The sequence below is a fragment of the Argiope bruennichi genome, chromosome 11 (assembly GCF_947563725.1).
Source record: "Argiope bruennichi chromosome 11, qqArgBrue1.1, whole genome shotgun sequence".
In the NCBI taxonomy this organism is placed as follows: domain Eukaryota; kingdom Metazoa; phylum Arthropoda; class Arachnida; order Araneae; family Araneidae; genus Argiope; species Argiope bruennichi.
Window position 1 is genome coordinate 78,411,987 of NC_079161.1, and position 51,929 is coordinate 78,463,915.

Genomic DNA, 51,929 nt, shown 5'->3' on the forward strand with positions numbered 1-51,929 from the left:
TCCACCGAAGAACCGTCGTGTAAGGGTGTCTGTTGCACATTAAAACCGTCATGCCAAACGTCCTCCGTCCAAACGTGTAGTGTGGAGAGAGGAGTGCTAGCTCAGGTGTCGTCCTCGTCATCTGACCGCGGTTCAAAATGACGAGGTCCGTCCCAAAATAGCCCTAGTATTGCTTTACAACTGGACGTTAATATAACTAAACTAAACCTGTGATAGATTTTATTTAAACTTTAATAGAAACCTATAAAGTTGGTGTAAAAACCATATATCAAATTTCATCCACCCATCTCAAAGCATTTTTGAGTATCTTTGTTACAGACAGACAAACAGCGGACATTTTCCAAAAATGTGTTTTTCTAACTTAGGGAGGTGTTAAACGTAAATTCGTGAAAATATCAAGTTCGAATTTTTTGACCATTATTATATTATCTTTATGCTACGTTTCAATGTAAGTAATAATAGATACTGAAACAAAATGGCACTTACTGTTGCATCGTCTATGTCTTTTTGATCGAAGATATCGATACCAACGGAATCTGTTTTCATATCGTATGTCCTACCGAGCATCATTGGCAGGACATATAACATGGCCCCAACACCACAAGTAGCTGTTAAAAGAGTAAAACAAGATTTAAAACAAGCATTAAATGTTCAGCTATTTTTATGTCATAAGATTTGTAACATTGGAATATTACCATTATCCAGAATTTTCTAGACTATCAGTAGCATTTTTATAAATTGTTACAGCTTTAATTACGTAGATTAAATTTACATTCGGGTTGAATTTTTTAAAAAATGCTTTTAAAACTTGTATTCTTGAATTCCTACATAAAAAAAAGATTGAATAAATATCCAAGAAACCAAAATATAACAGTTAAATGACAAATTTTTTTTAAAAAAAATTAAAAAAGGGTTATGTTTTGTTTTGTTTATTTTGTCTAAGCAAAAAGTATAAAGCAAAAATATTTTGATTTAAAGATTTATAAAAACAACTAAGAAATATATGGCCTAGTTCTTGTACTAAAATATACACTATTCTATCTGTTCATAAACTATTAAAAATGTCTATCCACTCTTAAAATATTGGAGTTCAACTTAAAAATAGCATGATTTTTTTTTTACTCGTATTGTGATGTATCTAAACAACTATAGTATATTTATAAGTGAATAAATTATTCATTTTCTTGTTCAAGAATTGCTGAGCATATTAAAAAATTATAATATCAAATTTGAACAAAAAATATGCAGTAGATTTTAATTTCTGAGGTTTTTTTAATAAGAAAATTCAGCCAAAGATTAGAATTTGAGAAAATAGAATTTAAAGAATTGAAATAGCATTAAAATGTACATAGAAATACAAATATAAAAATCAGCACAATTATTGAATATTGCATTTGGAAATATATTTCCAAATGCAATATTTAAGGAACTGAATGCCTGTTCCATTGGTTTCGGACACTTTATTTACGAATTTCATCGATGAAAAGTATTGTAATCATAAAAAAAGAAAGAAATTAAAACGATTTATTGCGAGTAAAATTAAAGGAGATTCGACCAAAGAAATGATGCAGAATTATAAAATTTTAGTCTTGATTAGAATTTTTTTAATATTATTTTTAAAAGTTTAATCCTAATTATAGCAACAATAACAAAAAAATGCGTTTAATGTCACCTGCAACGTATGTTTGTATAAATACAACTACTAAAAGGATTAAAAATATTAAAATACACCTGTCATATTTTTAAAATTTTGTTAAAATAAAATAAAATAGTGTGTGGAAATGAAGTTGCCATCACTGATAAGCTTAAGTTCGAAATTTCAAAGCGGCTCAAAAAAAAAAAGATTTTAATACATTAATATGCTCTAAACTTATTGAAGAGAAACCTTGACATGTAGATTGATTTTAATTAAAAATCTAAATTTTAGATTGATTTTAATTAAAAATCTAAATTTTAGATTGATTTTAATCAAAAATCTAAATTTTAGATTGATTTTAATCAAAAATCTAAATTTAGGTTTGAAGAGATCTGGTTTGACTGAGTATCTACCCCTCCCTCCTCCCACCCAAAAAAAAAGTAATTACATGACAAATGTGGTACTTCTTGGTCTAGTCGTATAATTAGAAATTATCAGTAAATTGTGCAATGCAATTTGCCGATACTTTTCAAGGACAAATGAATTAAACTTTCTATGGACACTAATGCAATACAAATCTGGAGGCTCTCTTTTTCCCATCGAATTTTCAAATCGAATTATTTTTTTATTCATTTAAATTTAATCTTTATATAATTAGTTACAAGTAGCAAATTTTGAGAAATTGAAGTTAAGATAAGCTGATGCAGATTACTTTCTAAAAAAATTGATTTCAGCATATCGCATACAAAAAAATAAAAAGATAAAATTTAACAGCTATTTTAAACGAAATCATAAAAAAATTTAACTTTTTAGAAGAATTGATATATATTTTATAATAGACCGAACATTTTATTAAATTATAAAACAACATTATAAAATTATAAAATAACATTATATTAAACTTACAACTGATAATTAGGAATATTTCTAGAATAATTTTAAATTATTCAATTCAAAAATAACAGATTTTAATTTGAATAAATTCTATTTCATAATCTTTATAATAAAATGATAGCACAAAATGAAACACCTTCCATATTGCCTCAAAAAAAAACTTTGAGGTTTCGGAGCCTATTAAAGTTGCAAGGCCCCTGCTGTTGTATAATTCGCCTGTTTAATAATCCGACAAAATAAATACTCCCCAACCAATAAACATCACAATATTTAACATTTTGACTCCTAATCTCATTGTATGACATTCACGTGCCAATAAAATTCATTTTTAATGAATAATAAGGATTTTTTTTTCTTATAATATTCTTTGGGACTTATTTGCTTGAAGTATTGTTAATTATGATTTTGAAGGTTTTGATGATTTTTGAAATATTGTTTTTTGAAGAAACATGAAAAGCCATTTTAAATTTTTTATTCTTTTTTTTATTTCTTAATTCTTAATATATTTCATAATCCATCACTAATTATCATGGAAATAAGAAATTTATTGTTTCATAAAATTTAATATCAGAAGGTATTCCTTGAATGGAAAAAAAAATTATCTAAAATTTATATGTCAATTGAAAACTAAATTCCTAAAATATTAAAATATTGTAATTTTATCGAGAGCACACAACTGCTCAAAATTTCAGAACTCTGCTACATTAGGTAATAATAGAAAATTCTATTACAAAATTTCATCTTTAGAAATGTGAAAGATATTAAATTAAATTAAAATGTGTAAAGGCAATCATAATAAAAACAAATAATAAATGACAAAATTCTTATATAGGAGACTCTTCCCATTAATTAATTAAAATTAAAATTAAATTAAGTAAATTTCTAAATAAACGCGGCGTACTCACCAACCATATTAATATTGAATAATTATTCCTCCCTAACTAATAGTTGATAAATACTATTCTGTACGCTGATACACCAGCTTCCTACCTTCAAAATTCTATTATTTTTCTTAAGTTTCCTTTTATATGGAAGTATTAAAAGAAATTACAATGTAAGCGAAGGTGTTATCAACATATTATTTTCGCTGTTCTTGCTTTCAGTCGATTCGCTTTCTTTTTTGAACAGCCTGATGAGAAAACGCACCTGATACTTTCTGCGATCTCTATTTGGAATATCTCTGCTGACTGATCGTCTGCTTCTAGCTCAGTACTAAGTGAAAAGTGTTATTGGGAAATTATATGTCTGTTTTAAAGTAATTTTGTGTATGAAACTTGCAGTATGATTTTGCTTATTAAGAGGATAATTATTTATTATACAATAAATATCGCATTTTCAGGCTGTAAAATGTGAAATACTTTAAGAAAATGTCTATACTTTCTCATATATGATGCATTAGAAAGAAAATGCATAATTATAATCAAAACATTTCGACCACGATAACATCTTCGCATTGTGAAATGCCCTCACGTTACAGAAGCACCATCTTAATATAATTAAAAGTTATAGCGTCTATGTATATATGTATGTTTCACATTTCTGAATTTAACCAATTTTTTACACACTCTGGGAATTTCAGAGTGTTATTATATAAGTGTGTTATTATAATAAAATAACTTAATAATGTTACTTATTATATAAATGTGCTTACACTCTTATATAATGTGTATGTATGAGAAAGAATACTATCAGAGTTTAAAAGATCAAAAATTAATTAAATTTTCAATTCATTGGAAATTAACTAATATTTTGTCTTGCTTTTTAAGTTTCGAAATTTTCTACCAATTTAAAATTATTTTCTTAATTTTAATACGTATTGTTTTATGTAAATGCTTTATTGATTGAGGAATATTTCATTATATGTAGACAAATATATAGGATATATTGGTGTTACAATGTGGAAAGTAAATTTTCAATGTTTAATCAAATCTTTAATTTCCATTATTGTAGCACTTTTTTTAAGTTTTTATACATCAGATATTTTGCTGTTTCTTGTACAAATAGAAATTGGAAAGGAATTATAATTGTAAGAAGTGTGTGTGTGTGCGTGAGTACGTGTGTGTGTGTGTGTGTGCGTGCGTGCGCGTGTGTGTGTGCGTGTGTGTGTGTGTGTTAATAATCGGAAACTTATATTATAACCTATTTGTTTAAACAAAACAAAGTTAATTTAATTAAACTATTACAGAAAAAAACCTCGACATTTAACAACAAACTATATTAAATGGAAAAATAAATTTAATACAAATAAATTACAAATCACAATATACATCTAAATATAATTTACTAAAAACCACAAAATTATTCTTAAAAGTTTGAGAAGAGATATAGGCTTAATTTTTGCATCCGTTCTTAAAAGTTTGTAAATTGTTTCAAAATGATGTAAGAACACCCCCTTAATTAGTAAAAAATTGAAAATTATTGATTTTCAACTTTATTTCATCCGCTTCTTTACTTCACTTAAATATCAAGAAAAAATGAGTAATTTCGTACTGGCAAAAATGGTAGTAAAATAAAATATTAATAAATTGGGAATGATTAAAATTATTTAAAATTCTTTATTTTTAAGTACAGGTAATAAATTTACACATCTTGCATCTAAAATATTAATACTAAATCCGTTTTATGAAAATGTTTTGATGCCTGATTTTTTTTTATTCTATTTGTTATTAAATAAATATTATAATATTTATAATTATGGTAGATAAATCATATGAAATATTTGTGTAGCACTTAAACAAAGATCAATAAATGTAACCGAACACAAATGGCCCTCCTCTTGTTACAAAATATGAAATTTATTGTTCGCATCAATAAATAAGAGAAATAATTCTTCAGAGAATTTGCAAAATTAAATACTTAAATCCTATCAATTATTTATTAGGAATACAATTCCTGTTTTGCTGTAATTTCTAATATTCTGTAATCGACCTTCTATGAACTCACAAATAAAAATTCTAGCTTTGCCATAAATTATATTATCCTCCAAATTTAAAAATAGTGATTGTTAATAGAATATTATAACAGTGGAAATGGGATTCATGATCAGTAGCTTTTAAATGCTAAATAAAAAGCAGTCGATATTTTGAAATTTGTGAATGCGCCCCTAAATGCATTTTTTAAGGGAAATACAGAAAACTCATAATGTAATACAAATGAGCTCATATCCTTCGATTTATGACCAAATTTAAATAGATTGCCATTAAATTTAAGCCCTAATTTTGAGAAGGTTTTTTTTTTTCTTGCCCTGAAAACGACACTCTCAAAATATTCGCTTTTAAAAATCCTATGGGATCCTATGGGATTCAAGGAAGACCTCCAAATAGGTGGCTGGATGATGTGGAAACAGACTTGAATGTTCTGAGGATAAAGAACAGGAAGTGAGTTGGGGTGGGATAGAAAGCGCTGGAAAGTGCGCATGATTGAGGTAGCCAAGGTCTGCAAAGAGCTGCTATGCTCATGAAGATGAAAAAGTATCAGTAACTTGCAGAGAAATAAATCTCATTTTGGTGGTGTTAATGATCACCTGTTTGAGGGCAATTCAAATACAGTTTTATGCAATTTCTTTTTCTCTATGAATATTAGCATTTTTATAATTATTAAATCCATATAAACATTGAGTTTTTAAAAAATATTTCTAAATTATGTATTTATTAAGTCAACTTAATTCCTTGAATGTACATGAAACTATAATTCAAAAATCAGATTCAAGGTACATATGAAGAGTAAATCAGTGTGAAAAATTCTTCACCATAGATCAGCTTAGATATAAAGAGAAAAACTATTCAAAAAATAAATCAAGCACTGATTCAGTATTTGCTTTATTTCATCTTCCTAATAAGTACAGACGACGCAGGGTATCAAAGAATCCTTCTGGAACTTATTACAAGGAAGAGTTCCGCAGCCAAGTTTAACATCGCTGACATGATCGTGTTTTTCCATCTTGCCCATCAACAAGACCTGATTCTCGCTGGACTCAGAGTGCGAGTCCAGACAGATGTAGTCACCCTTCCTGCTTCGTATGTCCTTGGTGGTGAGGAATCCGTTGTATTCCAAGGTCCACTCTGGTGGGCAGGTGGTTCTTCCAGGGAAAACTGTTGCTGAGGTTCGCTCTTCTATGAAGCACACGCTGCAGGAGATGGACTGGTCAGAAGACACATTTCGTCCCTGGACACGGATGGGAGCCAGTTTAGAATAGAATCTGGAAATGAAAAAGTAATATGACAATTATTTTTAATAACTTATTAAAAGTAATATGACTTATAATAAAGGTAAATTTATAATGTAATATATCAATGAAAGTACATTTAATCAAATGATATATGGAAACACACTAAATCGAGTATGGACACATTTAATAATCACATATGAGTAAAATCACATTTAAATAGGTAAAATATGAGTAAAAATAAATTTACTCAAACAATATATGAATAGAAACACGATTAATTAAGTAATGTTTGAGTCAAAGCGCATTTAATCAAGTAACATTTCAATAAAAGCACATTTAAATTAATTAGGATATGATTGAAAGCACATTTAATCGAGTATCATATAAGCAAAAGCGTGTAAGATATGAACGAGGGCACATTTAATCAGCTAACATTCAGTAAAAACATAATTAAATAATAAAATAAAAAGAGTACATTTAATCAAGTAAAATATAAATGAAAGCACTTTTAATAATGAGCACGACTAGAAAATATTTGTCTTTTGATTCTAAAGAAACGTCAGCAACACTTTATATTATTTTCTTTGGTATTGTGTTTGAGGATTCAAAGACCTGTTAAACCATACTGACCACACGAATAGTTTCATTTTATTAGGGAGAATAAGAAAGATATATTTATTCTAAAGGTATTATAGGATGTCGGTGAAGTTTATTTTGGAAATTAGAGACCACAACATTATGTAGATATATTTTAAGAGATGACTGATGAGAAATGGGAAATTTCTCAATCTATAATAATGAAATATTTTGTCAAAATGAAATAGATAATTTGTAGTATCTATTATTAATTAATAGATAATTTGTTCTTTATCTTAATTTAATAGATATTTTAAGTTTTTTGCTGTTTATGGTGTTAGAGCAAATTCATTTTTGATGACTCATTCATAGATTTATATTTAAAATGGCTCTTTGTGCCGTCACAGTACTCTGCTCCTAAAGTCTATTCAAATATTTCATGTATATCAATATTTATATTAATTTTACTTTTCATTTCCTCCAATTTCAATTTTATTTTATTGGTTTCAATTTTACAAAGAAACTTTTAAAAAAGAATGCAATCGGCGAATATAAAGTATCAAAAAATGTGTGAATGGATATACAGTGAGATAGTTATGTCTAAATAGATATCGAAAGGTATATAGAGAGATATGTAAATAAATATGTAAATATAAAAAGAAGGATAAAATTGAGAAAAAGAAAAAAAAATCAGTTCTAATTGGTTAAAATTGTAGGTAGGAAAACTATAATCTCAAATTCAATAATTATTTTTTAACGACATAATAAATCATATTGCTGTAATCTATATTGGAATGAAAACTTACTTATAATCACTTGTTTTTAAGCTTAGAATGTTCTTGGAATCTCCAATCAGAAATTCCAAGTAGGTTCTTCCTTCACAAAGTAGATTAAGTAGATTTTTCTTCTTGGAATCTCCAATCAGAAATTCCAAGAAGAAAAGTCTACTTAATCTACTTTGTGAAGGAAGAATAGCTTATACATTACTCCACGCAGAAAGATGAATGCTTCCAGGATTGATAATTGTAATTCACTGTTTGTCAACGCAGTACCAGAACACTATAATAAATAGTCCTAAGACTTTGAAGCTTAGAATATTTTTATATTAGAAAAAAGTTATAACAAGTCTACTTAATGTACTAAAAGATGAAAAAATAGTTTATTCCATAATATACCTCGAATAATATTGTATGTTATGACTGGCAGTTTTTGAAGTTGTCTATTCGCAGAACGACATTATGAATATAAAAAGACACAGGCATTTTAGAATGCTTTTCAGCATTATGAAGATTTTACTCAATCTAGTGAAAAATGGCTTACTCCTTAATCTACTCAGAAAGATACCAGATTCCGTCAATAAAGTTTGTTCTTCGCCACTAAATACAGAAATACATGACAAACATAAATAACTTTAAAAAATTAAGATAGGCGACTCATACGAGGAATAAAAATTTTATTTAATATTCCTAATAACTACAAACAACGCAGGGAATCAGGGAATCAATCTGAAACTTTTCACAAGGTCCAACTCCACAACCCATCCTAACATCGGTGACATGTTCTGACTCCCAGGGTGCTCCTGTCTTGTCTGCCACTAAAATTTGGCTATCTGAGGCTTTGGCATTTGAATCTATACATATAATATCCCCTTTTAAGCTAATAATTGCATCCTTTGTTGCAAGGTATCCTTTATACTCCAAGGTCCACTCATCAGGACACTGGTTTCTGCCAGAGAAAACGGTTGGCGAGGTTCTCTCCTCTGTGAAGCAGATTCCACAGGATATTGGCTTTGCCGAAGAAACGTTTCGTCCCTGTAGTCGAATGGGAGCCAGTTTGGAGTAGTATCTGAAATCGGATAATGTTAAAACAAACCATGATGAAATGGATGAGGAAAGGTTTTTTTAGGTATTCTGTGATTAGTTTTAAAATAAACCATAGTGATCCAGATGTTAGGGTGTGACGTGGATGAAAAACATGAATTGGTGGAATAAGTTTATGAATTTCAATCTCTAGTTGTGACTTTAATTCGCATTTTCTTTTTCAAAAAAAATCTAGTAAATTCCTGCTCATTTAGTAAATTAAACTGGTTATAATCGAACATGAGATTCACTGACTGTCTCCCAAACAAAGCATGAAAGTTTACTTTTTCCCAGAAAAAGTTCTGCAAGTCAACTTATGCCCATATATTTGAATTTAAAGTGCTTTCAATCAATAAAAGATACTATATTTCAGATCTATAAGGATTCCTTGATTCATGTATTTAACTAGGTATTCTAGGCCTAATGGAATTTTTCTCCTAAGGCATTACGGGAAATAATTAAAAGATATTCTAGATAGAATTCTTCCTTATTTTCTTTGTGCAAATTCCAGAAACAGTCTGTTGCCTTTTCAGAAATTGATTAAACATATGGCAATTAATGATCTATTCATAAGGGAAAGGAAAACTCTAAATTCAGGATAAAACGTTCAGGGAAAGTTAGAAAATAAATGAATCAATTGAGAATACCGTTTGATAGTATAATTTATCTTTTAAAATGAACTAAACAGACCATCGATTACAATACTGTTTCTTCGCTTAAGTAATCATCGATTTGGAGGTATAATTAGCACCTCAATTTTAAGACAAACGTAATTGGCAACAACTTTCCCTGAACTTCACATAAGATACTTCAGATCGAATTTCTTATTACTCAAATTTCCAGTGATTCTCACGGATTTTATAATAACAGAACAACTTTTTTTGCAGAATTATCATTCTATAACTTGCTACATGAACTTCACGAAGTCCTGTCAATGGCCAACAATTGTTATGAAAACGAGTGATAAAATTACAGATAATCGTTTTCCATTCTGAAATATCAAATAAGAAAACAGCAAAATATCCCAAATCTAAACGTAAATTAAATGGTCAAGGTTATAAAAATATCGAAGATATTTTAAATTCTTCAAGGTTAAAATATCAAAGATCATAACGAATGTATTTATATAAAAGGTTTTGGCAACATATATAGCATTTAAAACAAATAAAAGCATTTGAAAAAATTTAAAATGGATTATTCATGACAATTTTACTCACTTAGAAGGTAAGCATAGAAGAAGACAAAAATGACAAGAAATGGCAACCTCCAAAAAAAAAAATGGGTAAAAGTGAATTTTAGTGTGCACCCAGCTGCGCCAACAATGCCAAGTCGCCAATAAAGATGGCGGACAAAACAAATACCTCCGCAGAACAGTTACGGTTACCATTTCCCGCCATATAATTAGGACTTTTTACTGATAAGTAGTTTTTTTTTTTTTTTTCTTTTTTTCCATACTGCCCGGTGCCTTCTACAGATGCCTTCAGCATCTGTAGAAGGCACCGGGGAGAATTTTTTAACTTAAAAAAACATCCTACGGCTTCGCTAGCAGCGGGAGCGGGAATCTAGTAGCTTCGCTAGTACATTGAACATAAAAACTGTGGGGATAACAGAAACAGTACATAATCAAAAGAAAAGAAAGAATGGAGAAAGAAGCAATCGGAACATTCTCCATATAAAATTTAAAACGAACATCCTTTTCCCAACTTCATCAGCTCGTAAATATATATATATATATATATATATATATTTAACTCACCCTTCATCCATTCTACAGGTTCGAAATTCTCTCGACATAACAAATTATGAAGGGAACCAACCGTTAGAACATCAAAAGAATTACGAGAACTGCGAAGAATTCCATTGCAGCTGTCTTTTAAAGTGAGAATGCAGACGATTTTTTAAAGCTCATACTAACAGTTAAAAATTGCAAAAGAATCTATTTTTCTGTTCGTATTCACATTTAAAAAAAAGAAAGAAGAAAATAACTTTTAATTATAAGCTTAACAAGTTTAACTTTCTTTATTTAATAAATTTTAATTATAATAAAGAACAAAATTAAAATCTTTAATCGATATTTTTTCATTTTTAATTTAGCATTTTTCATAATATAGTTGTAGTTTATGTGCAACTCAAACATTTCAAAAAGTAGTAAACAAAACAGCATTATGATTGCTAGAAAAGCATTCCGATGGGTTGCAATATTGGCGACAAACTCGGGTGCACACTAATCTTCACTTAATCCAAAAAATGTCTTCTCAACAAAAGCACAAAATATGATTAGCCAAATTAGAGAATTTATGAAAGATGGGTATCGATCATATTTCTCCGAATAAAAACAAATGAATTGATTAAATTATACGACATCATTGCCAAACTTGAGTTTTTATTCGGATGTAATTCGTCATATATGGTAGCTCTGTGGGGTAAAATCTTAGTTTTGTGTGCCCCAAGCATGTCAGCAGTGCCAAGTCGCCAATCAAGATTACGGACTAAATAAACAATCCTCTGAAACAATTACAGTTAGCTATTGTTTTTGTTAAAATTATAAACTGTATTGATCACTATTGTTTTATACAAGAAGACTTCTTTTCAACTTTTATGGGACAATAATGCTGAATATCTTTTCAAATCTGAAATAAAGAAATTTTCCAAATTGACTGCGGTGGTCTGGGATTTAGACAATAAAATTAGAATACGATGCCTTCGGCAAATAAGATGGCGCCTGTAGAATTTTTAACTTAAAAAAACATCCTCCGGCTTCGTTAGCAGCGGGAGTTGGAACCTAGTAGCTTCGTTATCGCATTGAACATAGAGATTCTGAAAATAACAAAAACAATACAGAATAATGATAATAAAATAAAGATCAACCTTTCCTAGTAGCGAAGCTATTTGAAACTTGTGTTTTTCAGAAGAAATTCACTTACTTCATTCAATAAATCGATCCCCTCTAGAGGAAACACATTAATTATTTTCTTAAAGAATGAGCGAATTATCAAGGGATCCATTAATTCAAGAAAAGAATTTCAAAAAGTACAAGGAATTCCGTTCCAGAGTACAAAATAATTTCTTTATAGAAATACTAGATTACAAAGAAGTCTTTATGTAAATTATGCAAACGATTTCAAAAAGCTAGTGCAGAAGATTTTAATTAAAATAATAAATTCATTTATTAAAAATTGTCAAAGAAAACAAATTATGTTTATCACTTAAAGAATATCATTAAAATGCTTTTCTATTTTTTTCTTAAAATAATTTTAATTACGTGAAATTAGATACTGATTTTAATTAAATTATTTATATCAGCAATTAAGTAATTATTTTTTCTTTTCAGCTCTGATATAATTTCTAAAAAGATGTTTTTAATTACCATAAATTAATTCAGTAAGAACTACAAAATAATAAATATTATATGTTCGTAATTCATATTAAAAATACACTAGAATGTCTTATTAATAATAAAAAAAACTTTTAATTATAATACACAACTAAATTAAATTCTTTAATTGATTTTTATTGATCGATTATTTTCATTTTAACATTTCTTATAAAGTAGTTATAGTTCATAAGCAATTCAACAGGCATAAAAAATTGTAAATAAAATTAGCAATAGGTTTTCTAGAAGATTGAGTGTCTGGTTTATTATATTGATGACAAACTTGGGGGGCACATTAAACTAGGATTCAACCACTCTATGGCTCTAGGAAGATATCTTGCTATTTTTTAATTTTTGTCGCCATTTTAATGAGATTGAAATCTTGTACCATACACTTAAGTCTCATCGAATATACTAAAATGGATGTCGAGTTAGGTGAGATAATTAATAAGCTTGCTTAAACCAAAAATGAATGTTTTCAAATAGAGCTTCAGCTGTAATATCCAGATGAAAGATTGGGTGAACCGGAGTTTAATCCCCTCCTTCGCCAAGTTGCGATAACGCGTCAAAACTGGCAACCACCAGACTTGCAGACCTATTATCTTTCGCCTTTATTATGCGCTATGATTGGACATCTACTCCCTCGCATTTGAACATTTCGCAAAACACGGCGCAAGACCGTTGTTGGCGAGTTGGCGACTTTTGAAAATTGCGTCAAGCAGGGGGTTAAACTCCGGTCGTACCGAAAGATTTTTGAAATAAAGAACCCTAAAATTGAATTTAATAAAAATTTTAGGTATTTCAAATCGCTTAGATATGCTGTTACCTATGGAATTTTAAAAGTTTTTATTCCAAAAATTGTTGATGTATTAAAAATAAAAAATAAAAGTCCAAAAAGAAAGGATACGACTTAATTATACGGCAGGACCCCCAAACTTAAATCATTTTTTAGAGATAACTCGCTTTAAGTGGTAAATTAATTAAAGCTATCAGATGGGTGTTTGGTACGAATTTGTATAGTTCGGAGAAAACTTGTACAGTACACATAAGTTTTACAAAAGAAAGAAAACAAAACATACATACAAAAGAAGCAGAAAATTAGAAGAGGAAGAGAATTGCAATTATGTTTGTCACCTGATTGTCACATCACATATTTTAAATCAACATTCAAGAACTTTCGAATCAATTGTAACCCACCTATGATGTCTCTTATAAGGTGCAGTGTCATCATCCCATTCAGGCTCTTCCGCAAGACAGATGATGCTTGAAGAACCACCCTTGATCTGATCTGTGGAAGCGATTATGCCCTTCTGAATCGTCTGCGCCCGTTGACTACCGCAACTATCTTGACCCCAGTGAGTATACGTCGCTCCACCCACATCCAAACTCAAGGCTGAAGGAGGAAAAAAAATCATGTTGATTTTTTTTAATCAAAAGAAATTCGAATCTAGTCCAAAACATCGTTGCATAATAATATTTTAAGCATGATTCGTATTTTTTTAATTTTTTTTTTTTTTTTTTTTTTTTTTGAAGATTTACTTTTACAACGATGGTTAGATTTAAGATTAATGCCTGGTTGCCTAAGTTAAATTATTTTGGGGCGATTTCTCGCCAAATAATTTAATTCCAATACTATCAATTTATTATTACAACCCTCTTACCATTTCTTGCAGCCATCCAAAATGGCGGACTTTGGCGTGCTTATGGATGGTTTATTTTTATCGTGTTAGAAGAGAAACTGCGGTAAATAATCTTTCGTGCTTACAAAAATTGTTAAAAAAAACTAGCTTATATACCTATACTTATCGATATATACTTATACTTATTGATATATACTTATAAAAAATATACTTATAGATATTTTTAATTGTATTAACATCAGGAAAAAAACTGTAAAAAACTAACCTTATTAAAAAAGTATCATGGGTTATTTTCTAATAACCAGCGCCAAGTTAATAAGGAAAAGCATCCTTTTACTATCCCTTTAGTTTAACATATTTTGCACTTTGGCGACCAAACATTTATTTTAAATGTAGTCCCCAAAACCAATTATATTTTTATGAACAGTTATTGTGCTTAGGTACATTGGGATTATCCTGTCGACCTTTTTCGCTAAAAGGTAGCTTTGTGCCAATAACTGCAAATTACTTTTCTTTATGATGGCGCCAAAGGATTGACGCATTTTAGCCAATCCTCGCGAAATGTGCCGACCAATCAACTCTCGCGAAAATGAGCCAATTTATGCGCCAAATTGATGCGAAATGCGCCAAAGGATTGACGCATTTTCGCCAATCCTTTGGCACATTTCGCGAGAATTAACTCGTTGGCGGGATAATCTCAAAGTACCTGTGCTTATAGTATTGACTAATTCAAATATAGTAACTCATGTTTAATTATGCAAACTTCTTATTGTCAACTTATGTTTATTATTGAATTTATTGATCACAACTTGGCGAAATCTTGTGCTATTAAAACCGATATAAAACGCCCCTTGAACGCTTTATTGTATTTATAATACGATTGAATCAAATAATATAACTCATTTCTTAAGAGTCATATGCAGTTTATAAAGGCAATTAAATCAAATAAAAGAACTCACGATAAATTCAGTAGAAATGCCTAAAAATAGCATTTCGTGACTATTGTATGCAAATGCCATGAAAGGCATTCTCTGGAATAACGCCTTTATTAAAGAGCATGCAAGAAAGTTTTTAAGAGACCATTCCCATTGGTTAATAATAAAAACGGTTAATATTAAGAGCAACCTTGTAACAAACAGAATGAAAGCTCTCTGGAGGCAACAGAGAGAAATAAGTATTCAAGCTTTAGCCTTCGAAAATGTGGCTAAATTAGAGCTGTCTAAATTGTTTTATGTGTTAATTGTGTTATATCTAATTGTTAGTGGCTGTAGCTCATTAGATCTTAAATATAATTTTATTTGAGCTGGTCGATACCTGTAATTCTTAAATCAATCATTCATAACCTATAATTTTTAAAAGCAACCAATCGATTACATTGACTGTAGCATATCCATACAAAAAGACCGAAGGAAGATTTGCAAATGTATCATCTATCTTCCAAACTAAACAAATGTGTAACTAAGAAAAAATAAAAATACAATCTATGTCTTCCATGTCAAGAATAGTAATATACAAAGTTAGCATAAGCGTTTACTGTTCAACAGAAAACCATCTCCATTCAAAACAAATTTGCATCAACAAATTATAGTAAAAACAAATAGATATCAGATTGAATCATTCAACTAAAATTAGTAAAAGAAATCAAAATATTAGTTAGAACCTTTAATCTGTTTATAAGAAACTACTATTATTATCTATTATTTCAAAATGTAATAAAATTTTAAAACTTTAGCTTTAGTACATTAAATTTGGGTAAATTCTGAAAAGAATGATACTATAAATATTTTGGAATGATAACAATCCAGGATATTAAATCATAAATCTGACCTTTAGCTGATTGGATCGATTATATCCAATTTGACCTGCTCCTAATTGGCCATACATGAGAATGCGGTTTAGTATCAATTCTGTGATTGAGTCGGGCCTGACAATTGGCCAGGGGACCATTACAAGAGGCTCAAAACTGTTAAAAATTTAAGAAAGCTATGTTTGCTAGTTTTTGTCTTTTCTTATCTCTAAGTTCTTAAAATCCTATATAATGGTTCAATGGGGAATATCGTATATACTTTTTTACAGCTTAATATTGGTTCCTGGTTACATTAAGCTATGTTTTTTATTAAAATTTATTTTCGTACCATTGGTAGAAAAAGTCAAATATTCTGTAAAGACAGACTGCATTTAAAATAAAATAACAAAAAAACTTGGCTTCATTTTTTTAAATTTATAAAGATACATAAATATGTCAAAAAGTTTTTAGTCTGCAATATTTTCCTTTTTCAAAACACTGATTCCTACTCCTCTCTATATCATTCCAAAATTGAAAGTAAGTAAAATATAGGGATAATATAAAACCCACAGCACAAGTTTATTCTAAACCAGAGCAGATACATATTATTATTTTCAAATAGGCCCCACATCTCCTAATACTGGCTCTGTTTAGCCAATTGTGAAAAAATGATGCCAATATTTCATCTTGGATTTTATAATTTGCTACATTTATTCTGGCTTGGCTGACTGACTTTAAAATGATTAAAGTCTTTTTCAATGATATGAAATATATAATGATTTATTTTTCCAAAAAAAAATATATATGTATAACTTACCCTGCGAACTTTGAACCTGGAATTAAGAAAATACAAAAGATAAAGATTAGGCTTCTTGCTTAATATTAATAAAAAATATTGAAAAATATTGAAAAATACATATAATGCATATGCAGGATAATATGATTCGAATTATGAAACTGGATCATTAGAGATTTAAAATTAGAATCTAACCGGAATTAAATTTTTATTTGAATACAAGGAGATTGTTCGTTATATTATGAAAAAAATTAAATACTGCATATTTATTGGATAGAACAACGATGCTATAATTTCTAGATAATGATGAGGATAAAAAATAAATTTATTTCAATAAATTTTTCAAAATCGTTTTCAGCATACAATTAAGTGTTAATAGCATCAATGGGATTTTTTTTTCCCTCTTCATGAACAATATAATAAAGATTCTATTCAACGAATTTTCATTTTTTTAATGAAGTTTTCTAGTCAACTAAATTTTTTTACAGAATATTGATTTTGAGCTAGCCATATATTAAGAAAAATATTGCCAATATAAAGATTTTTTCCAAATAACATTTTTGCTTCGTTTTCCCTGAAAATTTTAGCTTTCTTTATAATGTAGTAATGTTCATAAGTCAAAGTTCTAGGTTAATCATCAAAATCGTCTGCAGTGAAAAATGGCAGCATTTGAAAAACAAGAGAATGGTTGAAGGAGGATAAGAGTTGTCTAATTTTCTTTACGCTGTTAAAAATATTATAATAAATTAATAATAGTATGATTTATTGAAAAAATTTACAAAATTAATGAAGATATTACAGTATTGATGAAGGTGACGATAAAGAGTTTATTATGAATCTCAACAAGAAAAATTTTACATTTTTTTTTAATACAAAGCAGAATATAAATTCAAAAAAATGTTTTAAATAATGTGTTTTACTTAAAAGTGGGAAAACTTTTATAAAGATTGTGTTCTTTACTATAAACTTTTATAAAGCAGACGTTACACACTATTTTACAGTTCTGGATATGTATTAAAGACAATATAATATTTTCTAAGTTTGTTGTTTTTCCTCTTGTTTTAACATTTCAATTTACAAGTTTCTGTTAATGAATTTTCTTTATAACTAAGATTTTAAAAGCAACGATAAAACTTTCGTAAATGGGCATTTGATTGCATTATCAGATCAAATACTTTAAAAAAATGTAAAAAATTATTAAAATGAAAAAAATATGTTAATGATCTATGGGAAATAGAATATATGCAACATTTTCTTATAAAGAGCCATAAGTCAATAAATAAAATACTCACAATCTTGTGTATGAGCACTTGAAGCTTACGGTAATACTTGTCTGGCAAACTAGTGCCACCAGCAGCATAAGCTTCAAAAGCCTCTTTGAACTGTTCAACGTCAGCATTTTCTGCCAAATTCATGTTTCCCAAAACTTTGTAGAATTTTAAGGAGACCCTTTCCAGCTCATCGTTGAATAAACCGATCTAGGAGCGGGGGAGAAAAAACTGGCATTAGTACTAGGGTTTGACGGTTTTCAAATCCAGTTTTAAAAAACCGGTTTTTTAAAGTAAATTTGTCACATTCAAAAACCGGTTTTTAAATTAAGAAAACCGGTTTTAAGAATTCATATTATTACGTAAAAATTAATTTTGAACTTAATTGATTTGCTATTTATTCTATGCAACGGACAGCAAACATATTTTTTCGAACGTTGCAAGTAGCGTTGGCCAGTGCTTGTGCACTGCACAGTTGCGCCTCAAATTCGTCAATTTATGGTTTTCATGAACATCCCTTTTCACTTTTTTTCTAGGTGAAACAAAAGTTCGATAAAGTTCATCTCTTGCTTCTCGTCGGATGTTTTGTCTATCGGTATGAAGTCGGTGCTAATAGAAACGTCAGCAATTTGACTGGCTCGTTTCGAAGAACGTGTGAAAGGAATAAATAATTCCCCGTTTTCAGCTTCTTAATCACAGTATTTAATGAGATCATATAAAATTTTCTTCGTACCACTCCTGAAAGCTTTTTAACACCACTTGAAATACTAACCATATCAATACGAAGTATTCAGTTAAAATAAAATGCTGTCAGAAATGACATCACACTCACATACACGTGAAAAAAAATAGAACTAAAAAAGTATCTAATGCGAGAAATCCAAGGTCAAATGTGCTCATCGTTCCGCGTCTCACCCCTTAATGAAATGGAATTGTCGGAATGTGGTCTCAGAATCCGATGCCTCTCGAGTCACGGCAGGTTTGCTTAATATTGTAAAGGTGAAAACTGGAAACAAAAATATAAAGTTGTTATATTTGGTAAAGATAACGCAAGTATTAAGTATGTTTAATTTTTATGTTTATATTTTCTATTTTAAAATTTAAATTTTATTATATAAATTTCTTCTATCAAAAATTAGTGTAAAATAAGAAGTTCTGGCTTCTGTTTAATGGAATTTTAAATAAAACACAGGGTGTTAAATTATTCCATATTTACTTTCGCAATTTAACATAAATTATGTCTTTAGCAATCATCGGAATTAGATTAAGAAGCGTTTTTTTTTTCAAAATTCCTAGAAAATGTGTAGATTAGAATATTTTAAATTGCATTAATATTAAAAGTTAAAATAATAAAATTGTAAAATAAACGTCAAAAATATTTATTCAATAACTTTAATTTCATTTTTAAATAAAAATGAGTAAGTCGGAAGTTTGGGATAGTTTCAAAAAGTTTGGGATAGACAAGGCAATCTGAAATCATTTTAATAAAATGTTGAGCTGCAAAGGATCATTTACGAGCAATCTACATAATCATTTGAAAGCAGTTCATAAAATAATTGTCGGAAATAATATAAATGTTTAGTTTCTTGAAGACCCTGAAGAATAACTTACAAATTCAAAGACACTGAAAGCTGAATTTTCATTATTTGAACAAACGAATAAAAGAACAAGAAAAACTTAGATTTGTAATTTGATGCCAAACTCAGTAACTAGTGAACGAGTATTTTCAATTTCCGGCAATATTGTGTCCAAAATAAGAACGAGACTTAGCCACCGTACAGTTGATATTTTATGTTTTTAAAAATCCTATTTTCTTAAGAGAAATTAAAATTAGTGAAAATAATATAAATAGTATTGGAAATTTTCGTTATTTTGTGTAAGTAATATGTATATGTAATCTTTAATTTTGTTTTTTATATTTTGACTTTGTATTGATTTCGTTTTTTGTCATTTTATATAAATTTTAAAAAAAAATTTAAATAGAATAGGGAAAAATATTTTATTTTTCCGTATTCAATTTTTTTTTTGACAAAAATTCGAAAACCGGCTAAAACCGGGTTTTTTGGAAATATCGAATTTAAAAACCAGTTTTTTAAAAAGTCAGTTTTTATATAAACCCTAATTAGTACTGGTCACAAAAAAAAATTCCGCTTTTATTAAAAACTTTTACGGGATTTAACTTTTTTCATGTGTTTGTAGAAATGGAATTTCATAATCAATTTTTTTTTATCACTTTCTGATATTTTACAATCTACAGATTTTAAATGTAGTTGATTCAAACTTATTACAATATTTTAAATTTTTATTTTCAGAACTTAATCTTCAAACAAACGATTAAAATTATTTTATTTAAATTTCCGGTCGATGACATTACCATGTACCAATTATGAGAAAGATTATTTCCAAGATTTTGTTATAATTATAATGAATTATAACTTAAAACCGAAAACATAAAATAATTCGTTTAAAAACTTCTCTTAATATACTAATAAAGAATACTTTTATTTTAAAAATTCTTATAATTAAATTTAATTTTTCATCTTTTATATTCCTAAATTAAGTGATTTTAAACATGAAATTTCGTAATAGATTTTTTTTTTTTTTTTTTGTTCACTTCCTAATATCTCAGAATTTTGAAATTCAGAACAGTTGTATTTTTTTGATAACATATAACTATGTCATATATTATCTATGCCTTTATTATATATGTTTTTGAAGGAAAAATATTATTTTAATATTTTCAGAACTCAGTTATCAATTAATCGACTACTTAATCAAATTATGATTTCATATGTCAACCATCATGTGTTAGTGAATTTGAAGAAAGACTCGAGGACAAAATTCCTTAACAATGACATTTCTTAACATTACAAATAATCGAAGAACTTAATTTAGCAATAAAATTTGTTTTAAAAAAATTCCTGATTAGAAAGCAATTCGTAACAAAAAGGAACACAGAACATGTACTTTATAACTTATGAAATTCAGTATTTGAATATTTAAAAAATATTTTGGAATTCTTATCTAGGATTTTTTTTAAAAAGATCTTGCACTGTTTAGAATATAAATACTAAACAAAAATTACATTTTGAATCAAAATAGCAGTTCAAGACTGTTATAACTTGGATTTGAAACACAACTAATCAAATCAGAGTTCAAAACTCTACCAAAAGAACCACAGAGAAAACTACCGATATTTGTGTGTGTGTGTGCGTGCTACAATATTTATAATAATGAATTATGAAACGAAAAAAGTTTTTTAATTCTCTCTTACTTCTAAAAAATTATTCTTTTGTCAAAAATCAAAAAATTAAAATAAAACCAAAAAATGAAAACTATACTATAAGGAAATATAATGTATAAATAACTAGTATCCAAAGAAAAAATAAATAAAAAAATAAAGAATAAAGAAATAAAATAAAGAAAAAAATATAAATTTTAAACAAGTAATATATATAAAAAAAATTTAAGTCAATTCCTACTTAGGTCAACATTTTTTTAGTTACTTTTTATTAAACTTGCAATAAACTTGGTGCCCATTTGGCGACATGGTGACGGATTTGGTGACTTTGGCGACCAAACAGAAATTACTGGACAAATTTAATGAATTAAAAAATATTTGAAAAAACTGTATTAACATCAAGTGTCATCCACTGCAAGTTTAAAAAAAATCATAAAATCCCGAGTTTGAATTTTTTGACCATTATAAGACTTTCTCTTTACATACGACAAAAGGAACAAAAGGAATGAAATCTGGAATAGTTTCTTTTCTCACCAAATTTAGCATCGGAATGATAGATCTATATCAAGTTCATTGGCTTTTTATTATTTTTTGGTGTACATAAACACGATGCTCATAAGTTAAGGTGACTAAATTAAAGATGAGATAAAATGATTAATAGTAAGATTTGTTATGTGATCTCTCTCTCTCTCTCTCTCTCTATATATATATATATATATATATATATATATATATATATATATATATATATATATATATATATATATATATATATATATATATATATATATATATACAGGGTATTTCAGTGAACTGTTTCAGAACTTCTAAGAGGGGTAGGGTACATCCTGACGAACCAAAATCATATACCCATGGGCAGTCAGAAATGCTTTCCTGACGCGGTAGATGGCGTTGTGCGAAAAGTCCGAGCTTTCGAGCAGGGAATCTTCATTTCGCACAAGAACGCCAAGTTAGTAGGATGGATGATTACACGATCGCAGAGTTAGCCGATATGCATTTGGCGTATGGGGCTACAAATTGTAGTGGGCCAGCCGCACAGCGTTTGTACGCGGAACGATAACCGACGAGGCGTATTCCCAGTCATAATTTCTTTGCAAGACTGCATCAGAGATTAGCTGAGACAGGTTCATTAGAAAGAGCTCACAGGGACACGGCAAGAACAACACGGACTTAACACTTAACACCTCTCCATGCCCCTGCGACTATAATCTTAACGATTATTTAAACAGTTGGGTGGACATGGAGAGTGAGAGTTGCAGATGGCTAAGCTAATGATGTGGAGGTAATGGTGATTGGGCTGATGATGTGGAGATAATGTTGGCTGGGTTAAAGATTTTTAGGCTGCAGTGGGTTGCATTGGAGTAGGCGAGCTGAATTCGGTTAGACTGGTGAGGAGCTGACTTGGCTGGGTTAGAGCAGGAATGGTTGGTTTTAGGTTGGGTTGGAGCAGGGATGTCATGGGCTATGCAAGACTGAATGGAGTTGTCTGAGCTTGAGGATGCGCTGCGTTGGTGGTTGGAGTTTCCGGGCCTGGGTGGAAGTTTTGTCGTGCAGGTGGTGAGATGGGTTTTCCGATGTAATAGGAGTGGTGGTCAGTATCTGAACAGCTGTGACTCTTCATGCAGGAATTGAACCATTTTTCTGATCTTGGCCCTGCTGAGAGAGTTATCTGCTACCCTGGAGAACCAGACCTGTTGAAGGTTAGCTGATGGTTTCGTTAGGTGATAAGATGTAGTTAAAATGTATTCTGTTGCGTAGTGGAGTGGTGACCCCACTTCGCCGCAGGTGCAGTAAGGTTCGTGTGCTAAATTGAACCTTTTTAAGTAGGTGGGAAATGGGCCATGGCCTGTGAAGAAGAGAATTTCTTCCCTTCTCCAGGGCGTAAGTTGTTGAGTGGCTTTCGGAAGAATCTGGTAGATGAGTCTTCCAGTTTCGCCATTGTCCCATTCCGTTTGCCACTTTTCCAACATGGTTCGCCTTAGACTGGACTTTATGAATGAAATTGGGTATGGTTCGGGCTGGATAGGGCTGATGCAGAACAGAATGTGCTGCAGCATGTACAGGGGAATACAAGAACGAGTACACGAAGTGTAGCAAACGCAGTCGGGGTTTCCCATTGCAGCGTTTGGAGGATTCTCCGAGCAGAAGACATGCGTCCGTTTCACCTGCAGCGTGTCCAGACACAGAAACCGGAGGATTATGTACCTCATATTGCTTTCGAACAGTGGTACCTGGAAAAATGTGCTACAAATCCCCTTTTTCCTGCTGAAGTGTTGTTTTCCGATGAGGCATCCTTCACAAGGGAAGGAAATTTCAACACGTATAACGACCATATCTGGCCGGTCGAGAACCCGCATGCAATACGACGTCGTGCAGCACAGAATCGATTTTCGGTCAATGTATGGGCCGGTATTGTGGGAGATTACCTCATCGGACCTTACCTGTTACCGGGTCGTCTAACCGGACCTACGTACTTGCTCTTTCTGCAGCAAGTATTGCCACAACTTTTGAGAGATGAACAGATTTCTGCATCGACGCAACAGACAATGTGGTTCCTACACGATGGAGCCCCTGCTCATTATAGCGGAGATGTTCGTAACTACCTGGATGTCACATTTGGTCAACGGTGGATCGGACGTGGGGGTCCCGTGCGTTGGCCTGCTCGGTCACCCGACTTATCATGTCTTGATTTTTATTTCTGGGGTCATATGAAATCGCTAGTTTATGACACCCCTGTTGACACTGTTGAAGAGCTCGTTGCAAGAATTGCAGTAGCTGCCGGAGAGATTCGAGATATGCCTGGAGTATTCCAGGATGTTCGGATGTCCATGCTTCGGACATGTGAGGCGTGCATTGTAGCCCGTGGAAGAAACTTCGAACACTTACTTTAATCCATGTACCTTTTGCTTCTTTTCATGTATTATTAATACGATTTCTCATTTACAGTCTCTTTTCTTCATGGTGCTTCTGTGTACAACACCGCTTCAGGAAAGCATTTCCGACCCCACATTGCTCTATGATTTCGAGCTGTCAGGATGTACCCTACCCCTCTTAGAAGTTCTGAAACGGTTCACTGAAACACCCTGTATATATATTTCTTTGCATTATCGTATACGTTTAATACAATGAAAAAGCATTCTAATCTTTAAAAAATTCGAACACGAAATTTTGATTAATCTTCACATTTCAAACCTCACGGAGTCCACAAAATATAATTTTGGAATCAAGTTTGATTCTCAATCAAACTCAACTCAACGATAATTCAAAACTTTTTTAGCAAGAAGGAGAAATTTTTGTGTGGTCTTTCACACCAAACTTTTAGGATTCCAGCAGCTTTTGAACGAAATTCATTTGGAAGAAGTCTGTGTATCTGGTTATCTGAGTACAAGCGAACAAAAGAATTTACGAAAACGTAAACATTAAGATAGATAATGTTTTCATGCATCTAAAATATCAATCCTTATCAAATTTGAAACCAGCACGCTCAAGGGGATGACTGTCTGTTCGTCTGTACTTCTAAATACATGTAAACGTAATTATTCAAAAACATAAAAACTTAGGGAAATGAAATTTGACCATAGATTTAGCTTCTAAATTGATCCTCTAGCCGGCATCCTGGCATAGGGGTAGCACTCGTGATCGGGGCGTCCTGGGTTCGAGTCCCGCTTCGGGCATGGTTGTTCTGTGTTCTATCTGTGAGGTTTGTGAATGTGCCCCCGTGTAAAACGGGGTTGTGCAAGCGAATGTGTGTAAGTTTCATCTTCATATGAGCTAGAAGTCAGACATCTGCCCTTGGGTGCTCAGGGGTCTCTACGCTCAGAAGCTACTGCAACCCCTTTCCGTGGTAACGCGGACACGACATCATCATCAATTGATCCTCTATCGGTCTATTCTTTTGCTTGCATATAAATGCCATAATTCAAAAGCGGTATGACTTAACATGTGAAATTTGGAATGTGATTTTGTGACTACAACTTTAGTTCTATATCAAATTCTCTTTGGTTTCAAAAAGTTGTAAAAAAAGGACATGGGTTTCTGGTACTTGCGTATTAATGAAATGGCATTGATTAATCGCCAAAGAATGCAAACTAAATTGAGTAAAAACGCTACATTCACGAAGAAGATCGATATTTCGTTACAATGTAAGTCAATTTCATGTAATTAATACAAAAATTTCCGTTTCCTTTTCTATATTACGAAGCATAAAACTCTCATGTGTAGTACTCTGAAAATAAAAGTCTGAACATTCGTGGCCTAAATAACCTTGTCCAACTTCCATCATTTTATGCGGGTATAAGGAATGGGGTGACGCCTTCATAAAAAGTCCACCAAAACGTGAACGGAAGAACATTCCTCCAGGTTAAAGAAAGAAACATACCTATATATGTCGGATACTGATCGAAAAACTTACTTCATCCTCGATTTCATCGGGCAAAACGGGAGGCACGTTCAGCATCCATTCTTGCAAGGCCTTCTTCGTTGCTCGGATGTCATCGAACTGAGTTTCCAGGAGATCCAACTGATCGATCAGTGCTCTGAATAAATAAAATAAATTAGTATTTTTATTTAATTATAAGTGCTAAACTAGATATCCAATATCTATAAATTCCTCTTTAGAATTTCACGCAGAACGATAATTGTTTTCTTACGATTTCTTAATTTTCCGAGAAGCTCAAAGTAGACTTTTTTGGATATGCGGCACCATACCTTGAAGATGGTAATATTAATTTTTTTTTAAAAACTGGTGTAGATGTCTGAAGAGAAGTAAAACCGAAATATTTCAGCGAAAATCTAACGTAAAACGAATATAACTGAATTTAAAATCGTACATACTTTCAGAAAATAAAAAATATGAATATATTTTAACAATCAAAGCATTAAAAGTTCTTTACGATTATGATCGATTAATAACATCTATACATAATATAAAATGAAGTCTCCTGAGAGCGTCTGTATGTTGAAACACTAAAAACCCGAGAAATACTTAACTAATTTTGAAGATATTTGCACCATTTTGTAGGGCATTTATTGGGGAGGGTTTTAGTATATTGAAGTCATTACAAAATAAAAAAAGGGTTTTATAATTGCGATTTTCATTATTTTCCTACTACGATTCGCGCATGCGTAAATCAGCAGTATCTGTGCTTTGCACTTATCTGCGCGTGAGCGGAAATCTCAAACTTCGCATGTGCAAATAGCAAGAACTGTGATATTCATGTACGATACATTTCTTTGTTTATGTCTGATTTTAAGCAGCGATTCAAATATCATTATCCCCAAAAGAAGGAAATCCAACTTTGGCCGGAGCACATTAAATGCCTAAACGCTTCGTTTGTTGCGCGATAATGAAAATGTAGAGGAAAAAAACGTTAGGTTAGCGAATATCAGAGAAAGAATGTCCACACTTTCTTCAAAGGAGAGTTTTGCTGAGCGAAGTAATCGTCTCTCTTTAAATCGCACTGCAATGGAATTACAGAAATAGAATGAATCTCGTCTGTTTACAAACAGAGAAAGACATTTAAATTTGAGACACAGGAGAAGTTAAAGAACAAACGTTCCTGATATTTGGTCCGAAAAGGAGTACTCCGCTTTGAATTTCGATCCATGTGTGGATTACAGAAATGATGCCTCGGTTTCAATAGGAACAATGTTTATAGTCCGTCCATATTGTTCAGCTTTAGGAACACCTTTGATACACAGTCATTTTCGCAAAAAAAAAATAATTTATCGTCAAATTTTAGCGGAATGGCAGAACGTGGCGAGAACGGCAGCAATAGGGTAACCGTAGCAAAAGTGACACCGAAAAATTGCCACCCTCGCAAGGCGCCAAATGACTGTATATCAAAGCTTAGCCCTAAATATTTCTGAATATGTGATATAAAAAATTGTTTTGTAGTTATTTTTGATGATTTCTAAATATATTTTTATGTTTGTTTGATGCTGCGTGACATTCCCATGTCCTATCGGGTGGAGGCTAGACTTAAGTCTAAAGCTAATTTTTCCTCTTAGATTTTATGCCACGGGCAATGCTGTGCGGGTACTGCCTAGTTTGCAATAAATATCAATTATAAGGAAAACTGTGTATGTGTGTAGGGAAGTGGGCTGTAAGAGTATGGAGGAGTATTTGAGTGTGTGTGTTGCAATCCAAAAAAATAAATACATTAAAATACATTGGATAGCAATGAGAAAGCAAAGTTTTCTTTGAAAACCATACAAAAAATCAAGAAAACACATACTTGCTCTCCAAGAAGCGAGGCATGTCGTTGTCGAGGGCAGACAAAGGGAAAAGCTCCATGCTCAAGGGCACCCCTTTGCCTTTGTTGACCTTCTGCGTCTGCTCAGGAAAGTCCTCCACCAGTTCCATCAGAGACTCCATCGTATTAGGTACGCCCTTGATAGGAACGGTAGCATAGTAGTTGATCTCTAGAGTAGACATGTCCTTCAGGTCTTCTTGAAGGCGCGAGAAGTTACCTAAAAACAAAGTGTCAAGATCACTTTGTGTAAGTGCTGTCCAGGAAGACAAGATGGTCATGATAGTAACCAGAATGCGTCTGACTGAGTCTTTCCCTAACAACCATTGAAATGATCAATGGTTCCGCATGATTAATTACAGCAGGTAAGATCACTCCGTTATGCATAGAAATGAGATATTTTAGTAAATTAAAATGATGAATATTAGATACAAAGATCATTAGACTCTAAGATCATCCAAAAAAATGATGACAACTTACCATCAGCTTCAAAGACACGTACACAGCTTACAGTAAGATGTTCTTTCATATAGTATTTCATGTGACGATTGTATTATAAAAAACATATTAAACGATTAAAGATTTTAATATTGGAAATTAAATAAAGAAACTTCGCTTGCAATGATCTTGGATATAATATTCAATCGGTTGTTCTGATCAAAATAGCGAGGATATAAATGCAAAAAAAATCTGCCGGTTCTAGTGATCAACAAATAGCTTGTGCTGTTCAGTTTCAATGTTCAGACGTTTCGGCATGGAGATTTTATTCAGGTCGATCAAGAGGATGACCTTAATTCATTGAAAATTTAGCAAACATTTCTGAAAAAAGATTATGAAGCCTGTTTTAATGTTGACGTAAATTGAAAGACAATTGCAAAGGAAAAAATTCGTCATTCGCGGATGAATCAAAGAAATGACGTCTTACAGAATGAGGACAATGGCGATGCAAAGGAGCTAGATAAACCATGATCACCCCTCTGCAAACCCTTCGACCCTTAAAAAGATCGGTCTAATTGCTGAATTTTTTGCTGGACATTATTTACGAGAAAAAATTTATCCAACGAACGCTTGATCGCTCAATAGTCTCTTTAACTTTTAAAGAAAGTTTTCAAAAATAAAATATCTTTAAATATTTTTCAATCCTATATGTTCTGTCAATTTTTTTCTATTTCTAATTAAAACAAGTGAATAATACAAATGATATTGTGTTATCTGATTTTTCTGGGATCCTTATATAGCCCCAGAATTGTACTATTTGTAAATAATTTCGTTACTACTGATTATTCGGACCTAATGATTACTTTGGATTGGATCCAAAATGATCACTCCAACGGCATCCATTGTACTATATAATACGATCAAAAAGTATAAGGAATACTTCATTTAAGAAGCATTTGTGCTAGAAAGAGCTTGACAGTTTTTATGGAATATTTTCACACTTACAAAAATCTCCGATACCTCAGCAATTTATTGCATATTATCGTCTTCAAATTAATCTATTTTCAGTGAGAAAGAGTTTTTAATTTATTTCGATTTTTACTAAATGGCTAATGTAACTTAGAAAAATATTTTTACAAAATTCTTTCTATAATGCTATTGTAGTCACAAAATTATTTATAAGGTTTAAAAAATAGTCTTTAAAGATACCATTTTATAAAAAATAATAGCATATGTGTAATATAAAACGTTTAGAGAATATAAAGACACCAACACAGATTCTCTGACAGATCATCCATTTCCTTGAATCCTCAACATGCCTATCAGATCAGAGAATCAATACTCAGATATTGTTGTGGAATAAATACATTATTTAACAAGTTTGTATATAGAAATTTATTTGAATATTTGAGGAATAACTCACGCGGTTTTGCACCATGATAATGTACCTTCTCATAGTGTCATTATATTACTCCTGAATTTGACAAAAAAATTTTAAAAATACGTTTTATGCGATTTGTATTCACCAGATATGGCACCGTGAGACTTACTAATAACACTAAAATGTTTTACAAAAAGGACTTTTAAATATATTATAAGGATCGAGAAAACGTTGACAAGAGTGCATTACAGTTTAAGAAAATTACTTTGAAAAATATTTAATAAATGTAGAACATTAAAGCGCCATTTTTTTTATTGCCACATGCTTGATACATTTGATCACAGCAGTATGTCCAAGTGCCTAAGAGAAAGCCTTACCTTCTATTCCCAAGCCAAACGATCCAGTATCAGCTTGCAAATTGGCTTGCACAATGGCTCGAATCTTTTCTCGATCTGCTGAATTCTTAGCGGTGAATCGAAGTGAAGCTACAAGATCTCCTCCGAATGTTATACTCCTCACATAATGAGTCCCAATTTCTCGAAGATCAAGAGTCTTCCATTCAGGGCGAGGTTTAGCCGTGGAAGGTATGGTCAAAGTTTCCTGCAAGAAAAATGAAAAATAAATATTCATTTAAATTTTTAATCTAATTTAATTCAATTTTTAATCCACAAACTTTTAATCTTTACTTTTTTATTTCATTCTGATTTTTAAACATTGATTTTTACATACAGTGGCTCCCAAAATTGAGTATACACTATACTCTTTCTTCTTTAATTTTATTCTTTTTGATCTTAACATTCCTATTTATGGCTAATATTTATAAGAACGACAAAATATACATTAACAAAACTATTAGGCTAAAAAACAAAACGGATGAATCAATAGTATTTTTATTACAGTAATTTTTATGTCAAAGTTGCAAATTCCAAAATCACAAAATTGAGTATACACCTTATGAAATATGCGACTTGACTACCATTATTTATTTTCAAATGAATAAGTAAAATAGTTTTGTTACTTTAATTGGCAATCATTGATTTCCAAGTGAAAACGAACGTTTTGGTTATCATAATGAGCTCCAGAAATGAAACAAATGTTGAAATTCGAAAACTTGTTATTCGATTGTCTGAAGATGGTAAATCTCTACGAGAAATTGCAAGGAAAATTCAACGCAGTTCAGGATGCGTTCAAAAAATTATCCAGAAATATAAAATGTATGGACAAATTGCTAATAAACTTGGAAGAGGAAGAAAAGAAATCCTCAGTGCCAGGACCAAGAGAAGAGTTATTCGAGAGGTAGCAAACAATCCTAAGGTGAGTGCTACAAAAATTGCTACATCTACTTCAAGAACAATTGGAAAGTGTGTTTCTGCAGAAACAATTCGAAGAGTAATTCGAAAAGCAAATTATAATGGTCGCGTAGCCAGAAAAAAACCATTCATTTCCAAAGTAAATCAAGAGAAAAGAATTTAATTTGCTAAAAGTCATATTTCAAAGTCTCCTGACTTCTGGAATTAAGTAATATTCAGTGACGAAAGTAAGTTCAATGTTTTTTGGTAGTGATGGTCGATGTTATGTTTGGAGAAACCCCAATTCTGAACTTCTTCCTAAAAACACCAATCCTTCTGTCAAGCATGAAGGTGGTTCACTTCTTGTATGGGGCTGTATGTCTGCAAAAGGAGTTAGAAATTTAGTTTTCATTGATGGAATCATGGACAAAATTAAATATTCTGATATGTTGAAGAACAATTTTTAAAAAAAATGCCCATAATTTAGGTTGAGGGTCAAATTTTCTGTTTCAACAAAATAATGACCCAAAACATACAGCTAAAATAGTTAAGTTATGGTTGTTGTATAATTGTAAAATGCAATTGCGCACCCCTCTTCAATGTCCAAATCTCAATATGATTGAAAATTTGTGGGCACAATTAGGAAAAACAGTTCAAAAACACGATATTAGGGGCAAGGAACACTTAAAAAGAGTATTACAAGAAGAATGGTCGAAAATATCCGGCGAAACAACTCAAAATCTTGTCAACTTAATGCCACACCGTTTACAAGCTGTTCTAAGTGCAAAAGGATATGCAACAAAATATTAATTTATCTTTTTCTCTTTTTGTTGAAAGATTTTGCTAGATGTATACTCAATTTTGTGACTTTGGAATTTGTAACTTTGACATAAAAATGACTGTAATAAAAATACTATTGATTCATCCGCTTGGTTTTTTAGCGTAATACTTTTGTTAATGTATATTTTGTCGTTCTTATAAATATTAGCCATAAATAGGAATGTTAAGATCAAAAAGAATAAAATTAAAGAAGAAAGAGTATAGTGTATACTCAATTTTGGGAGCCACTGTATATCGCGACTCGAAAGTTTAGGCAATGGAAAAATTCACAAAGATTTCAAGATGCACTTAATCAATTTTTCTAATACGGCTTCAGCGTAATATATTGAATATGCATAATCGGTATTATAACAATAAGCTAACTTGAACATATTGCAAGTTACTAAAAAAATCAAAAACAAAACTAACATTGTTTTAAAAGGGAAGATAAAGATGAAATAACATTAAAATAAGTTGTTTAAATCCCTGGTTGCACATCTATTCGTTTTGATTAGTTCATCGATACAAGTTTCCATTGAAGAAACTAAATCTTGCATAGTGTAGAGCTCTGTTTCGTACCACATACCCTAAACAGATCGCTTGAATTCATTTACAGAAGAATCTTATGCACTGTTACTTAAGACACTTCAAAGACTCTTTCCTCGGTAAAATCTGGGTTGCATGTTGGCCTGTTGAGAAAATTTATATTCCGAGAATTAAATCAAACTGTTGGGCTGTTGCCGTTCGAATCGAAGCATTATCTTGCTGAAATTCGAAATGAGGGCCATCTGGAAACTCAACGAATTGCAGCAAATTATCCTCTGATGTCTTATTATAATGTTGTGACGTTTAGCTATCTCTGATAATGAGCAAAAACAATTGTCCGGTCAAAAGGCTGCCCAAACCATCACTAAAGCATCCCTATTAAAAAATAATCAAAGTTTCTTGCACAAATTATGCCACTATTAATCCAAACCATTTGGACCATTTAGAATATTCTTTTTTTTTCATTGCTAAATGTCACTGATTATCATTTTCGAGCATTCTTTGTGACTTATAATGTGGCTTCAGAGTTAGTTTTTGGCCGCGGTGGCCTGGTGGTAAGATCTCGGCTCGTGAGCCGTAGGATTTCAGGTTAGAGACCCGATTCCATCGAAGAACCGTCGTGTAAGGGGATCTGTTGTATGTTAAATACGTCAGGCTCAACGTCCTCCCGCTGGTGTGGTGTAGTGTGGAGAGAGGGTGCTAGTTCAGGTCGTTTTCATCATCAGACCGTGTTTCAAAATTACGAAGTCCGTTCCAAAATAGCCCTAGTGTTGCTTTACAACGGGACATTAATATAACTAAACTTTAACCAGAGATAGTTTCTTCATTCATTTGACAACGCGCCATTATTCCCTTATCTAAAATTTATCTACGAATTGTATTATATTATAACGAGTCTCTATAAATTTTGAATTTCAAGAATAATCATTTTCTGGGTACTCGTCAGTTTTTACTTTCTTGTATACGTACACTCATGTCCAAAATTAAGGTCACAAACACAAAATCTGCGAAAATTGAAAAACTATTCACTGTGTTGCCACGAAATTTGGCACAGAGGTACACTACAATGGGAGAAAGAATATAGACACATAACAACACGGAAAAGATTTTAATTGGGAGGTAAGAAACAGCGTATATCAAAAAGTGTTACATTATGAATCAGAGATAAAGCATTTATCTCGGGAAAAGCCTGTCTAATATGGAATGTGACCACCGTGAACTGCTATACAGGCTTCACAAAGAGCTTTCATACTGTTTATGAGGGTGTCAATAAATGCTTGTGGCAACAAAGCCCATTCTTCCAAAAGCGTGCCTTTTAACTCTTGGAGGGTATTAGGAGGGGCATTATGATGTGCAATGGCTCTTACGAGACCATCCCAAACATGTTCAATAGGATTGAGATCCGCAGACCTCGAGGGCTAGTCCATACGTCGAATACCCTCTTCCTCAAGAAAATCATCAACGATCTGGGCTCTGTATGGACGCGTGTTATCGTCCATAAACATGAAGTCTGGGCCAAAAGCACCCCGAAATGACCTTACATAGGCTTCAAGGATTTCATCCCTATAGTGATGTGCATTGACAGTACCCGCATCGAAGACGTGCAGTAGTGTACGACTGCCCAACATTATGCCACCCAGGACAAGGATTCCTCTGCCTCCAAATCTGTCGATTTCTTTTACGTAGGAGGGATGATAGCGAGCTCCTCGCTCTCTCCAGATGAAGATTCGACGAGTGTAACTCTGTGTGGTAAATCTCGACTCATCACTGAAAAGAACGCGTCCCCACTCTTGTTGTGCCCAAGACTGATGTGTTCGGCACCACAACAACCGGGCTTTTCTGTTGGATGCAGTCAAAGGGACGCATTCAACTGGTTGATGGGCATAAAGGGCCCTCTCTGCTAGACGTCTGTATACTGTTTGTGTGGAAATTCTTATTCCAGACGCAGCAGAAAGGTCACGAGCAAGTTCAGGAGACGTTGTCAGCCTATGCCGTCGTGCGCTTAATGCCAAATAGCGATCCTATGCAGACGTCGTTGCTATGTGACGACCTTGGCCGGCCTTCCTGGTTACAGTACCACTTGTTTGGAATTGATTTCACAACCTGAATACCACTTGTGAACATCGAGCCACCTCCGACTTAGACTGCTCAGCTTCAAGCTTGCCAACGGCTCTCCATCTCAAGAAATCGTCTAAACGATTATGAGAACTCATTCTCATTGGAAACAGGTCACATTTTTTGTTTTAATGCAATATTTACAAAATTGCAGGCAAAAATCCCAGATGCCTAAACGGTCCAATTTCAATAGTTCCTCAAAAACTAATGCTAAACAACATTTTTTCCCACAACAAAGGTTAATATCGTGTTACCGGTCCTTCACAATATATAAAATATCATTTGTTTAAATTTTACTGGTAGCCATTTAGAATTATTTTGAAAAATATTTTTGTGAATTTAATTTTGGACATGAGTGTAGTATAGAGAACTTATTGTACTCGTCAAGAAAGTCAAACTCGAAATTTCAACGAATCTCTCAGCTTTACGTCGCTCCTGAGTTCTAAAAACACATTTTTGGAATAATTACCGTCTGTCTGTTGGCAAGAAAGATAACTTTAAAATGCTTTGATTAGATACAGTGGTATACTGTTTTTATACCAAATTTCTTGATTTCTATCAAATCTTGAACAAAATGAACAGCCGGACAGACAAAGGAAGTTTGTCTGTCCAGCTGTTCGAATATAAGTTATTATTATAACTACAAAATAAAAAGAGCAAAACAGATAAAAAATTTAGTACTTAGAATTAACGCGGCGTAGTATAGTCACCTATCGAATTTTGAGTCAAATCCAACAAAGGGTTGACCATCTGTCCGTTTGTACTTTCAGAAACATTTTAACGTGATAACGCTAACAATTATTTAAATATATTAAATTTGGTATGGGATTTTATAACTACGAGTATTGTTTTGGCTCAAATTTTTGTTCCAATTGATTGGGAAAAACGCGTCTAAAGTACAAATTTGATTTTCGGATACTATTAACCTCATGCCAGGGATTAATCGCCAAAATGTTCGCCAAGGATCACACAATCAGATCTTTAGCTAAATTCACGCCAAAGGTTAACATTTCTTAATTATTATACGCCATTCGTACTATATACATGCAAGGCTTTTTCTGGAATAATATCTTTATTATAGAGAAAGTGAGAAAATTTTAGAGAGAGACAACTCCTGCTGGTAAAAGCATATTTCTCCAATCATCCAAAGATAGAGTCTGCCTCTTCGAGGATGACTCGATTATCATCTCTCAAAGTGGGAACATAAGACATATGATTTAGACATTACAAAGCTTCCTCTACACCTTAGAAGATTGGTTAATAAAATGGAGGATTGTTGTCAACGCTGGCGGATTTTAAGCCATCATCTACCACAAGAGGCACCCATTAAATGAGGCTGATAGCTTCGCAATTATTCTACCATGATTCACACTAAATGAAGCCTGAGTTAATCAATCGCCTCTGGCCTTAACAAGCGAATAATCTGAAAAATAACAAACTAATAAAAGGAAAGAAAGAAAATATGGAACACTTACTGTCTCATAATGCACTTTGACGAGGATCTCTACCACTTTCGACCTCGAATAAGTCTCTCGCATATAGTTCCCGAGACCTTCTATTTGAACCTGGCCTGTTTTGATCTTAAGCGATAGGCCACCCGTCACTCCTAAGAAATCCCGAGCTTCTTGTGTGTCCGATACCATTCGATATTGAGAGTCAGTATAATGGCGATTGATAACCTGTGAGGATGCAAATAAATAAAAAAATATGCACAGGTTACGGACAATGCATAGAAAACAAACATTGCGTAGAATGCATTAGAATACATTAGAATACCTAAGCATTGTATATAATAAAAATTATGCTTTAGAATTGTTTAGAATACCAAATCACATTTCCGAAAACTTAGACTTTATTAAAAAAATATGGAAATGGTTTAGAATACCTCGGCATTGTTTAAAATCCATTAAAATCGTATAGAATGCCTAAGATGTTTTGGAATGCTTAAGCCTTGTTTGGAAGGCATAAGAATTGAATGAGTGATTCTTCTTTCTTTCTGATCATAGTTTCAGAATGCCAGATGAAAATTCAGAATGTTTAAAATTTGTACAGAATACATAAAAAATTTTAAAATGACTAAGAATAATTAAGCATTAAATGTATAAAATATTCTAAACAATATTTAAGTACTGAATGTATAGAATACTTACTGTTTAGAATACCTTCTTTATAATTCACAAGAATTATTAAAAATGCTTGAAGATAGTTCATTATGCATAAGAATTACTCAAACAGCATAGAATTATTTAGAAAGCTTAAGTATTATATTGTTACGAAATTTCCGGGGTTCGTTTGGATAGTGGGAGTTATATGGTGTGGAGAACGCTCAATCAGCAGGCGGCAGTAGAAAATGAAACAACGACGTTTATTTACACGAAGACACAGAGGACAGCACAAAGACGACAACTATATACAGCACAGAAGACGATCATCTTCAGCCGAGACGTGCAGCATACAACAGTATACACAGCAGCTCTACTCCGTTTCTGCTCCGCTAGTCCCTGGAAGACGAGTTCTTCACTGTCGCTTCCGACTGCTCTTCGCCTCCACTGTTCCACGACTCAATTCACCGTCGGTTCACCACTACGACGACTCCACTGGTCCACGACCAATCTTCTCTGTCGCTCCCGACTACTCAATTCACCACCGGTCCACGACTCGACTGACCGTCGCCCGGCAGCTGCGAGTGCTTCCTTTTATAGGTCTCAGGAGGCGGGGCTAGACGCCTCTCAACCAATCAGGAACGTTCGAGGCGTATCTCCGTTCCTACTGGACGAATCGGGAAAATTCTCGATGTTTCGGGTATAATCTATTTTGGCGCCAAAGTCGCCAAATTCGTCGCCAAGTCGCCAAATGGTCGCCAGATTTGTATCCAAGCTATGGAACCAATTATGCTGGGAAGCCGCATTACAGATTCGTAACAACATGGAATGTAAGAGAATTGTTTAGAATGCTTAAGGTTAATTTAGAATCTTCAACTTGTCTGGAATACTTAAGCATTGTTTAGACTGCCTAAGCATTGTACAGAATATCTAAGCATGCTTTAAAATACCCACACATTGTATAGAAAGCCTGATATTTGAAAGAAATTATGAAATGATTAATATTTTGTATATTTCCTATGCAATGTCAAATAAAACTTTCCAAAATGTAAAATACTTCGTCTATGGTTGTTCTTACATCACATATCCTTCGACTCTCGTATCAGAGTTATATATACCATTATACAATTCAATCTAGTTTTTCAAAGGGAAAAATGATATTTTGGAATTTTTTCAGACTGCACGCCTTTTTAATAACAGTTCTCCTTGACTCTCTTTTAATACGATGCTTAAATAACATTTTTCATTCCATACAATACCTAGATACAGCACGAATAAATGAATGAGATGTCGTGGATTAAATATTCCAGTTCTGGAATACAGTAATGGACACTGTAATACAATAATGATGTGGAGTTGAATTATATCAACTCCAATAAGGGAACATACCACCTGTAGGAGGTTGTTTCAGTGTAACTGTTGAGGCAATGAATATTCAATTCATCTAATATGCCTAAGCAGGGTAAGGTTAATTCATTTTTTATTGTGATCACAAAAGGGCTAAATGAAAATATACATATATCAACTCTAATCATGGCACAACATCTCATTTCTATACCATAAACGAAACGCATATGCTTCCAATCGGAAAAAAACTCTTATTGAAATGAAAAAAAAAATTATTTCTGATGTTGTTTGAATCAATAACTATTCAGTTGAAAAAATTACGAAGTCTAAATTTTTATATAATTTCCCACACTTATTAGTCAAATTTAATAAAATATTCTTGACAGGCTGTCATTTTAAACTGAAAAAAATCCTCTCTTTTGAGATCTAAATTATGCAGGTTATTAAACTTTGAGTTTCATTCCTTTGGACTAATCAAATAAAACGCCTCCTCAAGAAAGATGATTCTATTAATAGGCGGATCTTCCTCAAAGTAGTCACTAAAATTATTTAAATTCTCTAAAATTATCTAAAAGCTTCATACTTTTGTCAATTTTGGTCAAAGAAGACAGAATTTTTTAAAGCATTAGTGAAAAAAAGAATCCCTAATGAAAAAAAGAATGTTATACTACATAAGACTAGCAAGACAGGGAGACTATATAAAAGTACAAAATCCTTAATTTTTACAGCAAAACATGTAGAGTCAAATAATATTTTTAATATCACTTAAAGCATTTTTCCAATTGGAAGTCATTTACTTATCTCTAACGACTTAGAAATCAGCAATTGAGACAGTTACAATAGGCATTCTATATATATTAAAATGATTCAAACTTTGTTTGAAAATGCCAAATTTTCTATATATTGCTTATACCTTCCAGCAATACCTGTTTAGCGTACATTGTTGGTTACAAAACACAAACAACTCTAAAAAAAGAACAAAATTACAACTACATCATATCTTATTCAGATGATAAAAAGTAATGACTTAACTGTTGCATTCTCTATGGCCGATTGAGGAAAGATGTCTACTCCTGGGCTGTCGGTCTTGATGTCATACGTCCTGCCTAAGAGCATAGGCAGAACATAGTAGTAGACAGTTGTCATGGCTCCCTGGAATGACCAAATAACAAAATTGTGTATTATAGACTAAGCATCAGTAAACAACAGTTTATTTTCGGAATAACAAAATTGTGTATTATAGACTAAGCATCAGAAAACAACGGTTTATTTTCTGAATAACAAAAATGAGTATTATAGATTAAGCCTCCTTAAGAAACAATTTATTTTCTGAATAAAAAAGAGGAGTATTATAGACTAAGTATCAGTACGCGACGTTTTATTTTCGAAATAACAAAAATAGCTATTATAGATTAAGCATCAGTAAACAATAATTTATTTTCAGAATAACAAAAATGAGTATTATATACTAAGCATCAGGAAGCAATAATTTATTTTCAGAATAACAAAAATGAGCATTATAGACTAAGCATCAGTAAGCAATAATTTATTTTCAAAATAACAAAAATGAGTATTATAGACTAAGCATTAGTTTTATTCCTGGAATAACCAAAACATGTATTATAGACTAAGCATCATTAAACAACATACTAAAGTATCAAATATTACTTTCATTTTGATTAAATACTTTCATTTTGATAATATTACTTTCATTTTGATTAAATAGTAGAGTCATATTTCCCCTGCATAAAGGAAAAGGTCAGTGTCGGGTTATTAGGAAAGAAATTGAATAAAATTCTTTCACGCAAAATACTCCATGTTAAATGATATTTTTCAATCAGAAACCATATGCATACATCAAAAAAAGAGAGGGAGAAGTCATATAACCCATTCACTAACCATCTAGAAAAGTAAAATAAATATTTGGAAATTTTTTTAAAAAAACTCCTCTGGGCAAATTGGAAGGTAAAGGTGGATTCATTTTCTTTAAGTTGCTATTTTCAGGTTCCTTTCAAACAAATAGGAATGGCCTTCTCTAAACATTTTCGCATACCCCCCAATTAATTGCATCCCACCCTCTTCCCACATAAAATTGCGGAACTTGGATAAGGCCACGAATATCTTGCATGGCGTTCATTTACACCATTATTTTCATTTCTCTATCTCAAAGCGTTTTTGAGTTATCTTCGCCGCAGACAGACAGACATAGTGCCAAAAATATATTCTGATTCAAAGACGTCCGAAACGAAAAGTTTCATTTAAATCTCGAGTTTGGATTTTTGTCAATTACAGTAGCTTCTCTATATTTTGTTTACAATGAAATAAAAATGAAATATTGCTTATTGAAGCAAAAATAGTTAATGTTTAAATTTTTATTGAATAATTTAGTATTTATTTAAAAATAAGTAATATCAAAGTACAAATATTATAAAAATAATATACAAATCTAAGCTTGTTATGAAGATTATATTATTAAAACTCTTTGAAGTGTTTAAAAAATGCCTAAAGCTATATTAATCGGCAAGAACTGAAAGTTTATCTCTGCATTTTAAATATATTTGAAAAAATTAACTGTCGTTTACAAGTTTTATTCAATTCAATATATTCAGCATATTTCAATTAAATGAAAACAATGTTTCATGGTAGAAAGTAGGAATTTATCGTTTGATTTTTCATTTATATTGAAGGGGAAAAAATCGTCTGCTTTTCTTAATTAATATTGGAAGTAAGATCTTATTGCTGCGCATTTAAATATTTCAATTCTAATTATTAATTGAAGTAAAAGAAAATTTATCTTCGTTTTTCTATTTAAATATTCTTTGGCACAATTGTATTTATTACTTACTAACTGCATACCATTGGCAAACTTTAGGCTTAACTGCATTAATTTTATTCTAGTCTTTAATCTTTACTCCACGTGCATTTAAATAATTTAAAATTATAGAAATGGAAGAAAAGTAAGAGATTTGTTTCATTTATTTTTTCAAAACTGGCAGCATTAATTGTTGATGTTAGAAACATTCAAAAAAGGGGTTAAGAATTGCTTTTCAGCTTCTTAACTTCAAAGCAATTATAGTCAGAGAAAAATGTTAAAAACAAAAGTTATTTTTCTTATTGAGGAACTAATTCGGTTAATATGATTTATTTTTCTGTCTTCAATATTAAGAAAGTTATGGCAAATGAAAATTTCAACCCCTCCCCCTACAAATACACACAATCCCCCCCCCCTTGGTTTATATGGCCCATTTACAAACTCATCCGATGTTTTACATTTCTAACAACATATTCCAAGCCGGTTAAATGTATACAGTGGCTCAAACAATTGAGAGTACACCTTACTTTTACTTCATAAATCCGACTTTCAATGTAAATAACACATTACCGGGATGTGCAAACATGTTTTTATTTTTACACATAACAAAGGGTTTAATTTAGAGTAAAAATAAATAAAAATCAAGGGAAAACTTCTAAATTGAAAAGCTTCAGAAGCATTTTAAATAAACATATGCAGATTTTTATCTCAAAAAAGTAAGAATACACCCATGAAATTTTTGCAATATCACGCATAGAAACAAAGTGGCACTATTACATTGCATGTCTTTTGGCTTTTATAATGGCCTCTAAACGTCGTGGTACCGATTCGACCCATTTTTGGTGCTCTCTGAAGATTTTTTATCCCATTCTTCTTGCACCACTTGTTTTAAATGGATTTTGTTTCTAATTTTGTGTTTTGGAACCACCTTTTCGAGTATGTCCCAAGAATATTCAATGGCATTGATGTCGGGGTATTGTGGTGGTGTGTGTAACTGCTGTTCATAATGAAAAAGATACCATATTTTGACGTTACGTGCATTTTGTTTGGGATTGTTGTCCTACTGGAAAATGAAATTTCCATCTAAATCCAAATTTTTAACACTTTCCTTTAGATTGCTGCGACCATATGGTTCATCCAACTTGTTGCAGAAACTTTTGAAATCATAGACAGAAGTGTAAGTTCTGAAACTGTGCGAAGTGCCATTAGACTAGCTGGATATAAAAGTAGCATTGTTATAGAGAAACCGTCCATCAACTTGAAATTCAGAAAAAACATTTGAAGTTTGCAAAAACTCATCAATTAAAGACCACTAATCTTTGGAAGAAAGCTATATTTAGTAATGAAAAAAAAACTCAAAACATTTTTGGTAGTGACAACCATCGAACTGTATGGAGAAAGCCTTATACTGCTTTGGATCCAAAAAAATTTACGTTCTACAGTTAAACATGATGGTGACTTCGTCATGATTTGAGGTTGCATGGCTTCATCCAAGGTAGGAAATTTAATTTTTATAGATGGTATAATAAACGATATGGTTTACTTGGATATACTTCGCAGCAATCTAAAGAAAAATGCTAAAAATTTGGATTTAGATGGAAATTTCATTTTCTAGTAGGACAACGATCCCAAACAAAATGCACGTAACGTCAAAATATGGTGTCTTTATCATTGTAAACAGCAGTTACACACACCACCATAGTACCCCGATATCGATAGAATTGAATATTCACGGGCCATACTCGAAAAGGTGGTTCAAAAATTCAAAATTAGAAACAAAACCCATTTAAAATAAGTGCTGCAAGAAGAAGGGGATAAAATATCTCCAGATACCACCAAAAATGGGTCGAATCAGTACCACGACGTTTAGAGGCCATTATAAAAGCCAAAAGACGTGCAACAAAATACTGACGCGTTCTTTCTATGAGAGATATTACAAGAATTTTAGGGGTGTTTCTCAATTCTTTGAGGCAAAATTCTGCGTATGTTTATTTAAAATGATTCTGAAACTTTTCAATTCAGAAGTTTTTCTTTGATTTTTATTTATTTTTACTCTAAATTAAACCCTTTGTTATGTGTAAAAATAAAAACATGTTTGTACTTCCCGGTAATGTGTTATTCATATTGAAAGTCGGATTTATCGAGTAAAAGTAAAGTGTACTCTCAATTGTTTGAGCCACTGTATATATATATTGGTAAAGAATTGCCGAATCTTTTCCAAAATCTTATCATGTAACGTGTAGTCTTCCCTATAGGAATTTATTTAAAAGCTATCTAGACTTTATATAAAAAAAAAGTTATTAAAGTTGTTATACAGTGTTCAAATGAATTACTAAAGATATAAATTAACCGTATAAGATTTATAAATTGTATTTGTCGGTTGTTTTCCTCAAGAATTATATCACACTTTTTCATAAAGATCTTCTTATCTATATTTAAGGTTACCTTTTGCATTTCAAGGTTACTTAGATAACATTACGCTCATCACTATGAGTTTCCTTTGTATCTTTTTTCACATTATTCTATTATCAAAGGAATATCGTCGAGCGACTGTGGTACGGACACTCAGGGACATTTGAATGCCACAGATTGAAATTCCTGGATGTTCCTTTAGCAGATAATAAGATTTTGTCAAAAAATAGATTAGAATCGAAATTTTATTGATTCAAAATCATTCAATTTGGCCTTTGAAAATATTTCCGTTGTTGAAACTTTTAAATCAGTGGGAGTTGATGGCATTGGCTTATAACACTTACGAAATAACTTTAGGCACGAATTTAGCATTCAAATTAAACGTCTCAGCGTTTCTCAGGAAAATATTTTTTTTATATACATTAGCCGCCTTTGGTGACCAGTTCGTTCGTCCAGCTTATCGACTTTTTAGATTGCAAAATGATTAATTTATTATTTGTTACAACTGAAAAACATGAATTCAATGAGTAAACTGAAAATTAAAAAACTATTATATTACGAAATAAAAGTAAAAGTGAAAATCCTATTACTGAGTTTATGGCTTCTAAAAATACGGGATCGGATGTTTTGATGTATAGCTTGAATTCCTTCATAGCATTTAAAAACATTTTTTTCGGATATTGTATCAAGCCGAATTAAAAAATATTATACAATAATATTATTTCTTTTAAAGAGGAAATTTTGCAGAAATAAAATTGATATCATTAAAAAGATAATTTTTTGAGATTTAAGATAAAACAAAGACAATTTTTATAGGATAATTGTTTTAAAAACTGTGAATATCAATTTCCATAAGGCGGTCATAAGGACACGGCTAAAAAAAATCAATGTACAGTCTCCAAAATTGAAATATTTTGATGCGATTTGTCGCCAATATTTTTACAATCTCTAAGAGCCATTTTTTATCCGGAATAGCAGTTTTTAGGCGAGTTTTTGGACGTTTGGCACGATTTTGATGTGCTTCTTGAGAAACCGTTAATTAATCTGAAACTTTACCAAGATTACTTATCTTGAGATGGTTAACCTTATTTTTCCGCTCGATTAAACCTTTAGTTTGAAGTCTATTTCTTGATTTCGTTTACATGTTAGTTCCTCTGACTGAATGTACTTTTTGATGAGATGGCGAAACATCTCCAGAATATTTCTAACAATATTTTGCAGCTCTATTAATTAACTGGGCGAAGCGATGGATTTAATGAACCTGTAAAAATATTCAATGAATGCAGCAGCCCTGAAATTCGCATGATGGTTTGCTGATATTTGAATGTTGCCATTCTACGGTAAGTAATAAACGCGATTTCTGTGTCACGTCCTATATAGAGATTGAATCAATTATAAAAAAATAAATTAATATTTGTTTGGTTGGTGAAATTTTATGCAAAAGCGATAAATTATTTTCCCACAAAGTGCATAGAACTTGGACTATCAGTTTAAATATGAAGCAATAGAAATGATAATTTTTAATTCGTCTAAGAACTAAAAAAAAATAAAAATAATAAATAACATTCTTACCTGAAATTCGATGAGTCAGGAAAGTCTCTAAACGCCTAAATGCAGTTTTAGAGCTCAAAACTGCAAATTCCTCCCAAAATGAAATCTCTGCTGGAAACAGCAGGAAAATCTGGGAAAATGACATCTGGATTGGATACCACATATCTAAAAAAAATCAGATAGCAGACAATTATCAGTAAAGGAAAAAAGGGTACAGGAATTGACATTTGTACAATTGGTAATGAACATCTAACTTAATAAAGGATTTTATTTTTGTACTGAAGTTAAAAACAGATTAATAAATAAAATTTTCGAATAATGTTGGTTTAGATTAAATGGACTAAATTTACAATAATTAAAATTTTATTTCGTTCCTGTATTATCAGTTTTATAGAATTGATAATACAGCATTGAAATCCAAGATATCAATTATATAATAAACTGAATCCAATATTTTTTCTATAGTTTTATTTTTTTAATTCAACTATACTATTTATCAACAGATTTAAACGGTGTTGTTTAAATTCGTGTTTTAAATGACTTTTATGATCAAAAACTCTAAAACTCTAAATAAAAATGTAATTCTTTGGTATTTGTGTAAAAGAAATGTTATAAAAATCATAAAATTAATTAAATTTGAAATAAAAAATACAGCATTAAAAAAATGCCTATAATAAAGATTCTATAATATGGAAATTTTGAACTCCTTGGTACTCGACGCAAAATATTTTTAGATTCAATGGTTAATCACTTGTTTATTTTTGTGGCCTATGGGTTTTCTTAGCGATTTCTGGATTACGCCAAGATCGCCAAGTTTTATTATTTCTAAGATGCCATGCTAATTGCATTCCCAGATATACTAATTGATTCTTAGATTAAGCCAAGCTAAATTATACATAAGATATCAAAATTTCGCTAAAATGTTTGCATTCTCAGGTTTTCTTGATGATTTTTTTGGATTACGCCAACAACATCAAAGCATACTTGACGATGGTAGGAATCTTTTGGCGATTTATCGCAGTTGTCTTACAAAAAATGGGCACCGTTATTATTTAAGAAAGGATTATGTAATTTGTATACACATTTTAAATAGCTATAACATATACAAAAAATTACAATATAGAAAAATGGCAACAAAAATACTATATAATGCTTTTAGATAAATTGCATGCTAGATCATCCTGTCAGATCGCAGATTTGAATTAGAAATTCATACAAGAAATCGAGAAAAAAAAAAAATAAACAAACAGTAGCAATGTTTTTTTCATTGAATATTGCTTACTTATTGCTAACTACATTAAAGCAGCTTATTACGCTGAAAACTGGAAAAATTCATAATAACAAATACATTTTTTTAAAAATATATATAAATTCAGAAAACAAGAATTTTTTTAATTATATAAATTAACTTTCTTAAATGTATCTTTTACATAAAATTCAATTTAGAATTTATCAAACAAATATTCATGGCGATAATGATTTTGAATCAAGCGACTTTCACCGAATGACAATCATTTTCACTTTCTCATATACCGTGCATGCATTAAAAAAATTTAATAAACATTTATAAATAAAATTATAAATAAATAAAAATAATAATAATAAATATATAATATAATTATAAATAAAATTTAATAAAAAAATTAATTAAAATCAAACGCGAGGCTTTGACGCATTCTCACTTTTCAGATCACCCCACCACCACTACCTCTTCCTGAATCCGAAAAAGCACATCTATATATATAAAATGCTAATGTATGGAGCGCAGAAATCGTTCTTATTATTCATTGCCAAATGGCAGCAATCAAATGTCAGCAAGCCATCCTAAGAATGTGACAGCTTCATTCAATGTTTTTTTACAGCTACTTAACGTTTTTACACCAGGGAGGGGAACCTAAATAATGATGATGAGAGGCTTCCGGCATGGTGGTTGGTTCTCACCACCCTGGAGGGCACTCACAAAGGGTGGGGTTCAGGACATATTTCCTTGGGGAAGGGTTGTACAGTGGCCGGGCTGGTCCCTAAGGCTCAACCACAGTTCCCACCAGTGTTGCTGTTGCGGCTGTCCGGTAATTCAGTATTATTTACCAGCATACCTTCGGGCGAGTCGGTATAGTTCAGTTATAGTAATGTCCCATTTTAAAGCAACATTAGGGCTATTTTGGGACGGACCTCGTAATTTAGAACCACGGCCAAATGACGAGGATGACATCTGAGATAGCACCCTCTCTCCAAACTTCCACACCACACCAGTGGAAAGAAGTTTGGCCCCGACCAATTAAACGTGCACCAGAACGGCGGTTCTTCATTGGAATCGGGTTTCGAACCTGAACCCTCCCTTCCAAAACCCAGGCCTTACCATCAGGCCATCGCGACTATTTCGGACGGGGCGGAGAGTCAGTTATATGACTCACATTTCGATTAACTAATAAATGTAGCAGTAAAATGTTATCAGAAGTGTTCTGGAGAGCATTTGTCGTGTCACCCAAACGTCTATTCAGTGAGAGGAAAGAAGATATAAAAGAAATCAAGAAATAGGCTTCAAGCAGAAAGTTTCATCGAGCCCAAAAATCGAGTTCACAATCGCCAGATGGGTAATCTGTATGGATCGCCTATAGAAATTGATTTGACAAATCTGTTATTTCACAAAAAGAGTCTTTGTGTTATCGCGACTCAAAAAAATTATCTTTTTAATGACATCGAATCCATTTCCGCACAATGTTCGATTAATTTTAATAATATTTTTTTAATTCAATTTTATATACAATGTGTAAAAAGCTTTTCAATTTTTTTTTTTTTTTTAATATTATGATGAAATTCGAGCTTTTCTTTAAAACATTGAATTGCATGCTTTTAACTCTGTAACAGAGTTTTTATTTCCACTTTTATTTCGTAACTACCTGGTACCTGACGCGTCGCTGCCGCAGAAGAAATAACTTTGGAAATACCATTTGAAATTTAAAATAGCTGTCTTGTTTAATTAGGAATGATAGAAAAAGTGATATTTATTTTCTTATCGGCAATGAATACATTCATTGAAATTTAATTATATATAAAGGAGAAGTACAAATGATATTTATTCTATTTTTTTAACTTTATTATTCAAGTGCTTTAGGGAAGACACTGTCCGACTCGTAAACATCCAGCATACAACTGGCCATGTGAAAAACTTGGATTTTCTAGGTTCATTCCGCATACTTGAAGTGATTGGCCTTGTGCCTTGTTGATGATCATAGAAAATGCGAGTCGAATGAGGAACTGCAGTCGTTTGAAATCAAAAGGCATGTCGGTGGGAATAATGGGAATGCGTGGAAGGAGCAAGTCTTCTCCATTCGACTTTCCGTTAAGAACAGTTGCTTGGATTCTTGCCGCATGTTGGTCTTGAGATTCTGAAGCACGTGAATTTGCAATTAGTAAACGATCTGCTTTATTTCTGACTTGCCGTTCCTCGTTTGTTTGAAAAGATCGAATTGGCTTATTTCTACATGCTGCGCTTTTAGATCTATTAAGTGACAATGTTTGGGGACATATTTTTTTGTCGAAGCAATCAACACGATATACTTTTTTGTATAACCGAAATGTCTTTTGTCGATTCACTAAATAAATAGAAAAATTACTGTTTGCACTGGAAAATTTCCATTATATATATCTTAACTTGAATAGGCATCGATAATAATAATTCTATTTTGTATATGTGAGATAAACTCTGAATAATATGTGCGGTTTGCTGAAGAGAAAATATTGTGCACGCTGAATGACAACATCCTGCGTAGATGACTATTCATTAATGAGAAGAAAATTTAGCGCTTGCGTTAAATATTTTCGATTTCATTTCACTCATATTGATTTGCATCAATCATGATAATTTTTTTTTTGTTTGATATATGTGCAATTAACTCCGAATGACATACGCCGTTTGCCGTTTACTGTTTGTCTTTTGTCAATTTTAAAATATAACCATCGCGCAGGTGCAAGTCATAAGTTGGCAAAGCTTCATCGGAATCGGTTGAACAGTGTGGCCGTGCAGAAGGTAGGAACAAACAAAAATTCATTTTCATATATTAGATATATAAATTTAATTTGCTCTAAACTGATTCAAATGAGTTCATGTTTTTAGTCATAACAAATAATGAGGTGAAATTTTTTAGGAAATATATTCCATGTTAATCATTTAACAACATAAAAAGTCAACATTCTGGGTTGACGAGCTGGTGGCCAAAGGCGGCTATCTTTTGGAATTCTATCTGTCTGAAGACGATAATTCAGTAACGCCTTTGAATTAGATTGACGAAATTCAGTGTATGAACTTTACACCAAATTTGTAGATTTCTATTAACTTTTGAACGAAATTTATTCAAAGGAAGTCTGTCTATGAGACTGTCCGAGTGCAAGTGAATTTTGAACGAAATCTATTCAGAGGAAGTCTGTCTATGAGACTGTCCGAGTGCAAGTGAATTTTGAACGAAATCTATTCAGAGGAAGTCTGTCTATGAGACTGTCCGAGTGCAAGTGAATTTTGAACGAAATCTATTCAGAGGAAGTCTGTCTATGAGACTGTCCGAGTAGAAGTGAATTTTGAACGAAATCTATTCAGAGGAAGTCTGTCTATGAGACTGTCCGAGTAGAAGTGAATTTTGAACGAAATCTATTCAGAGGAAGTCTGTCTATGAGACTGTCCGAGTAGAAGTGAATTTTGAACGAAATCTATTCAGAGGAAGTCTGTCTATGAGACTGTCCGAGTACAAGTGAATTTTGAACGAAATCTATTCAGAGGAAGTCTGTCTATGAGACTGTCCGAGTAGAAGTGAATTTTGAACGAAATCTATTCAGAGGAAGTCTGTCTATGAGACTGTCCGAGTAGAAGTGAATTTTGAACGAAATCTATTCAGAGGAAGTCTGTCTATGAGACTGTCCGAGTAGAAGTGAATTTTGAACGAAATCTATTCAGAGGAAGTCTGTCTATGAGACTGTCCGAGTAGAAGTGAATTTTGAACGAAATCTATTCAGAGGAAGTCTGTCTATGAGACTGTCCGAGTACACGTTAAGTGCAAAGTGTAAAAAATTAGACGGAACAAAATTTCGAAAACCTCAGCATCTGAATAAAAGCTCCGTATCAAATATATAATCAAATCCGTCAATTAGTTGACCGTCTTTAGATCTGTACTTTCACAAGCATACAAAATGCAGTGACTTAAATAAATAAAATTCGATATGTGATTTAATGCTAATTAAAAGGCTATGTCAAATTTGGGTTTCAATCAATCCAAAAGCTGGCTTTTAAAATACATATTCTATTTTCTGGTACTTGCACATAAGCCGTATGAAATCGATCGCCAAGCAGTAATCAAAACTTGAACTCTAAATTCAGTAAAAGTGTTATAGTTACATCAAAAATCGACCTTTCTGAATTATAGTTCGCCAACAATAAATCCACAAATACCGGATTTATTTATTACACTACAATGTACTCAACTCTCATCAGTGAAAATAAAAATCTGAGCACTCATGACGTTTTACCAAGATCTACAGTGCAGAAGGAGAAGTATAATACCTATATTAGAAAATAGGCGAGAAAAGTTTGGAAAGACCATTACCGCTGGTTCATAATAAAGTGAATATTGAAAACTTCGTTATAAGGCAGAACAGAGTGAGTATTTTGGGAAATTCGCTTTGGTTGATAGGTTCAAAATTTTAAAACAATTCTAATACTTTAATATCAGGAATACATACCAAATTTCATCCGTCAAGCTCAAAGCGTTTTTGAATTATCATGTTCACAAACAAAATAATTATAAAAATATTTTTATCGGATTTAGGAATGTCTAAAATGTGGAAATTCATTAAAATTTTGAGTTCGATTTTTTCCCCCCCTTTTAACGATGACAACACTTTGTCTGCATTGTAAAGGGAAGAGAAGGGGGACATGTTTTTCGAACTCGTTGAGGCCTAAAACATGGAATTTTAAAAATACTTCACGGATCAAATTTTTTGATGATTCTCTGTATACTTTGTGTAAGAGAATCTCAAAATTTTGAAAATTAGAAAGATCACATGGTTACCGTGCTGCCATCTATCGATCGTAAAACCATATATATTTTTAGCTACATTGTATTGAATTAAACGCAAAACTGGAGTCTTATAAATAAAATGTTATATTTCAAAATCTGATTTCAAAAAGTTACTGTATAATGGTAGACTGAGTCTGAAAATATTGGTTGCCAAGATTCAATATAATTCATTTTTTAAGAGAATAAATACAAAAAAAATGTTTTTAAAGCACGAATTGAAACAAAAAGATGTAAATATAATTTGCGTTGTATTAAATCGCTATTATATTGTATATCAGCAATTTTCTTATATAAATATAAAATGTTTCTAAGAAATACATTTGCATTGCATTAGCATTCTATGAAGTACTATTATTTCATATATTTTTACTTTCCTTCAATCGTTGTTTACACCACATATTCAACAGCAGCTGATCTAATGTAATGACCAGCTTTTACAATGCTATAAATTCTTAAAATTATAAGTGAAATTCTCACAAATATAGAAAAATAAAAACTATGTAAGTAAATGTTTCTTTACAATTACATAGTTCATGTTCTATTAGTGCAAAATATTAAAATATTTTCATTTCAATTAATATCGAATATAGAAGCTAGTAACTAAAAATATAAAATAAACATCAATTATATGAAAATCCGTCATATATATTATTAATTAAAATATACACGCATTTGTGTATTATCTGATTTTTAAAATGGAAAAAGCATAAATTTTTACAACTGAAGTTGCAGGCAAGATTTTAGTGGTTGTATAGCATACAATTATTTTTAATTTTTTTAATCAATTACTTGAATTTAATTAATATTTATTTAATAATATTAATTACTTCAATGTTTTTTAAAAATTATTTCTTAGCCAAATATTACAATGTATTGCAAGCTGTCCGCTACATGAAGGATTTCAAACAAAAAAAAAATAAACCGTAGAATGCAGTAACATAATAATAACACAACATAAACTCAATATAAACAATAAACAAACAAATGTTAAATTGTATAATAAATACAAAACCAGCAAGTGTAGTCTCCCAGAAACGTTCTCGCAAATTCTCTAATAAAAGTGTTATCTCAGAGGAACCTTCCGTGGCATTGACGGGCAATAGTTAACAAATATTGGACTTAGGTGGGAATTTAGTAATTTTACTGAATCTATCGTGTGATCCTTGGCGTGTTTTTTGGGGATTAATCCCTGGCATGTTGTAATCCGAAAACCGAATTTGCGTTTTGGCTGTGTTTTTACCAATGAAATGAGGCAAAATTTTTACACAAAATTGCACTTTTAATCATAAATTTCCAAGCTAAATTTGATATATTTAATTCATTGCTTTTTAAGTTATTCGCGTTTACTTATTTCTGAAGGTACAGATAGACAGACTGCCAAACGCTTATTAAAATTGTCTCAAAACTCAGTAAGTGTCTACACTATAGATGTTAAATCTGTGCATCAAATTTTATATATCTAGCTCTGTTCGTTTAGTAACTATCGTTTTAATTTATATTTGAACAGCCGGACGGATGGATTACCTCAGAACAGATTTTG

At 31.6% G+C, this 51,929-nt stretch overlaps 1 protein-coding gene across 2 annotated transcripts; it reads right to left on the reverse strand.

Moving 5' to 3' along the window:
* Window positions 1–6,324: 6,324 nt before the first annotated feature.
* Window positions 6,325–44,461, reverse strand: LOC129957616 (uncharacterized). Of its 2 annotated transcripts, none has more exons than XM_056070034.1 (10): window positions 44,343–44,380; window positions 38,579–38,698; window positions 35,573–35,776; window positions 29,706–29,928; window positions 27,495–27,729; window positions 25,670–25,793; window positions 18,021–18,206; window positions 16,750–16,765; window positions 13,704–13,899; window positions 6,325–6,728 (listed from the first exon to the last, which is right to left on the reverse strand). In XM_056070034.1, the coding sequence occupies exons 2-10, from the start codon at window positions 38,690–38,692 to the stop codon at window positions 6,362–6,364; spliced, it is 1,665 nt and encodes a 554-aa protein (XP_055926009.1). In that variant the 5' UTR covers window positions 38,693–38,698; window positions 44,343–44,380; the 3' UTR covers window positions 6,325–6,361. The 2 variants fall into 2 exon arrangements, with proteins under 2 accessions (XP_055926009.1, XP_055926008.1); XM_056070033.1 differs by lacking the exon at window positions 6,325–6,728 and adding an exon at window positions 8,708–9,119 and having other exon boundaries at window positions 44,343–44,461.
* Window positions 44,462–51,929: the final 7,468 nt, after the last annotated feature.

What these genes read in the sequence shown, in the direction of transcription:
- LOC129957616 (XM_056070033.1), bottom strand. Translation starts at nt 38,692, where the DNA reads ATGACAACTGTCTACTACTATGTTCTGCCTATGCTCTTAGGCAGGACG. An exon ending in TCAAAGTGCATTATGAGACA is followed by an intron (nt 29,929 to 35,572) that starts GTAAGTGTTCCA and finishes TTTTTCTTGCAG; the next exon opens with GAAACTTTGACCATACCTTC. An exon ending in CCTCGCTTCTTGGAGAGCAA is followed by an intron (nt 25,794 to 27,494) that starts GTATGTGTTTTC and finishes TTATTTATTCAG; the next exon opens with AGCACTGATCGATCAGTTGG.